Here is a 62,252-nt window from a genome sequence, read left to right on the forward strand (position 1 = left end):
TACAATAGTGCATCTAAATCAGAAGGATTACTTTATCCTATCCTAGGTATTCCTTAAAGAGGTGGGGTTTCAGGTGTCTCCGGAAGGTGGTGATTGACTCCGCTGTCCTGGCGTCGTGAGGGAGTTTGTTCCACCATTGGGGGGCCAGAGCAGCGAACAGTTTTGACATACCTCCTATCAGCCAACTATTTTGACCCTTGGTTGCAGTGTGGAAGGTTTAGAGAAGGAAAAAAAACACACACAGACTTGAGATTACCTTCTAAATTAGTATATATGTGCACAGTTAACGTTTTATGTTGTGTATCAATTGCAAAGATATTCCAAAAATCTACCACCTGTAGGATTCCACTCCACGCGGTGATCATGCGTTGTCATGAACCGGAAGTGACAAGTACTTCCTAGTTCGAGACCGGCAAGATGGCAGCGGACACGCAGGTTTGTGTCGCTGATGTTTAAAATTATGCTGATTCCTCCTCGAGAATATGTCGACCAATTACTTTTGACAATGAAGATGTTATGAGGGATAATTACTTTGTGTCTGTCTGTTTTTCTGTAAAAAAAAAAAGATGTAAACAGTCTATCCAGCTGGGTAAGCTAGCTAGCTAGCAACCTGGCTAGTAGTTACGTTACATGCGGAGAGTGCAGGGGTTTAATAATGACTCCAAACGTTTCTATTGGACAGGTTCAGCAAATCAGGAGGGACGGACCTGCAACTGTCCAATAGAAACACTCGTTTTCGTTGAAAAACAATGACAAGTTACCACTATTTGGAGTAATGAATATACCCCAGGGGTGTATTCACTAGGAACCAAACGTAACGAAATCAGGAGGAACCTACCTCGATTTGTCCAATATGAACTCTCGTTGTCATTGGACAATGTTCCGTTTTGTAACTGTTTGGACTAATGATTACACCCCATATAGCTCTAACTTAGCCACAACAAGCTACCTGGCCACGTCTTGCTAGTAGTAGCCGAACTCAACTCCACGATTTGCGATGGAGTTGAGCGGCGAATATTGTGGGCGGACTGGAGTTCTGAAGTCACTCAATATTACGTTAAAAAAATGCATTTGAGTACACGAAATTTCCATGTTTCATAGTTCCTACAAGCATTTGAACACGGCATAAAGAATAGCCTCCATTTACACCAGAGAATTTAATGTTTTTGATTTCATTTTATGTGACGCCGGAGCTTCAGTCCGCCCACACGAGTCGCCGCTCAACTCCATCATAAATCGTGGAGTTGAGTTGTGTTCGGCTACTACTAGGAAGACGTGGCCAGCTAGCTGTTGTTAGCTAACTATTAAGCGAATTTTCTTGTGCATATTGGTGACCAACTCCGTTGATTAAGATGCATCGAAATGCCAACTGTTGTAGCTTGATGAGCAAGTTTTAGCCAGCCTAACTAATTAACTTGTTAAGTAGCATGGAGCATTTCACAAAGAACTTTGTTTTTTACAGACAATTTTTGTTGGATCATTTTGCTAAATAAAATGTTTTGATTGTTAAGAGTGGTCTCATCATTTTCTGCCCGATGTCAAATCAGACGATTTGTTTTTCACCTTGATCAATTGGAGACGTCTGGTAAAGTTATAACTTGAAACATAATTTTTTAGAGATGCAGTGCAAGTTGGACGACAGGGTAGCCTAGGTGGTTAGAGCGTTGGACTAGTAACCATAAGGTTGCAAGTTCAAATCCCCGAGCTGTCATTCCGCCCCTGAACAGGCAGTTAACCCACTGTTCCTAGGCCGTCAGTGAAAATAAGAATTTGTTCTTAACTGACTTGCCTAGTTAAATAAAGGTAAAAAAAAATAAAATGGTACAAATGATTGACATTACCCCAGTGACACACATTGCCAGACACAGCTATATTTTTTTAATTTCAGATGTCTGTGTATTGCAACAGGTTTCAGACACGCTGAAGAAATTTGCTGTGAAAGTGACCACAGCCAGTGTAAGAGAGCGCAAAGAGGTCCTTGGCGAGTTGAAGCAGTGCATTAGTGGCAAAGGTGAGAAGACATATACCCCAGTCGGCATAATTGTTTTATTTTCTGCTCTCACTCCTTGTGTAGTATTTGGCTTGGATGGTCAAAATTATAGCAAACTGGTGTCAGTGATTGACAATGATGTGTATGTGTGTCCTTACAGAGCTACCAGAGACAGCCATTAAAGGGCTATGCAAGCTCTTCTGTCTCACTCCACACAGATACAGGTAGGTGCCCTCAATTAGCCTACTGCTATTTATGATTCCCCAGTTAGTAACTTGTTAAATCAAATCAAAGTTTATTTGTCACGTGCTCTGAATACAACAGGTAAACCTTACAGTGACATGCTTACTTACAGGCTATAACCAATAGTGCAACAAAGGTATTAGGTGAACAATAGGTAAGTAAAGAAATAAAACAACAGTATAACGACAGGCTATATACAGTAGCGAGGCTACATACAGACACCGGTTAGTCAGGCTGATTGAGGTAGTATGTACATGTAGATATGGTTAAAGTGACTATGCATATATGATGAACAGAGAGAAGCAGTAGCGTAAAAGAGGGATTGGCGGGTGGTGGGTGGGGACACAATGCAGATAGCCCGGTTAGCCAATGTGCGGGAGCACTGGTTGGTTGGCCCAGTTGAGGTAGTATGTACATGAATGTATAGTTAAAGTGACTGTGCATAAATGATAAACAGAGTGCAGCAGTAGAGTATAAAGAGGGGTTGGGGGGGGCACACAATGCGAATAGTCCAGGTAGCCATTTGATTACCTGTTCAGGAGTCTTATGGCTTGGGGGTAAAAACTGTTGAGAAGCCTTTTTGTCCAGGACTTGGCACTCCGGTACCGCTTGCCATGCGGTAGTAGAGAGAACAGTCTATGAATGGGGTGGCTGGGGAATTTTTAGGGTCATCCTCTGACACTGCCTGGTGTAGAGGTCCTGGATGGAAGGCGGCTTAGCCCCAGTGATGTACTGGGTCGTACCCACTACCCTCTGAAGTGCCTTGCGGTCAGAGGCCGAGCAATTGCCGTACCAGGCAGTGATGCAACCAGTCAGGATGCTCTCGATGTTGCAGCTGTAGAACCTTTTGAGGATCTCAGGACCCATGCCAAATCTTTTTAGTTTCCTGAGGGGGAATAGGCTTTGTTGTGCCCTCTTCACGACTGTCTTGGTGTGTTTGGACCATTCTAGTTTGTTGTTGATGTGGACACCAAGGAACTTGAAACTCTCAACCTGCTCCATTACAGCCCTGTCGATGAGAATGGGGGCGTGCTCGGTACTCCTTTTCTTGTAGTCCACAATAAACTCCTTTGTTTAGTCCTTAGTAGTGTGTGTTGTGTTAAAATGAAAATGTTGGCTACTCTGTAGGGATGCTGCATCTCGACGAGCCCTCCTCTCAGTCATTGGCCTATTGGCAGAGTCTCAACCTGAAATCCTAGCAACCAGCCTCCTCCACTGCCTCCTCAACAGTGGTGTTATCAGCAAGAATGGAGCACCCAGGTAGGACATGGGGAAAGGTAGAGGGCCAAGGCCAAATGCCTTGTATCAATTTGTATATACATTTACAGTGTGCTATGTGCAATATCTTACTAATTCAACCACATATTGATTACCTTGTTTTGGTTCCTTGTCCATCTGTTATATGTTGTGGTGTTGTCAGTAAGAGTACAGGCTCGGCTGCCTTTACCGGGCTGGCCTGGACCTGCCTGCTGGTTCGCTCTGTGTTTTCGGCTCCAGAGAAAAGAGAGGGCCCCATCTGGAAGAAACTGGTAAGTGAACGAGGACAATGCTTATAGAAGCCGTGCCTTTCTCTATACTGTGAAACAATTTCAGCATGTCAGTTATCAGTATGCTTTCTAGTTCCATACCATTTGTGGGAGATGTTTGATTTGGACTTTTCTGCATTCATTCCTCCATGATTCACTATCTTTCCTCTGACAGGTGGAGGTCCAGAGTTTGCTGCTGGCTGAGGTTGTGGGTGGGGCTCAAGCGCCAGCACTGAAGTCAACCCTGAAGAACCTGAGCAACATGTGGAAAAAGGTAAGGATGGTGTGGAGTTGATGTTCAAGAAATGACCCGACAGTTCTAAGAAATATTTGGGCAATGTCACCATGGTCCAGTGTATAATCACTATATTGGATCTGCTGTGATTTAGAACGCTTGTCTCTGCTGTTTTTACCAGAACCCTGGCCTGGCTGATCAGTATATAAGCACCATTTTGAGTCTGGAACAGAACCCCAGCTCACTGGCTCTGCTTGGGGTGTGTCTGGACTTCTGCACAACTCACAAAGACATGGCCACTGTAGAGAAACACAAGGTGAGTCTGATGTTAGTTGAATTCAGTATATTCTATATTTTTTGCAGATTGAGTCAGTACATATGCTCACATTTGAAATCTTTATCCACACCTGTATTCTGTTTTCAGAGTGCCGTATTGGACCTGTATATGAAGGCAGTCCTCATGAGCAAGACTAGACCACACCAACACATACTGGTAAGTGAAGCTGGACTGCCGCTTCTCAGGGAGATCAAAAGATTGGTGTTCACAACCTAAAGACCACCCATCGCCACAATTGATGTGTATTGTGAAATATCTTTTGGGTGTTGGTGCTGAAAATTCTTCCCTGTAATGTGTTCCTCTGCAGAACAAGAGTGGTTCGCTGCTGCGGCATGTTTCCCACTCTGAGTTCAAGGTGCTGCTGCTGCCTGCCCTGCAGAAGGCTATGCTCCGCAGCCCAGAGAATGCCATGCAGAGTGAGTACAGTAGCTAATATCATAACCAATACCGCAACATACTTTTGTGTATATTCTATACTATGTAGTTTTGTCCTTTTCGAGATATATTTTCCCCTCTCCTTCAGCCGTCTCCTGTCTACTAGCTTCAGTGACACTTGACCTCAGTCAGTATGCCATAGATATTGAAAAAGGCATTGCAAGTAAGTCATGCCTTTTATATCTAGAAATGTAGCTATTTGTGTGTGTGTGCGTGTGTGTAAAACCAGGCTGTGCTATGCGTTTCAGGCCAGCTGAAGGCCAATAACCCCCAGCTGATGGAGCAGGCAGTGCAGGCCATGCAGAACCTGGCCAAGCAGTGTAGTGACCCAAGTGCTGTACAGGATGTCGTCACACACCTCTTCAGCATCCTGGGAGGCAAGGACAGCGCACATACTTTCACCTAAGAAACATTTGAGCACATATGGCAGCACCTAGTGTAAAGTATCTTTTTGCACTAACATAACTGTGTATTTTCAGGGTCAGAGGGGAAGCTCACAGCGTTCGGCCAGAAGATGAGTGTGCTGTCAGGTAACGTTGTCCCAAGTGTCCTGTCTTTCATAACCCGCACTTAGTATGTTCGTCTTGCAGACAGATGGATGTTGTCTTTTAACCCCTGTTTTGATTGCTCTTGACTTGTTCTGCCCAGGTATCGGCAGCTGCAGCCGTCATGCTGTGTCGGGCACCTCCAGCCAAATTCTCAGCTCTGCAGTCGCTGTGCTGTTTATCCCTTATCTGCAACAAGAAGGTAAGAACTATGTCTCATTCCTTCCTCCTTCTCATTCCCTTCGTCCGTAAAGAGAGAGGTGCTCAAGTGATTGTCTTTGTCAGTCCATGAGGGTACCCTGGTGCACGCGGTGGCTGTTCTGTCTCAGTGGAGTGGGCGGCTCACAGTGGAGGTCCCCAAGGCTCTGCTGGAATGGTTCAAGAAGGCCTTCACCCTCAAGACCTCCACCTCTCTTGTCCGCCATGCATACCTGCAGGCCATGCTGAGGGCTTTCAAAGGTTAGTTAGTCACAGGCGCTGTGCAACTTTGTTATTTGTGTGTGTGCATTGATCCAGTTCTACAGCATGCAGGAGGCACAGTGTCATAGTCCTGACCCCTCTCTCCTCCCCAGGTGACACTCTGGGACAGGCGTCTGACCTCGTGCCCCTCCTCCTCCAGACAGTGGAGAAGGCTGCGGCCCAGAACTCCCAGCATGCCCTGCTGTCAGAGGGTGTGGCTGCTGCCGTTCTCCTGAGTCGACTGTCTCTGCTGGAGACTCAGACAGGTGAGTGAATCTACAGTAGGATCATGACACTCCATGAGATTAATGAAGTCCTAGATATTTGACTCTGTTGAATGAGGTTGACTGTAGGGGACAGCATCCTTGTTCATCAGTTTGGAGACTGACATAAAATGGTGTGTTTTTTGTTTTTGCTGTAGAGGCCAAGTTGGCTGGCTTCTGGACCCTGATCCTGGATGAGAAGAAACCCTTATTCACCACAGAGAAGTTCCTCTCCCAGGCCAGTGAGGAAGGTGAGGCAGAAACAAACAATACACAAATATGCCAACGATCAGTCATCACACAAGTGTCAAGATATGGAATGACATTGAACAGTAAACCTGGCTTCTTTCACCTCAGCTCTGTGCACAGTGATACAGCTATGTGAAAGACTTTTCCTGGACCACTCCCACAGACTCACCAATGGCAAATCACAGTAAGTGACTTTGACGCTGGTCAAGCATAGCGGTTTTCCAAACATTGTTCCCATTCTCCTCTGACTGTAACTCAATTGCTCCCCTTTCCTTAGGATGTACCACCGCGCCACTGTGGCGGTGCTGCTGTCTCGTAGTTGGTGTGTGCGGAAGCGGGCACAGCAGATGGTGAAGAAGCTGCTCTCCCTGAGTGGCTCCGGCCTAGCCTACGGCCTTCTGGGAGAACTCAGAGTGGTCATCAATAAACACAAGGTAAGAATAGTTGACGATGGGATGCTCTACACATTTTAATGGATTTGTAGTGTCAGGTCTCACTTCAGTGGTACTATAAACTAGTAATGCCTGAATAATTAAATTGTGATGTTGGACATGGATCTTATTTTCTTTCTATTTGTAGAGTATTCTCTACATTTTGTGTTTGTCATAAACCAGGTTTCCATCCAACCTTCTTATGTGAGTAAAGTACATGTCAGGTCAAAAAATGTCACGACAGGCCTGATGGAAACAACAAGTTTATCGGTAAACTTTCTAAATGTCTGCAGAACAAAATACGCTAGACAGGGTGAGATCTTTTTGTGTCTGTAATGTTAATTATGCGAGAAATGGCGTCGGAAACGCCTTATTGTGCAAATATTGATATAATAACCATCATATCGAATTAAACATGGAGTCACATGATATGTTGTGGTCCTCCCACTACGGCTCTGGAAACCATGCAGTTTATTAGGCTGCAGATGAAGTAAGTTATGAACAACTTCACAGAGTAATGCTGCTTTCCAGTAAATATCGAATATCTTATTCTGGTGACATGATTATCGACGCTTGGCTGCCATTTGACAAATAAAAAGAATAATAGGAGTGTAGGTATCTGTGAGCTGTTGTTGAGCTGACAAACCAACACCAGAGTGGGCACATTCACTATATAATGCAAACATTTTTCTGACAAAACGATCTATAGATTAGAAAATTTGATGGAAACCCATTTACTTGTATTTATTTATTCGGTACATGGGAATTTAACTGCTAAAGTTTTTTTATGTGCACGACATCGTCACTCACAGCTTTTTATCAGCAACGAGTCAATTTGATGGGAATCAAATTTTCCCACCACCTCTGGTGGGAAAATGCGCATATTGTTTTTATGCATATTTTAGAATATTTGCATGAAAATCTATGGCCAATTGGATGGAAACCTAGCTACTGACTAAATACTGCATCTTTATCTTTCCCCAGGTCTTGCCTCAGGAGGTGCTGCAGGCGGAGTCAGGGGAGTTGTCTGAGGTGGGCAAGGCCTACAGTCCCCCTCGCGTCCTGCTGGAAGCGCTGTGTGTGGTGTGCTCTGTAGCTGGCCAGTGGAGCGACCCGGCCGAGGCAGACAAGATGGCCATGGAGATCCTCATCGTTACCCACCATCCCTCCATAGGTCTGTTGGATTACACTATAGCATCTTTCACACTACAGTTTGTATAAACCCACTTCTAGTACTGACGTATGTTCTCCTCTCCTCCGATGCAGTTGCAGCTCGACCCGGGCTGTGGTCTTACCTGCTGTCCAGCATGAACATCAAAGCCCATGAGTTCATCGACAAGAACCTGGATGACATTCTGCCACGGCTCCTGGAGGCCAACGCTGACAATCAGGTCAGGACATATTTCTCATAGTGACATCCTTATATCAGATGTACACATTACAATACACATACATACTTACACCCACAGCCAAGGGTTGGTTCAGGCCCACTTTTGCTCTTGTGATTAGTTGAGACAAGCCTATGATCCAACTTGACCTGTTCTCTTATTGGCTGACTGATGGTCGGTCCTCTTGTTTCTCCAGGCTGTAAGGAATGCGGTTGGTGCCCTGTCCGGTCTCTCTCCTATCAAGCTGTTGCCGCGGGTGATGGAGCATGTGAAACAGTGGCTGTCCAATCCGGCGCTGCGGCAGGTCACCAGAGAGGAGTACGCCATCATGCTCACCCCTGAGGGAGAGCTGTATGACAAGAGCATTATCCAGAGGTAGGACACAAACACACTGTATTACTACTGTAAGAGGTGTTCTGTGGGTTTACCATTGTAAACACTTATCATTGATCTAAAAACACTTTGGCTATGTTGTTGATTTCTTTGTTGTTGTTTGTAAGGCTTGTTTCAACATTTCATTCTCTTCTTGTGCAGTGCCCAGCAAGAGAGCACTAAGAAGGGAAACATGAAGAGGGAGAACAAGGCCTACTCGTATAAGGAACAGATCATAGAACTGGAGCTGCAGGAGGTGAGACTGGGGGACTGTGATTGATGGAGACTAGATGCACTCCTACCTCATCTTATGGGTTACTAGATACAGGAGCATATTGGAACCGTTTGATCCTCCTCTGTTAACTTATCCAATCATTTTAGTAGGTTGAATTATGATGGAACCATTATATAATTGAAGAAAGTAGTTTTGAAATTCACTGGGATTTTGATGATGTGGTTTAGGAGATCAAGAAGAAGAAAGGAATCAAAGACGAGTTGCAGCTGACCAGCAAACAGAAGGAGATGATGCAAGCCCAGCTGGAGAAAGAGTCCTCCATTCGCAAGAGACTACAGGGGGTACGGCTAGATATTTGAACCCCGTTTCTCAAACTTTAGATTCTGGACATTGACATAATAATATTCCTGTTTGATTGATCGTTGATTGTTGTGTGATTGTGGTTGTCAGTTGGACATGGAGCTGCGGTGTGCGGTGGGTCTGCTGGAGGCAACGCTGATCCAGAAGCCTCCCCAGATCTCCTGGCAGCTCCCAGGGGTCCTCCAGGTCCTACTGCCTCTCCTCCACTCCCCCTTGGCTGCCCCACGCCTGCAGCAGGCCTTCCTCGACATAGGAGCCTGTCTCATTTCCAAGGAGCTGCACTACCTGGGTACATGGACTACTACACTAGGGAGAGCTGTCTCTCACTATGTTCTTGACCACACACCTACATATCTCCAGTTGTCTGATCTGTGGAGGGAAATAGTTTCGGTGAGGAAACTTGCTCTAACCTCCTGCATGTTCTACTCCTGGCCTTCTCCACAGCTGTGCTGGTGGGCCAGGTGACCTTACGCCTGATGAAACCTGAGTGTGATCTGGACGAGGCCTGGGGACAGGAGGATCTAGATACAGCCACCCAGCGCACTGTCGGCCTGCTGCACATGCACACTGTCCCACACAGAGAGGGCAAGGGTGGTGGTGAGGACACACACGCAGGGAGAGGGCGAGACAATAGTGACAAATACACATCAAGGACGTAGAGCAAGTATATTACCTGCAGATGGGCTAATGCGCTCATCCTGTTGTTTCAGACATGGCTCCACTGTCTGCCCCAGCCTTCTCCTTCTGTTTCCCCTTGCTCAACACCGTGCTCAGGGACTCCTCAGGCTGCACCGAGGAGACGGAGAGCATGCAGGTCCGTGCCCTGCAGGTCATCAATGTGCACGCTCAACTCCGCGCCGAGGTTGACACCACAGATATACTCATCGATGAGGTAAGAGTTGATCAAGTTGGGCCTCCCGAGTGGCACAGCGGTCTAAAGCACTGCATCGCAGCGCTTGAGGCGTCACTCCCAGGTTCTATCCTGGGCTGTATCGCAACCTGCCGTGATCGGGAATCCCATAGGGCGGCGCAGAATTGACCCAGCATCGTCTGGGTTAGGGGAGGGTTTGGCCCAGCGTGGTCCGGGTTAGGGGAGGGTTTGGCCCAGCGTTGTCCGGGTTAGAGGAGAGTTTGGCCCAGCGTTGTCCCGGGTTAGGGAGGAGCGTCATCCGGGTTAGGGGAGGGTTTGGCCCAGCGTCATCATGCGGGTTAGGGGTTAGGGGAGGGTTTGGCCCAGCATCATCCGGGTTAGGGGAGGGTTTGGCCCAGCGTGGTCCCCAGCGTCGTCTGGGTTAGGGGAGGGTTTGGCCCAGCGTGGTCCGGGTTAGGGGAGGGTTTGGCCCAGCGTCATCCGGGTTAGGGGAGGGTTTGGCCCAGCGTCGTCCGGGTTAGGGGAGGGTTTGGCCCAGCGTCGTCCGGGTTAGGGGAGGGTTTAGCCCAGCGTCGTCCGGGTTAGGGGAGCCCAGCCTTTGGCCCAGGGGGTTAGGGGAAGGTTTAGCGGTCTTAGGGAAGGTTTGGCCCAGCTTCCGGCTCATTTGGCCCAGCGTCGCACCCTAGCGACTCCTTGTGGCGGGCTGCAGTTTAACCTTGGTCTTCAGTTGAACAGTGTTTCCTCCGACACATTGATGCGGCTGGCTTCTGGGTTAAGTTGGTGGATGTTTCGGAGGACGCATGACTCAACCTTCGCCTCCTGAGCCCGTTGGAGGAGTTGCAGCGATGAGACATGATCGAAATTGGGGAGGAAAAAGAGCTAAAATACAAAAACCAAAATAAAAGTTTGAGTTTAGCAGTGTGTTGTCACCTCCCGTTGTCTGAGGCGTCTCCTATCAATGTATATATACTTGTCCTCTCTTCCTAAACTCTCCACTCTATCATAGACAAAGGGCTTATGTTTGTATGATATGTTTCTTGTCTCTGTCTCTCAGAATGGACCTGAGCTGCTACCTCGTTTCGGTATGCTGCTGCTCCTGACCAGAGTCATCTCCACTGCAGCACCCAGACTGCAGGTGCACCATGCTTCTATTAGCCTGACAATGACACACTAAATTCTTCTGCTGCTCGGTCCAATGCCGCTACATACTTTAGTCTGAGACTTTTATCATAGAAGTCGTTTGTGGCGGCGAGAGGGGCGTTGTACAAAACAGTCATCAGTGATTGGATTGTCTCTAACTAATCAGAGTATCAAAGGCAATGACGAATTTTCAAACTGCCGCTCTGGCCCAACCCATCGGTTTATAGTCCAATCAGACAGCCCCGCATGTGTTTGCATTTAGTAAAGGGTCGAGGAGGTACACGGATCCAGACTCATTGCGGAGAAGAAACTAACGTCCGGAAGGAGTCTGGGTGGCCAGGCAATGCTTCTACCACATTTACAGACAAATACTAATTAGTAGAGCTATCGCGTACGTTCATACTGTGTGTGTGTGTTTCAGGTGCTGGCGTCCCAGTGTCTGACGGCGGTGTGTGCCAGTGGAGGAGGAGAGAAGGGCTGTGCTCTGGCTGAGCAGGATGAGATCGACGTCCTGCTGGAGGCTCTGCTCTCCCCCTGCTTCTCTGTCAGAGACGCTGCCCTCAGGGTGAGGAAATAGGAAACCGCTTCCACCCCAAAGACATAAGACTGCTGAACAGTTCATTAAACGGCTACCCGGACTTTCTGCTTTTCATACCCTACCTACATGTACATATTACCTCAATGATTCACCCCAACTACCTCGTACACCAGCACACTGACTCGTTACCCCTTGTATTGAATGTTACCCCTCATTATTGTTATTTTATTGTTATACTATTTTCTTTTTGATCAAATTGTTCATGTTCTCTTTAACAAATTGTTGGGAAAGGGCTCGTTATTAAGCATTTTGCGGTAAAGTCTACACTTGCTGTATTCAGGCACGTGACAAATGCGATTTGATTAGTGTGTGTGTGTGTATGTACTGTGCGTAATTACTGTGTGTGGGTCTTTGGATGTGTGTTAATGTCCCAACCCCCCTCTCTCTGTCCAGGGCCTGACGGAGATGGAGATGGCTCTGCCTACAGAAAGTACAGATGCCAGTGGTCTGAGTGTCCTCCGCAGGCTGTGGGTGTCCAGGTTTGATGTGGAGGAGGAGGGAAGGACTCTGGCTGAGAAGTGAGTAGCTAATGTTGTCTCATCCATGTAATACTTTTCAGATAATATTAATACTTTGCATAAAGGATATAGCTCCCCTCTTCAGAATGACTTTGCTTTTGTGAAGTAACGTGTCTCCCATCTCATGTTGTGTAGCTGCTGTGACTGACCATACCTCTCTGCTCCCCTTCTTCTCTCCCCCAGGCTGTGGCAGGCTCTATGTCTAGAGCTAGTCCCTGAGCTGTGCTCTCTGCTCATCGGGGATGTGACCCACCACGAGGAGGCTGTGCGTACTGCAGGTGCCGAGGCTCTGTCCAGCGCCATCAGCGAGTACCGCGACCAGTCCCCCATAGTCCTGGGCCAGCTCAATGAGCTCTACCACCAGAAACTCTATGTGAGTCTCCCTCCACCGTGTCCCTCCTATCACAGCTCAGGAGTAGCCACTAGTCACTGGGTATCAGGAGTGGTGTAATATTGTAGGCTAGAACCAGGGTCAATGTGAAACTGTTGTGTTTTTACAGAGACCTCCTCCTGTCCTGGATGCTTTAGGACGAGTCATCTCTGAACAACCACCTGACCAGTGGGAAGCCAGGTTAGAGGACGCTCTGCCACTCGACAATGTCAATACAACTCTTATTCTACTCTCTAGATCCTTATTTGCTGTGTTTAAGTGGGACCACCTTGTGCATGGTGTCTAAGGGTGTGTTGGTGTCTGCAGGTGTGGCATCGCTCTGGCTCTGAACAAGTTGTGTCAGTACCTGGATGAGCCCCAGGTCACTCCTCTCTTCCTGTTCTTTGTTCCTGACGCCCTGAATGACCGTCACCCTGAGGTGCGGCGCTGCATGCTGGACGCTGCCCTCTCCGCCCTCAACACACACGGAAAGGTACCAACATGGTTTATTTGATTTATTCTATACAACCACACCCATCTCCTGGCACCCAATGCATTTGCTCTTCTCTCAATGGACTCCTACTAACTCAATAGAGTATATCCATTTTTGTGTCTCCTTTCTGAGCAGTGTGTTGCCTGTTGTGTTCCAGGACAATGTGAGCTCCCTGCTCCCGGTGTTCGAGGAGTTCCTGAAGGACGCCCCCCAGGACGCCAGCTACGACTCAGTCCGCCAGAGTGTGGTCATCTTAATGGGCTCTCTGGCCAAACATCTGGACAAGAGTGACCCCAAGGTCAAACCCATCGTGGCCAAGCTCATCACTGCCCTTTCAACACCCTCACAGCAGGTACTGGAACATCCTTAAAAAGGACAAAGGCCCACACACTGAACATGGTCCCAATTACCACCGTTATTGACAAGGTTTCGATCCAACAAGGATTTTCATCTATGTTGGATGAAAACGTTGTCAATGAAGGTGGCAGTTGGAAGCATATTACATTAGCAGGCCTACCTGTTCTTTTCAAGTATCCTTCATTAGTCCAGCAACTTTTTTTTCCCCGTTTTAAACAGACAAGACAACACAAAGCAATATAACTAATATACTCAACTAGAAAAAATACAAATAATGTATTTTTTTTTTACAAAAAATAGCTTCAAAGATACCATACTTTAGACAAGGTAAACACACCAGGCAGAAGGCTACAAAGGTTAAAGGGCAATCTATAGTACAGGGACAGAGCAAACACCTCACCATTGTTCCTGTAAACAGTCTAGGGATAGGGGTGGAGAAATGCAACCACTCACAAGCAGTCATGGCCACAGGACCGACCAGCCACTGGACCAACAATAAACCGTTTACAATGCTTTAAAATATATATTTTTTTTAAATCATCATTTTATGTACTCGTGAACAAAAGTTAAAAATAAAAAACTGGGAAAAACAAGGTCACATTTTAGTCTCTGACTGGGCAAGATGAACAAGGCATCCGCAGGTCACAATCAATAAGCACACCATCAACCTTAATGCCTGCCCCCATGCAAAAACACAGAGAGAAGCTCCTCCAACTCTTAAGTCACAGGGGGGACAAATACAGACTTATTTTAGTTTTAATTGGAATGCCATCAGAGGATGGACTGTTTAAAGTAAGACCGGAATGGAGCCCAAGCCTCATTAAACAGTTTGGGGTTCCCACATCACAACACATCTCTCAACCAATATTTATAAGATGGGGAAGCTGTCATCTTCCAGTTCTGTAGTATTAGCCGTTGAGCTAAAAGAGTTGTATAAGCAACAGTGTCCGACTGGATTCTTGACAGGGGGGTACCCATGGGCAGTACTCCAAAAAGGGCTGTAAGGGGAGACGGATCTATAACAGTGTCATATATATCAGAGAAACATTTAAATATTAATTTCCAGAAACCTGACAGTTTATGACAGCCCCAAAACATATGCAACACTGTGGCTGGTTCCACTTTACATCTGACACAGGTAGGATCAAAATCAGAGAATATTCTTCCAAGTTTGGCCCCCGACCAGTGGATAAGGTGAACCACCTTGAATTGAATGAGGCTGTGTCTAGTGCTAAAAGAGGACGAGTGCCCCCTGTGCAGCACAGATTCCCAGGCGTCTTCCCCAAGTTCTCCCCCAAATCCTTTTCCCATCGAGTCTTTAAAGGCACCAAAGAAGGGTTCTGTAAGTCATTAATGATTGCATAGACATCTGAAATTGCGCCTCTAGGAAGCTTGTTCAGCTCAAAGATGCTCTCTATAGCTGTATTTGCAGGCCTATGGGGAAATCCAGGTGTGTTAGCTCTGACAAAGTTTCTAGTCTGGAGATAGTGGGACGGTGGGAGGTTGAACTTTTCCTGTATCTGAGCAAAAGAGGCAAATGTATCATCAGAGAAGAATTGGGCTAGCGAGGCGATGCCTAGTGAGTGCCAGATTGCAAAAGCCCCATCATGCAAAGATGGAGGAAATAAAATGTTCTGATTGATTGGGCCTGATGGAGAAAAGCCTCGGAGGCTAAAGGCTAAGCGGAACTGATTCCAAATTTTAAGAGACTGCTTTACAATTGGGTTGACACACCTTTCGCCTAGGGACACTGGGAGAGACGAGCACAACACAGAAGAAAGTACAGCAGGTTTACACGGAGGCCTCTGAAATTTGCAGCCCAATAGTATGTCTGAAAATGTGGTAGAGCTAAAGCTTCTGTAAATGTTTTCTACCAATCCGTGGTACCTTGCCATCCCAAATAAAATACATGAATGTTTGATCCAGTGATTTAAAAAAGATTTTGGAATAAAAATGGGTAAACATTGAAATAAATATAAAAATTTGGGCAACACATTCATTTTTAATGACATTAAAATCCTTCCGATAAGAGAAAGAGGTAGCGGATTCCAAAAAGTAAAAGATTGTTTCAAACTGTCTGCAAGAGCAACAAAGTTTTCCTGTAACAAATTTGAATATTTCCTTGTCACTTTAACTCCCAAGTAGGCGAATTGATACCGGACAATCTTAAACTGAGAACTTGTAAAAGAGTACTTTAAAGCAGCATTATTTATAGGAAAAAGCTCACTCTTGCCTAGATTCAGCTTGTACCCTGAGATTGATCCAATTTTTTAAAGAACAGATGAGGCAATGGGGTATCAGGGTTAGAGATAAACAAAAGGAGGTCGTCAGCATATAGCGAGACTCTTCTCTAAGCCCGTCCTGATTATTCCTTGAATGTCATCATTAGAGCGTAGTGCAATGGCGAGAGGCTTGATTGCCAAAGCAAACAACAAGGGGGAGAGTGGACAACCCTGTTTGGATCTGCGGTGCAAGGGAAAATAGTCAGAGGACAAGTTGTTAGTGCGTACAGAAGCCATGGGGGAAAATAAAGAATCTTTATCCACGCAATGAATTTGGGGCCAAAGCCAAATCTATAAAGGGCAGCTGTTAGGTAATCCCACTCAACGCGGTCAAAAGCTTTTTCCCCATCAAGTGAGACCACCACCTCCGGGTCCTCCGACGCTGGGGAGTACAGTATATTCATAAGACGCCTAATATTGAAAAATAAATGCCTATTTCTCACAAAGCCAGTCTGGTCAGTGTATTACTTGGTGCAGCGAGCCTTCCATACGGATGACTAAAAGCTTGGCTAGGATTTTGTAATCACAGTTTAAAAGCGAGATTGGGCGATAGGATCCACATTCCAGGGGGTCTTTGTTCTTTAATGGTAATGAAATAAAAGACTAGGCGGTAGCTTTGAGGTATTAAGGCACTCTGCAAATAATCGAGACAAGAATGGGCAAAGCAGACCAGAAAACATCCTGTAGAATTCGGTTGGAAAACCGTCCGGATCTGGTGATTTACCACTTTTCATTGCGGACACTGCTGTTGCAATCTAGTCAGGTGTAAATTCTTCTTCTCGATTGTCATGGGAGTCTGTATCAATTGAAGGCATATTCAAGCCATTAAAAAATGAATCAATCCGCAAAGGGTCTTGAGGGGATTCAGAGGTGTATAGCGCAGATATTTACGGATCTGATGTGCAAGGAGTTTACTGGCCTTATCGCCTTGTTCATACACTCTGTACCGAGCTCGCAAGAGTAACTGTTCAGCTTGCCTGGTAGAAAGCTCGTCAAATTCAGATTGGAGTAGTTGGCTCTTTTTATGTAGATCAGAGGAAGGATCTATAGCATACTTCTCATCCAATGTGGCTATGGACTCGCTCAGGTCCCAAAGTCGCTGAGAGCGAACTTTGTTTTGGTTGGCTGTATAAGAAATAATTTGGCCACGTAGGTATGCTTTGAGAGACTCCCATATGGTAGAGCAGGACATACCTGGCGTTGAATTAGTTTCTACGTATAAGGTGATTTCAGAAGAAATGAAATTGACAAACTCCTTATCTGAGAGTAAAATGGACACCATTGATAACACATAGGTCGCTGGGGAAACTAGTTCAAGCACTAACAGTGAATATCAGAAATAACAATACTCTCGTAAGTACACCGTCGAAGGTTAGGCAGAAGTTTTTTGTCCAAAAAGAAGTATGTTTCAATGTTTGATGAGTGTTTGATGAACATGAGAATAAAATGAATACTGTCTATCTGTAGGGTGTAGGAAACGCCAGGCCTCAAACAGCATATTTCTGAAGAAAAGATTTGAATAAGTAGGGCACATTTAGATGGGCCAGTAGTTCTTCGTGAGGACTTTGTACAGTTGAAATCCCCCCCTAAAATCAACAAATGATAATCTAAATTGGGTATAGCAGATCAAAAGGAAGAAATGAAACTTGTCACCCCAACTGGGAGCATAAACACTAGCCTAAACAAGAAGGGTAGAAAACTGTTTACCGGTTACTATGACATATCGTCCCTTAGGATCAGCAATAACCTCAGAAGCTACCAAGGGAGTAGATTTATCAACCAAAATGGCAGCACCTCTTGATTTACTATGAAAGTTAAAGTGGAACACTTGACCAACCCAGTCCCTACGCATCCTAAAATTCTCACCAGTCTTCAAGTGAGTCTCTTATAGAAATGTAACATTTGCACTAAAAAGACAGAATGACAATGTTAGAACTGAACAATTCAGCCTTCCTCCCCCCATCTCAGACAGTACCTCCCCAAACGAGGTACAAGCCTAAATAGAACATGTTCTCTTCGCACAGTATGTCTGTGAGAGTGCGGTTTTAAACCTAAACCCTCAGTCCCGCTCTTTAAAGTCGTGTTTTGTGTTAGTGAATCAAGCAGCAAAAAGAGAGAGAAATTAAAAGTGAATCCCTTGTGCAAACAAAATTACAAAAGCACCACTTGTAGATGTATATAATTATATTCCCAGTCTTATAACAGGCATTGAGAGAGAAAATAAATAAAATGTATAAAGGCTCTCAACCAAAAAACTAATTTGAAGTGAGCAAATCGTAGTAAGACAATCATTAAAAAAAATAGTTTGTCTCATTTTGACGCTGCGACAACTTACAACCAAGACCAAAAAACTACTTGTGCGCAACGTTGAACGTTTGCTGGGCATAAATGATGCTCAAAACCTTTAAAATTGAAATGAAGACCCCCAAAAACATGTAGCCTCGGAACATTTACTGTTGACTGGGTCGGTGCAAACCCATGCAGTAAACAAATAACCAAAAATATTTTGAGTCACTGAGACACTATGTAAACAAAATGAAAATGTGAACGAGACAGCCTAGAAACAAATGAGTTAAGTAAAACCTTAATACAATGAAATTAAAATGACTGAAAGCTTGTAAGGCACGCACACTAGATGATCAAAACATTAGATCACATCAAATAAGCCTGAATAGTTTCACCAACTATACAAGACTAGCCTGTTCTATCTAAACATAATTGTACCACAGGTGGGCTACTTACTATCCACAGTTTGCAAGCAACAGTTGCTGATCTATGAGCAACTTCAAGACTTCTTGATGTGACGTTGAATGTGAGCCATAGCCTCATCCGGAGATTCAAATGTGTAGTCTTTACCATCATGAGAGCCGGGAATCGCAGTCCATACTTCACACCTGGATGGTCCCGTAGTAGTCGTTTGGCCTGTCCAAAAGTTGCGCGCTGCCTGGAAACAGTGGGGGAGTAGTCCTGGTAGATGGAGAAGCTCTGTCCTTGAAAGCTCAGAGTGGTTTTGCGGGCTCGTCGAAGAATCTCCATCTTCTCATGGAAAAAGTGCACTCGAAGAATTATGTCACGGGGCCTCTCACCATCCCGGGGCTTTGGGCACAGTGACCGGTGGGCTGATCAATCAGGGGCTTCTCATCTAAGGCAGGAACATCCTTTCAGCAGCCCATAAACAAAATCTCTGGGACCGATACAAGTCTCAGGTTATTGTGACGAGAGAATCCCTCTAAACTCACGCAGCTCTCCTTCACCTTTTTCAGATCCGCAGCTAGGCTTTTCACGTCAGCCTCCAGGGAGGTAGTTCGGTCGGAGACATTGGTAGGATGGTTAAATCTGCTTTTAAAGTATCAGAAACCTCCTGTATTCGGGCCTCAATCGTAGCACCTACCTCCGTTTTCATTTCAACTATCTCGGAGCGTAGTAGTTTGATGGCCTTGAATGTTAATTTCAGCGCCGCCAGGCCAAGCCACACCCCCGGGTAAAGTATGAGTCCCCGGGCCCTCAGACTCAGGAGAGTGCGGTGATGAGAGTGGGTCTTGTAGGCCGGGCTTTTAGCCTTATGTTTCGTCGACATGCTGACATTAGAAAGCAAAGTAGTCTTGATTTCACGAAAAGGGATCACCAAACGAATATTTGAAAATAAATACGGTTCTGCTGCAAAATTCACATGAACTTTAAGAAAACCGCGGGAGCAAACAGAAAACACGTCAGTCGCACATGGCGTCCCTCCAACCCCCCAACTCCATTTTTTTAAGGATGTGCATATGACCACCAACCTTTCTCTGGTAAAGTCCCTCCCATTATTATTTTTAGATGTTTCATCTTGAAACATATAAACATCTTTCTGTAACCTATATGCATTGATCTTTACAATGGAATGCCTTTACATGGTTACATTGGCCTCAGCTGAGCAACACTAAACCTGCTTGTAGTAACTGTTGCCTTGTCCGTCTCTCCTCCCTCCCTCAGGTCCAGGAGTCTGTGGCTAGCTGCCTGCCCCCTCTGGTCCCTGCCATCAGGGAGGATGCTGGGGGGATGGTGCGGAAGCTGCTGCAGCTGTTGCTGGAGAGTGACAAGTACGCGGAGAGGAAGGGCGCGGCCTATGGCCTGGCAGGCCTGGTCAAAGGCCTGGGCATCCTGGCCCTCAAACAGCAGGACATCATGAGCACCCTGACCGACGCCATCCAGGACAAGAAAAACTTCAGACGCAGAGAGGGTCGGTGACTCCTCGTCAGTTGCTTAACCTTTACTGGGCTCCATGGTTTAGTTGGTTCTACCGCTATCTGTGACTGATTTTTTTATACAGTTCTCTCTCCCTCTCTCTTTTCCAGGTGCTCTGTTTGCCTTTGAGATGCTGTGCAACATGCTGGGGAAGCTGTTTGAGCCCTACGTGGTCCACGTGCTGCCTCACCTCCTGCTCTGCTTCGGGGACGGGAACCAGTATGTCAGAGAGGTAGGATGACCATTACCAGCTTCTCATTTCAATCCCACCTCCCTCTGCCTTTCCTCCTCTCTCACACCAAACACTCATTTTCCACCTAATAATTCTCACATTCACTCACGTTTATGTTGTGCATTACGCTCTGCCTAACCTCCCTGCCCTTTCCCAGGCGTCAGACGACTGTGCCAAGGCGGTGATGAGGAACCTGAGTGCCCATGGGGTGAAGCTGGTGCTGCCCTCCCTGCTGGTGGCTCTTGAGGAGGAATCCTGGAGGACAAAAGCAGGTGAGGGTCAACCCACAGCATCATGGGCCTTTTAGAGAGCTCTGAGGACACAACCATTCAAAATCAATCACCTGTTAGACTTATTTCAGCTGGTTAGTCCTGATACCGCCATACCTCTTATCCTGTCCTCCCTTCCTCTGCACCCCACTACTGCTTCTGTTGCTCCCTCTCTACCCCCTCTCTCTTCTCCTCCTTCCAGGTTCTGTGGAACTCCTGGGGGCTATGGCATACTGTGCCCCTAAGCAGCTGTCCTCCTGCTTGCCCAGCATTGTTCCCAAGCTGACCGAGGTGCTGACTGACTCCCATGTCAAAGTGCAGAATGCCGGCCAGCAGGCCCTACGACAGATTGGCTCTGTCATCCGCAACCCTGAGATCCTGGGTAAGAGGGCTGTGTTAAACTCTGAGATTTAGTTAGGCAAATGACAAACTTCAATTCAGAGCGGTATGAATAGGATAATATTTCAGATTTGTACTTCAGGATAGTTACTAACAGATATTCTGTCCCCCTCAGCCATAACCCCCATCCTGCTGGACGCCCTCACTGACCCCTCCCGTAAGACCCAGAACTGCCTGCAGACGCTGCTGGACACCAAGTTTGTCCACTTCATCGACGCCCCCTCCCTGGCTCTCATCATGCCCATCGTCCAGAGGGCCTTCCAGGACCGCTCCACCGACACTCGCAAGATGGCCGCTCAGATCATTGGCAACATGTATTCCCTCACCGACCAGAAGGTACAAAACAGCACTGGGATATTGAGTTGCATTGTACTACAATTGATCTTCTAAAATGCTCTACTGTTTTATGTGTGTTTCTATTGGTTGACACAATGTGTTGTCTTTGTGTTACAGGACCTGTCCCCATACCTGCCCAGTGTCATTCCTGGACTCAAAGCTTCTCTGCTGGACCCTGTGCCTGAGGTATGTGCTTGTACCGAAGAGCTCATCAACAAACAAGTGAATGTGATTTGGTTACCTGATAACTCTCGCTCCTTCTCCACTCCTCTACCAGGTGCGTACCGTGTCTGCTAAGGCGCTGGGTGCCATGGTGAAGGGCATGGGTGAGTCGTGCTTTGATGACCTGCTTCCCTGGCTCATGGAGACCCTGGCATCTGAGCAGAGCTCTGTGGACCGCTCTGGAGCTGCCCAAGGTCTGGCTGAGGTGATGGCTGGGCTGGGAGTGGAGAAGCTAGACAAGCTGATGCCAGACGTGGTGCAGACGGCCAGCAAGGTGGACATCGCCTCCCACGTCCGCGACGGTTACATCATGATGTTCATCTACCTTCCACTCACCTTCGGGGACAGGTTCACACCCTACGTTGGCCCCATAATCCCCTGCATCCTCAAGGTAGGGAGCACTCTCCATTCACCACCATCCCTCTCTCTGGTTGCGATTACCTCTCACCAGTCTCCCCCTCTCCTCTGTTATCAGGCTCTTGCTGATGAGAATGAATATGTGAGAGACACTGCCCTGCGTGCCGGCCAGCGCATCATCAGCATGTACGCTGAGACGGCCATCGCCCTGCTGCTGCCTGAACTGGAACAGGGCCTGTTTGACGACCTCTGGAGGATTAGGTTAGACATCTACTCTAACATAATTTATGTGATATTATAAGATGTCGGTGGGTGAAAACGCGCTTTGGTGATGACATTTCACTTCTTTGTGTTATACTTTGCGTTTTACCAGGACAAATATGATTCTTCATGTTCTGAATCTTTCAGTGGTGTCTTTCTGTAACATATCGACATTAAGCACCGAGCTCCGTTGACAGTGGTGCTGGTGTCTCGGCTAAGCTTTTTAGGATTTTACATTTTGTGGTCGTCCTCTCCCAAGTTGTTTCCACAGATGCAAATGGGAAAATGAGCACGACACCAGCTGATTTAAATGTAAAAGGCTTAAATATGCTGAGTGTTCCATTGACATTTCAGAGATACGCTTGTTTTTGTGAGACGTCTGTGAAAAACCACAAACTTTGCATTAATATGAACAGCGTATATGAAAATACTATTTCTCAAATCCGTCTGATGTTTTATGTTATCCGGATTTGAGAAGAAAGATGACAAGTTCAATTGTAAGCCTGTCCGGGAGCTTTAATTCTCGCACAGCATCCAGCCCATCTGACGCCATGCTATTTTCCTGATTTATGACCCAACAAAAATATCTGACTTCCATTGATTTATTCGCCCAAATTTTGACCATCCTACAAGAGTCAAAACTCCAGTATATTTTGAACAGGTTATGATAGAGACAAGAGTTTTCTTAGAGGATTATCTACACTTTTGGTCAAAATGTGAATTTTTGATTGGATATTATATGCAACATTATATAGTATACTAAATACTTTTCTTGGAAATGTAAGTCTTAACTGAGCCTCCATGTTGCCTCTGGACCACAGATTCAGCTCTGTGCAGCTGCTGGGAGACCTACTGTTCCACATTTCAGGAGTCACAGGCAAGATGACCACTGAGACCGCTTCAGAGGACGATAACTTTGGCACGGCGCAGTCCAACAAGGTATTCTGACATGATTTTCCTGTATAGATTGCTGGTTCTATAATGGTTGATATGAGAAGTAAATAATATTGAATGTATGTAGTCTTGGTGCTGAGCCCTCTTCCTCCTCTCCCCCAGGCTATCATCGGAGCGCTGGGTGGAGAGCGGCGTAACCGGGTCCTGTCTGGCCTCTATATGGGCCGTTCAGACACCCAGCTGGTGGTGCGACAGGCTTCCCTACACGTGTGGAAGATTGTGGTGTCCAACACGCCCCGCACCCTCCGGGAGATCCTGCCCACCCTCTTCACTCTGCTGCTGGGCTTCCTGGCCTCCGACTGCCCTGACAAGAGAACGGTAACTCTACTGCTAGGATGTCTAGTATGTATGGAGCTGTTTCCTTATTGCTCTCACTACTGTTGAATGAGAGAGAATGGCACTGCAATGGATTGCAGTCATTTTACGTGCTTCTGACCAATCCTGCTATTTTCTGTGGGGGTTTTTTTGGTGCTGGAAGTACCAGTGCCACGCTCAATACGGAAGAGGTCCGATGACACGGATACTAGGCTACAGGGCTGTTTGGTTAGCACAGACTGGAATATGTTCCGGGATTCAGGAGTTTACCACAGGGCTGTCCCCGACCCCCAAAAGATCTTAATAGACCGAAAGTCGCCTGTTCTTTCAAACAATTGGTCAACATTTTAAAACGTGTATTTTTCCATATATAGACACACCCTATGTGTTTTAATAAATTCAACTATATATGCATTGAGCTTGTCTGATGCTTTAAGCGCACTGTTTGACGAAATAAGACACAAATTACTTAAGAGGGAGCCAGAGATCATTACAACCAGAAGAAAAAAAACTTAACCTGTCCTGACCATCCTCCTCCCGTTCCCTACTGGCTTTTGCAGATTCTGTCGTTACTTTCCGGAAGTTGCCGGTAATAGGCTACATGAGACGGCGGCAAGCTTTCTCATTTGGAATGCCAATTTCTCTTACCATTTCTACCGATGGGGCTCCAGAGTGGCGCAGCTTTCGACACTGCATCTCAGTGCAAGAGGCGTCACTACAGTTCCTGGTTCGAATTCAGGCTGTATCACATCCGGCCGTGATTGGGAGTCCCATAGGGCGGTGCACAATTGGCCCAGCGTCGTCCGGGTTTGGCTGAGGTAGGCCGTTATTGTAAATAAGAATTTGTTCTTCACTGACTTGCCTAGTTAAATAAAGGTTAAATTAATATAATTCTGCTTGCCAGTTATGGTTTACATATGCATTTTTTCGTTGAACAGTTTCATTTCTTTCTAATAATGTCTTTGTATCTCAAAATCATTGTCATGTGATTAATCTAAATTTAATCTAAAAGAAAATTATATAAACCTAAAAAGTAACTTCTATTGCCAACTATTTAAAATAGCCCATAAAGCCAACAAATTAAAACATTGCAACCTGCAGGTAGAAAAATATCCTGATAAAAATAAACATCCAATAAATCACATTGGCTGCGCATGGCCTGTCTGCAACAAACTTGAAACATTGTATCAACTATTAACAGGTCCTACCCGAATTTGCAACATGGTGCCAGTGAGCTTGGTACAGACACAGCTGTAGGTCATTGCGGTCATTGGGATAACAAGTAATCAGGTAGACCTATTTTATGACTTTTCTGCTGGATCAGTGTATTTTTGTACTTTTACCCCCTTTTCTCCCCAATTTCGTGACATCCAATTGGTAGTGTCTTGTACCATTGCTGCAACTCCCGTACGGACTCGTGAGAGGTGAAGGTCGAGAGCAATGCATCCTCCGGAACACATGACCATACCAAGCTGCACTGCTTAACTCGGAAGCCAGCTGCACCAATGTGTCGGAGGAAACGCCTTACAACTGGCAACCGAAATCTAGCTTACAGGCGCCAGGTCCGCCACAAGGAGTTGCTAGAGCGCGATGGGCCAAACCCGACGACGCTGGGCCAATTGTGCACCGCCTCTTGGGTCTCCCGGTCATGGCGGGCTGTGACACAGCCTGGGATCGAACCTGGGTCTGTAGTGATGCCTCTAGGCGCCACTCGGAAGGCCCAGAGCATGACATTTGTCTCTTAAACACGGAGTGGTTATCAAAAGGGACAGAGCTGAAAATGATTTTCAAATACATTGAACTATTGTCATGGATGTAAAAACGGACTGTTTGAGCCGAAGAAAATGTTACTTTGAGAAGCTCCACTCCTCCTTAGTGGTGCTGCATGAAGCCAATCAGAAAACCTATCAGATCCCCCAAATAGGCACATTTTATATGCCTATATTTGTGTGCAGGCCAGGAATCCTGTAGGTCTAATTCTATGCGTAATCAGGTGCGCGTCCTTACTCAACATTGACAGGAGCACTCCAAACAAAATATTGACTAAATTGTCAACTCGTAAATGGAATAAAATAAACCAAAACTTATTTCACACAAGTGTAGCCTCGGTTGAGCACTCTGCAAACAACGTGTCCACTCTGACAACGAGAACGGTAAGACTGTAATAATAATATATTGAATGCATTAACAGATATTACCGTAACCAAACAAACATTGTAGATTTGAAATGATAGCATTTAAGGGTAAATGTACTACCTATATATGTCATGGGGAATTGATATACACTAACAATCAAACCCAAACAATTCACACAATGAAGTTATGAAACAATGCATGTGCACAAATTGGTGGGAGAGAGTGCGTTCTGGAGAGATGTGCATTGTGCTGCCACACTCCCCTTCTTGGACTGTGCCATCCCCACAGCCTCCGCAATGGATTAGTTCACTGAGATGGGCACGAATAAGACAGGTGTCTTATGTGCCATAAAAATATATATATATTTTGCTACTGTTCGACTAAAAAATATCTGGGTTGAACAACATCCCATCGACCAAACAATCGACCGGTCAACTAATTAGGGTCAGCCCTACTCGCAAGGCTGCCGACCCAGACTCTCTCATCAAGTTTGCTTACGACACAACAGTAGTAGGCCGGATGACCAACAGCAACGAGATCAGCCTACAGGGATGAGGTAGGCACTGTGACGGTGTGGTGCCAGGTAAACAACTTCTCTCTCTCAACGTTAGCAAACAAACAAGCTGATTATGGACTTGATTATGGACTTGAGGAACGAGGCTGGACACACCCCCATCCTCATTAACCGGGCCGTTGTGGAGACGGTCAATAACGTCAAATTTCTCAGCGTACACATCTGAGAAGCTGAAACACATCTGAGAAGCTGAAATGGTCGAACCACACGGACTCCGTGGTGAAGAAGGCACAACAGCGACTCTTGAACCTCAAGATGCTGAAGAAATGTGTCCTGTCCCCGAGGGCTCTCGCTGTTCTACACTGTCGGGTTGCATCACAGCCAGGTACGCAACTCCACCGCCGAGAACCACAGGCCGCATCAGAGGGTGATACGCTCAGCCGAACGCACCCTTGGGTGCACACTGCCTGCCCTACAGGACACCTACAACACCAGGTGTCAGACAAAAAGGCCTAGAAGATCATCAGGGACCCCAGCCACACAAGCCATGCCCTGTTCTCCTCGCTTCAATCACTCAGATGCGGGGCAGTACAGGAGCATCATGGCAAAAACTGGGAAGACTGGCCAATAGTTTCCACCCTCACCATCAGGGTGCTGAATAGCCACCACCAGTAAGCTACCTGCTCACCCCTGCTACTCCCCCCTATGGACATTCCCCCCCACACACCCTCAACGGTCACTTACCTTACATGCTGCTCCTACTATGGACGTTTTCCCCCCACCTCCCAACCGTCTTTTACTCTGCCACCACCCCAACAACATTCATCACTGTTGCAGTTGTTAATATGAATATTTATAGATTAAAAACAATACTTTATTTTTTACATTTTATTTCACTTGGTCATGCTGCTCCCGCTATGGTTATTCCCCCCCCACCCCTAAACAGTCTTTACTGTTATTCCCCCCCCACCCCTAAACAGCCTCCACCCCAATGGAAAATTATTTATTAATCATTGCTACAGTTATGTATATAGTGCTATTTATATTGTTGTTTTTTTATTACCATTTTCATTATTTTATTTAACAGTTTTGTATGTTGGAGCTCAGAACCTAATATTTTCACTGTACCCTGCAATCACGCCTTTAACCCTGTACATGTGACTATTAAACACTGTGAATCTGAACAACACTGAACCATGCATGAGAACAACATGTTCTATGGTCTGCTTGCATGTTTCAAGCAGACCACCAAAGTCCCTGTGACCAAGAACCTGTCTAAATTACTATCGCCCCCGTAGCACTCGCATCTGTACCATGAAATGGTTTGAAAGGCTGGTCATGGCTCACATCAACCCAGGACCCACTCCAATTCACATACCGTCCCAACTGATTCACAGATGACGCAATCTGTATTGCACTCCACAATGCCCTTTCCCACCTGGACAACTTGAATACCAATGTGAGAATGCTGTTCATTGACTACAGCTCAGCATTCAACACCATAGTGCCCTCCAAGCTCACCACTAAGCTCAGGACCCTGGGACTGAACACCTCCCTATGCAACTGGGTCCTGGACATCCTGATGGACCGCCCCCAGATGTTGAGGGTAGGTAACAACATCTGCCACACTGACCCCCAATACAGTGGCCCCTCAGGTGTGCGTGCTTAGTCCCTTCCTGTACTCCCTGTTCACCCACGACTGTGTGGCCGTGCACGGCTCCAACATAATTATAACGTTTGCTGACAACACAACGGTGGTAGGCCTGATCCATGACGATAAAACTGAGACCTTGTAGGGTGGTACAAGGACAACCTCTCCCTCAACGTCAGCAAGACAAAGGAGCTGATCATGGACTAAAGGAAACGGAAGGGCAGAGCACACCACCATTCAGATCGACGGGGCTGTAGTGGAGCAGTTCGAGAGCTTCAAATTCCTCTGTGTCCATATCACTAGGAATCTATCATGGTTCGCACACACCAACACAGTTGATAAAAGAGCACGACAATGCCTCTTCCCCCTCAGGAGGGTGAAAAGATTTGGCATGGGCCCTCATCCTCAAATTCTATAGCCTCCCCAATGAGAGCCTCTTGACTGGCTGCATCACCGCTTGGTATGGCAACTGCTTAGCATCCAACCGCAAGGCACTACAGAGGTTAGTGTGTTCGGCCCAGTGCATCACTGGGACGGAGCTCCCTGCCATCCAGGAGCTTTATACCAGGCGGTGTCAGAGGAAAACCCTAAGAATTATCAGACTCGCACCACCCAGGTCATAGACCGTGCTCTCTGCTACTGCTTGGCAAGCGGCCCCAATGCACCGAGTCTGGAACCAACAGAACCCTGAACAGTTTCTAACTCCAAGCCATAAGATTGCTAAATAGTTAGTGCAAAATGGGTCAATGGTTAACTATTTAACTAACTTTTTTGACTCATAACATATGCTCCTGGTTATTATCTGTCACTTTATTCCTAGTTAGATGTACATATATACCTCATTTACCTTGTACCGCTTCACATCCACTATGTACTGGTACCCCATGTATATAGCCAAGTTATCATTACTCATTGTGTATTTATTACGTGTTTCTTTTATATTATTTCTCTATTTTCTTTCTCTCTGCATTGGGGTGGCAGCGTAGCCTAGTGGTTAGAGCGTTGGACTAGTAACCGCAAGGTTGCGAGTTCAAACCCCCGAGCTGACAAGGTACAAATCTGTCGTTCTGCCCCTGAACAGGCAGTTAACCCACTGTTTCCAGGCCGTCATTGAAAATAAGAATTTGTTCTTAACTGACTTGCCTGGTTAAATAAAGGTAAAATTTAAAAAAAAAAAAAAATTGTAGGGAAGGGCCTGTAAGTAAGTAAGCATTTCACTGTTAGTCTACATCTGTTTACAAAGCATGTGATGAATACAATTTGATTTGATCCCCTTTGTCTATCTCTCTTTTGTCATGTACATTAGTCACACTAAGACAATTCAGTCTTCTGTTATTACTGAATTATAGTATTCTACACTTTTGTCTGAATTTGAGTGTTTGGATTCTGTGTTCTCTCTTGCTTCTGATTCCTGGGTTACTGAATGTGGCTTCTCTGTGTGTTCTAGATTGCTGCAAGGACACTTGGAGACCTGGTCCGTAAGCTGGGAGAGAAGATCCTCCCAGAGATAATTCCTATCCTGGAGGAGGGTCTGCGCTCCGAGAAGAGTGATGAGAGGCAGGGCGTGTGCATCGGTCTGAGTGAGATCATGAAGTCCACCAGCAGGGACGCGGTCAGTACCTCAACACATACCTGGTCACTTTTTTTAAATTCATTCATTATTTAACCTGGAAGTCCCTTGAGATGAGTATACAGTTTGAGGAAACCTTTTAAAACGCCTTATACATAGAAGGGTTGTGTTGTGACGTGATCCCATGGCAGAGAAGCAAGGTCACAATGCGTGTATGTTTCCAGGTGCTGATATTCTCTGAGTCCCTGGTCCCCACCGTGAGGAAGGCTCTGTGTGACCCCCTGGAGGAGGTACGAGAGGCTGCAGCCAAAACCTTTGAGCAGCTCCACGCCACCATCGGTCACCAGGCCCTGGACGACATCCTGCCTGCCCTGCTCAAACAGTTGGTGAGACGCACACTCACATACAAATACACACATGAATCCACTTTACCGCTAACATTCCTCTGTATCCACGCATCCACACATTAATACTCCCTCTCCTGTCCTTCTGGAGAGGACAGAGGACCCACCATGGAACAGAATATAGAGTGAGGTTAATGTTTCTGTGTGCAGGATGATGAGGAGACTGCAGAGTTTGCTCTGGACGGTCTGAAACAGGTCATGGCAGTGAAGAGTCGCTCTGTGCTGCCCTACCTGGTGCCCAAGGTGAGCTGTCCAAACATTATACACTCTACTGACAATGGTTCATCTCTGTGATCATTATTGGATTATATACCACTTTTCCTGATGCTTAAATGTTTTTAAAGTATTTTATAGTTTGAGTGTAGTTCTGCGTATGAATGCTCTCCTCTCCCCTGTCAGCTCACTGCTCCTCCAGTGAACACGCGCGTGCTGGCCTTCCTGTCCGCTGTGGCTGGAGACGCTCTGACACGCCACCTGGGGGTCATCCTACCTGCCCTCTACTCCTCTCTGAAAGACAAGCTGGGAACAGAGGAGGGGCAGCAGGTAACAACAGCATTCATGATTACAAGATGCAGGGGCACTACTTTAACTGTCGATGGTCGTAACAGTCATCGTCTTGGGATAATATTACAGTGGTTCTTAGAGGGCGGTTGTGGTCCGTAGATGATAGGTATGTCCCCAGGTTTATATTACCCCCCGCGCCTCTCCTTCAGGAGCTGGCCAGCTGCCAGGCAGTGATCCTGTCTGTGGAAGATGAGGTGGGTCAGCGTATCATCATCGAGGACTTGTTAGAGGCCACCAGGTCACCGGATGCCGGCCTCAGACAGGCCGCCGCCACCATCCTCAACGGATACTTCTCCCGCACCCGCCTGGATTACAGTGCCCACACACGCAACCTGCTGTCAGGCCTCATCCGCCTGCTCAACGACTCCAACCCTGAGGTCCTGGTGCAGAGCTGGGACGCCATCAACTCCATCACCAAGGTTAGCAGTTGGCACCAAGAGCATTACAGGAACTGGGAATGGATTTATCTGGGTTTACTGAAGTCATACAGTTGTGTTGTGGATCGTTATGCAGCATTGATTTCATAGATAACCAATGGCCACTAGCTAGGTACTCTGGTTAACTAACATAGTACAGTGGCAAGAAAAAGTATGTGAACCCTTTAGAATGACCTGGATTTCTGCATAAATTGGTCATAACATTTGATCTGTTCTTCATCTAAGTCACAACAATAGACAAACAGTCTGCTTAATCTAATAACACACAAACAATTATACATTTTCATGTCTTTATTGAACACACCGTGTAAACATTCACAGTTTAGGGTGGGAAAAGTATGTTGGTTGATCCCCCTTTTCCAGCAATAACCTCAACCAAACGTTTTCTGTCGGGTTGAGGTCAGGACTCTGGGCCACTCCAGAAAGCATATTTTCTTCTGTTGAAGCCATTCTGTTGTTGATTTACTAATGTGTTTTGGGTCGTTGTCCTGTTGCATCACCCAACTTCTGTTGAGCTTCAATTGGCGGACAGATAGTCTAACATTCTCCTACAAAATGTCTTGATAAACTCTGGAATTGTTTTTCTGTGGATGATAGCAAGCTCTCCAGGCCCTGAGGCAGCAAAACAGCCCCAAACCACGATGCTCCCTCCACCATACTTTACAGTTGGGATGAGGTTTTGATGAGTTTGTGTTTCTTCCAAACAACACAACTTTATGTTTCATGTATACACAGAATATTTTGCCAGTAGTGCTGTGGAACATCCAGGTGCTCTTTTGCGAACTTCAGACGTACCAGCAATGTTTTTTTGGACAGCAATGGGTTCTTCCGTGGTGTCTTCCCATGAACACCAGTCTTGTTTAGTGTTTTACGTATTTTAGATTTCTGTACGTCTTTAGCTGACACTCTAGGATTCTTCTTTCCCTCATTGAACATTCTGCGCTGTGCTCTTGCTGTTGTCTTTGCAGGACGGCCACTCCTAGGGAGAGTAGCAACAGTGCTGAACTTTCTCCATTTATAGACAGTCTGTCTTACCGTGGACTGATGAACATCAATGCTTTTAGAGATACTTTTGTAACCCTTTCCAGCTTTATGCAAGGCAACAATTCTGAGATCTCCTTTGTTTGAGGCATGGTTCATATCAGGCAATGCTTCTTGTGAAATGCAAACTCAAATTTGGTGAGTGTTTTTTATACGGCAAGGCAGCTCTAACCAACATCTCCAATCTCGTCTCATTGATTGGACTCCAGGTTAACTGACTCCTGACTCCAATTAGCTTTTGGAGAAGTCATTATCCCAGGGGATCGCATACTTTTTTACAACCTACACTGTGAATGTTTAAATTATGTATTCAATATAGACATAACATTTGTGTTATTAGTTTAAGCACACGGTGTTGGTCCATTCTTGTGACTTGGATCAAGATCAGATCAAAAATGATGACAAATTTATGCAGAAATCCAGGTAATTCCAAAGGGTTCACACATTTTTTCTTGCCACTGTATGTATTGATGTGTGAGGTCATGTTAAACTCTAGTTTGTTTTTGTAGAAACTGGACGCTGGCAGCCAGCTAGCTCTGATTGACGACCTGCACAGAGACATCCGGTCAGTGGCAGTAGACGTTAAGGGTCAGCACCTGCCTGGGTTCTGTCTTCCCAAAAAGGTAGGCCTCTCTCTCCTCTTGACATGTACAGTCACATCCTCAAGCTGACTAGTTTTGATATATCTTTTGGCTCTCTCCTCTCCTCTAATTCTCTCTTATTCTCCTCTTTCTCTCTTCACCAGGGTGTGACCTGCATCCTGCCAGTGTTGAGGGAAGGAGTGTTGACAGGCAGTCCTGAGCAGAAAGAGGAGGCGGCCAAAGCGCTGGGAGGAGTCATCAAGCTGACCTCCTCTGAGGCCCTGCGACCGTCTGTGGTCAACATCACTGGACCGCTCATCCGTATCCTGGGAGACCGCTTTGCCTGGAGTGTGAAGACCTCTCTGCTAGAGACACTCACCCTGCTGCTGGCCAAGGTCAGTGTCTGCTGCTGATTCTGAGGTTAAAGGTTTCGTTTGGTAAGCACAAAATGGGAGACAGGTGAAACATTTTGAAATGTGGTTAATAAATTAAATAATCCAAAAATAAGATGTTTTTTTTTCTCAACGTTTTCCCATTTTGTGCTTACTAAACACAATCCTGTTGTTTCCTCCCTGCTGGAAGAATGGTTGGCATCTTGATCTGGTCCTGAACCTGTTGCTCTGCCCCTGTCTCCAGGTAGGCATAGCCCTGAAGCCCTTCCTGCCCCAGCTCCAGACCACCTTCCTTAAGGCTCTGCAGGACTCTAGCCGGGCGGTCAGGCTGAAGGCTGCTGAGGCCCTGGGCCAGCTGGTCTCCATCCACAGCAAGGTGGACCCCCTATTTACAGAGCAGCTCTCTGCCATCCACAATGCTGAGGACTCAGGAGTCAGGTATGCAAAACCAGAGAATTCTGGGTAACTGAGAAACACAATGTGAAGAGTAGTGATCAGTTCCATATAGGATTCCTCTCATTTAGGATTTTTTGGGGGATTGATTAGATTCAATCAATCAGCCTAGTGTTTTGCTCCCTTTTTTCAGGGAGACCATGCTACAAGCCTTACGATTCGTCATCCAGGGAGCAGGGTCAAAGGTTGACCCAGCCATCAGGAAAAACATCACCACCACATTGCTGAGTATGCTGGGTCATGATGAGGTATGTTTACAAGCAGATACACTGACTAAGCATGTGTGAATGCAACATATGTTTTTTAGGCAGTCTACTGATACCCCCCTCTGTCTCTCAATGGTAATTGCTAGAATTGAGTATAAAACTTTCCGTTTAATCTTGCTAGCTAAATATATTGTAGCCCTGCAATACTGAACCTGGCATAAGCATTTCGCTACACCCGCAATAACATCTGCTTACCCCGTGTATGTGACCAATAAGATTTGATTTGATAAGGACATATTCAGCTCCATGTTTCAATGAAAGGATCTTTCAGTGTGCTATGTTTAGTTTTTACCTCTGATCAAACTAGACTTCCGTCAGTCAAGGCAGGATGTGGCTTAATGAAAGGGGTTTTAGGCCTCCTTATCAGCCAGTGTGTATGAAAGCCTTGTATAGAATCATTTAGTTCTAACTTTGTGTGTGTGTAGGATGCTACACGCATGTCCTCAGCAGGTTGTTTAGGAGAGCTGTGTGCCTTCCTGTCTGAAGAGGATCTGAGGAGTGTGTTGCTCCAGCATGTCCTGGGTAAGAATTTACACTATCACACCATACTCTTCGCCCACGCACAGCCCATTATATAGAGCAAACATTCACACTTATGATAAAAGGTATTCACACATTGAATTTGCACGTTATAATATCTAACACTTAAATCTTGACTATCAAGACTATAATGTAGTAAGGAAAGACTTCTGTTTAATCTATGAAAAATGTTCCCGTTCTTCACCTAGCTGACATATCAGGAGTGGACTGGATGGTGCGTCATGGTCGCAGTATGACTCTGGCCATAGCAATCAAGTCTGCCCCTGAGCAGCTGTGTGTGGAGGAGTACAGTTCAACCTTGACGGAGGCCATCCTGGCCAGTGCCACCGCAGACAGGGTAGGAACTTCATACATCTGGTCAGATCTAAGTGGACACCGCTCCTTTTAGTTTACTCATTCTGTTCACCCAGACAGTGGAAGGATTGGCTCGTCAAGCACTTTTTCCCTTGCCAAACCATACCTCTTTCTCCTCTCTGACTGAACACTGTGCATGGTCGACTCCTCCAGATCCCCATAGCTACCAGTGGGATCAGAGCCATGGGCTACCTGATGAGACATCATCTCAGAACCGAGGAAGGAAGTGGCTCATCACAGCGCATCATCTCACAGTTTGTGAAGGTGAGGCAGGGGGGTACTTTCTCAGGAGTAATCTGTTACGTCACCTTTCCCCCGCCCCATTTACAAAGCACAAATCAAGCAAATAGACATACCCAAAAGTAACTGCAATTCATGTGTAATTACATGATTCTGACATGCCAAAACCTGGTATATTATGAGGTTATGAGATTGAGGAAATTATCAGAAGGTAGGAGTTATAGTTCAGAATACACAAGATCAAGCACACACTAACTTTTTTTATTTTGAAAGTCATCTTTCAATGACAAGCTATAAGTGAATTATTTATGCCCAGAGCTGGAAACACATCAGATGGCTTCCACAACATGTGAAAAATATCAGAAGAAATAAAATGGGTTTGATAGACCTAACAACTAGAAATGGGCAGATGTTATAGTAAGTGGTGTCAGGTGTGGTCATGTGACATTTGCAAGTGTCCCTAAACCTCTCCAAAGTGGCATATGTCTGTAAATTAGGTAATTCCAGTGCTATTACATATTTGCAATCACTAAATGCTATTTGTTCAGTATAAAAACACAATTTTTATCATATCTACCTCAATCAAACATTGTGGTGGTGTCATGGGGTATCCAGGGTACATTCAAGTGTCCTTTCAACCTCTCCAAAGTGTCCAAATGTGGTAATTGCACTATTTTTACACACTGGATGTACCTAAAAGCTATTGTTCACTATAACTAAGTTTCTACAACACCAACCTCAAACATTGTGGTGGTGTTGTGGTTCTTACAGGGGATATCTAAGTGTTTTTTTCAACCTCTCCAAAGTGCCTGAACGTTTAGCCTAGGCATATCCAACGTATTGGTCCCACATACAAATTAACTGTTTACAAAAACAATATAAAGCATCAGATATACAGTACCAGTCAAAAGTTTAGCACACCTACTCAGTCAATGGTTTTTCTTTATTTTGACTATTGTAGAATAATAGTGAAGACATCAAAACTATGAAATAACACATTAAGTAGCGACCCTTTGCCTTGACAGATTTGCACACTCTTGGATTTCTCTCAACCAGCTTCACCTGGAATGCTTTTACAACCGTCTTGAAGGAGTTCACACATTTGCTGAGCACTTGTTGGCTGCTTTTCTTTCACTCTGCAGTCCAACTCATCCCAAACCATCTCAATTGTGTTGAGGTCTGGTGATTGTGGAGACCAAGTCATCTGATGCAGCACTCCATCACTCTCCTTCTTGGTCAAATAGCCCTTACACAGCCTGGAGGTGTGTTGGGTCATTGTCCTGTTGAAAAATAAATGATAGTCCCACTAAGCTTCAAACCAGATGGGATGGTGTATCGCTGCAGTATTCTGTGGTAGCCATGCTGGTTAAGTGTGCCTTAAATTCTAAATATAATCACAGTGTTACCAGCAAAGCACCATCACCTCCATGCTTCACGGTGGGAACCACACATGCGGAGATCATCCGTTCACCTACTCTCCGTCTCACAAAGACAGAGGTTGGAACCAAAAATCTCAAATTTGGACTCATCAGACCAAAGGACAGATTTCCACTGTTCTGATGTCCATTACTTGTTTCTTGGCCCAAGCAAGTCTTCTTCTTATTAGTGCCCTTTAGTAGTGGTTTAATTGCAGCAATTTGACCATGAAGGCCTGATTCACACAGTCTCTTCCTCAATTATGTTGAGATGTCTGTTACTTAAACTCTGAAGCATTTTATTTGGGATGCAATTTCTGTAGCTGGGAGCTCTAATTAACTTCTCTCCAGCAGAGGTAACTCTGAGTCTTCCTTTCCTGTGGCGGTCCTCATGAGAGCCAGTTTCATTATAGCGCTTGATGGTTTTTGCAACTGCACTTGAAGAAACTTTCACAGTTCTTGACATTTTCATTTACTGAACTTCATGTCTTAAAGTAATGATGGACTATCTTTCCCTGCTTATTTGAGCTGTTCTTTCCATAATATGGACTTGGTCTTTTACCAAATAGGGCTATTCTGTATACCACCCCTACCATGTCACAACACAACTGATTGATTGGCTCAAATGCATTAAAAAGGAAAGAAATTCCACATTCACTTTTAACAAGGCACACCTGTTAATTGAAATGCATTCCAGGTGACTACCTCATGAAGCTGGTTGAGAGAATGCCAAGAGTGCGCAAAGCTGTCAAGGCAAAGGGTAGCTACTTTAAGAATCTCAATTATAAAATATATTTAACACTTTTTTGGTTACTACATGATACCATGTGTTATTTCATAGTTTTGATGTCTTCACTATTATAGTACAAATGAAGAAAAACCCTGGATTGAGTAGGTGTGTCCAAACTTTTGACTGGTGCTGTACATAAGACGTTTTTTAATATTTTTTTATCAAACACACTTGGTTACACACCTGTCCTTCACTAAGAAAGTTGCAAAAATAGAAATAAGCTGAACTATTTACAAATGGCATTCGTGTTCGTTTTATATCCCAGGTGTAGATGATTAGATTTCACTTTCACCGTAGCTTATGCATGTCGTTTTTATTTTATTTATTTCACCTTTATTTATTTAACCAGGTAGGCCAGTTGAGAACAGGTTCTCATTTACAACTGCGACCTGGCCAAGATAAAGCAAAGCAGTGTGACAAAAACAACACAGAGTTACACATGGAATAAACAGACGTACAGTCAATAACACAATAGAAATATCTATATACAGTGTGTGCAAATGTAGTAAGATTAGGAAGGTAAGGCAATAAATAAGTCATGATAGTCTTTGAAGCAGTCCCTCTCTGACAGGAAACAAAAAGCAAACTGGCCTTTCGGACAGCAGATCTGGCATTTAACCCCCCCCCCCGAGTATTTTGTGCAATTCTTGCAGTTCATCCTTTTGTCTTTTGGTATGTGTGTTGGATAGTGCCGCTCACCTTGAGTTGGGTGTCTTGTGATGGTCGTGAGGTTGCTTTGGGCCCCCAGAGAGGGGTTTGACCTTGTGCGTTGGCCTTCTACTTGTGGAGAGTGAAATGATTTACTGTAGCAATGTCCATAAAGTGGTACAAAAATAAGTATTATACCACTTCCTGGTCTTGTGGAGGACCTGGTAGTATCCTGGTAGTATCCTATCAGATAGGTTGACATCCCCCCATTCTGGCATTGTAGTTCTTCACAGGAATGAGGACATTCTTCCCTTTTCACCCTCCTTGAGACATGGTTGTTATTGCCTTATGCTGTGTGGTGAGCATGGTTACTTCCCTAGTGTCCTTCCATTTCACAAAAAGCAGCTTGGTAGTCCTGATCCAACCTATGGTCCTCCTCCGCTGTCTTTGTTATGTCGTTTACCTTGGTTTTGGGGAAACCGATTCTGTTAGGACGAATGGTGCCACAAGCCCCTATTTTCTCTCTCTCTTTTTTCAAGAGGTCTATGAAAAGTGGATGTAGAACTATCAGACGGGTGATTGACATAGCGGGGGGGGGTTGCTTGCTCTCAAACGTCATCTAAATCCTCTGCATCCTCCACTCTGAAGTACAGTTGACTAAATTTACTAAATGACATTACTGTAAAGTAAAAACACCAGTGACTCACATAGGTGTACTGCACACACACAATGCAAACAATAACACTTAAGAGAGAAAGGCAGAGGTGTCAACCACAAATGAACAATGGTCGTGAGAGTGCAGTGGCCTCAAGTTACAAGATGGCACGTAGAACAGCAAACAGTGAACTAATATAAAACATAGACAATAACTACTTTGGAATTATATAACATTGAAATGACTTATGTAGGCCTATGTAAACTAAATCCAAAGCACAAAAAGCAGATTACTTATAAAAAATGAAATGCAAACATTAAATTAGCTATATAAAGTAGAGGTCGACCGACTAATCGGCATTTCAAGTTTTCGTAACAATCGGTAATCAGCATTTTTGGATTTACATTGCACTCCACGAGGAAACTGCGTGGCAGGCTGACCACCTGTTACGCGAGTGCAGCAAGGAGCCAAAGTAAGTTGCTAGCTAGCATTAAACTTAACTTATAAAAAACTATCAATCTTAACATAATCACTAGTTAACTACACATGGTTGATGATATTACTAGTTTAACTAGCTTGTCCTGCATTGCAAATAATCAATGCGGTGCCTGTTAATTTATCATCAAATCACAGTCTACTTCGCCAAACGGGTGATGATTTAACAAGCGCATTCGCGAAAAAAGCACTGTCGTTGCACCAATGTACCTAACCATAAACATCAATGCCTTTCTTAAGAATTAATACACAAGTATATTTTTTAAACTTGCATATTTAGTTAAAAGAAATTCATGTTAGCAGGCAATATTAACTCGGGACATTGTGTCACTTCTCTTGCGATCTGTACAAGCAGAGTCAGGGTATATGCAGCAGTTTGACCCTCCTGGCTTGTTGCGAACTGTGTGAAGACCATTTCTTCCTTACAAAGACCATAATTCACTTTCCTGTGTTTGCCAGCAGCTTTTCGCAATGCTTGAAGCACAGCGCTGTTTATGACTTCAAGCTAATCAATTCCTGATATTAGGCTGGCAATACTATAGTGCCTAGAAGTACATCCAATAGTCAAAGGTATATGAAATACAAATGGTATAGAGAGAAAGTCCTATAATTCCTATAATAACCATAACCTAAACCTTCTTAAGTGGGAATATTGAAGACTCATGTTAAAAGGAACCACCAGCTTTCATATGTTCTCATGTTCTGAGCAAGGAATATATTAAACAGCTTTTTTACATGGCACATATTGCACTTTTACTTTCTTCTCCAACACTGTTTTTGCATTATTTAAACCAAATTGAACACGTTTCATTATTTATTTGAGACTAAATTGATGTATTATGTTAAGTTAAAATAAGTGTTCATTCAGTATGGTTGTAATATACACTGCTCAAAAAAATAAAGGGAACACATAAACAACACAATGTAACTCCAAGTCAATCACACTTCTGTGAAATCAAACTGTCCACTTAGGAAGCAACACTGATTGACAATAAATTGCACATGCTGTTGTGCAAATGGAATAGACAACAGGTGGAAATTATAGGCAATTAGCAAGACACCCCCAATAAAGGAGTGGTTCTGCGGGTGGGGACCACACACCACTTCTCAGTTCCTATGCTTCCTGGCTGATGTTTTGGTCACTTTTGAATGCTGGCGGTGCTTTCACTCTAGTGGTAGCATGAGACGGAGTCTACAACCCACACAAGTGGCTCAGGTAGTGCAGCTCATCCAGGATGGCACATCAATGCGAGCTGTGGCAAGAAGGTTTGCTGTGTCTGTCAGCGTAGTGTACAGAGCATGGAGGCGCTACCAGGAGACAGGCCAGTACATCAGGAGACGTGGAGGAGGCCGTAGGAGGGCAACAACCCAGCAGCAGGACCGCTACCTCCGCCTTTGTGCAAGGAGGAGCACTGCCAGAGCCCTGCAAAATGACCTCCAGCAGGCCACAAATGTGCATGTGTCTGCTCAAACGGTCAGAAACAGACTCCATGAGGGTGGTATGAGGGCCCGACGTCCACAGGTGGGGGTTGTGCTTACAGCCCAACACTGTGCAGGACGTTTGGCATTTGCCAGAGAACACCAAGATTGGCAAATTTGCCACTGGCGCCCTGTGCCCTTCACAGGTGAAAGCAGGTTCACACTGAGCACATGACAGAGTCTGGAGACGCCGTGGAGAACGTTCTGCTGCCTGCAACATCCTCCAGCATGACCGGTTTGGCGGTGGATCAGTCATGGTGTGGGGTGGCATTTCTTTGGGGGGCCACACAGCCCTCCATGTGCTCGCCAGAGGTAGCCTGACTACCATTAGGTACCGAGATGAGATCCTCATACCCCTTGTGAGACCATATGCTGGTGCGGTTGGCCCTGGGTTCCTCCTAATGCAAGACAATGCTAGACCTCATGTGGCTGGAGTGTGTCAGCAGTTCCTGCAAGAGGAAGGCATTGATGCTATGGACTGGCCTGACCGTTCCCCAGACCTGAATCCAATTGAGCACATCTGGGACATCATTTCTCGCTCCAACCACCAATGCCACGTTGCACCACAGACTGTCCAGGAGTTGGCGGATACTTTAGTCCAGGTCTGGGAGGAGATCCCTCAGGAGACCATCCGCCACCTCATCAGGAGCATGCCCAGGCGTTGTAGGGAGGTCATACAGGCACGTGGAGGCCACACACACTACTGAGCCTCATTTTGACTTGTTTTAAGGACATTACATCAAAGTTAGATCAGCCTGTAGTGTGGTTTTCCAACCTCTCTGGTACCAGTGGGACGGTAGCGTCCCACCTTGACAACAGCAAGTGAAATTGCAGGGCGCCAAATTCAAAACAACAGAAATCCCATAATTAAAATTCCTCAAACATATAAGTATTATACACCAATGTATAGATAGACTTCTTGTAAATCAAACCACAGTGTCCAATTTCAAAAAGGCTTTACGGCGAAAGCACACCAAACGATTATGTTAGGTCAGTGCCTAGTCACAGAAAACCATACAGCCATTTTCCAGCCAAGGAGAGGGCTCACAAAAGTCAGAAATAGCGATTAAGTTAATCACTAACCTTTGATGATCTTCATCAGATGGCACTCACAGGATAAATGTGTGTTTTGTTCGATAAAGTGAATCTTTATGTCCAAAAACCTCAGTTGAAGTTGGCGCGTTAGGAACAGTAATCAAACAAACATCCGGTGAAATTTCAGAGCCACATCAAATTACAGAAATACTCATCATAAACATTGATGAAAAATACAAGTTTTATACATAGGATTAAAGATAAACGTCTTTTTTGGGGAAAAATAACGTTCCCAAAGTAAACTGCCTATTTCTCAGGACCAGATGCTAGAATGTGCATATAATTGACAACTTAGGATAGAAAACACTCTAAAGTTTCCAAAACTGTAAAAATATTGTCTGAGTATAACAGAACTGATATTACAGGTGAAAGCCTAAGAAAAATCCAATCAGGAAGTGACTCATGTTTTTAAACCATTGTATTCCTATGCACCCCTATTGGCCATTGAAAGGGATATCAACCTGATTCCTTTTTCTACGTATTCCCGAAGGTGTCTACAGCATTTTGACGTAGATTCACGCCTTTATGTTGAAGAATGAGCGTAAATGACTACATTGCGTAAGTGGCCAGCTGAGGGCTCTCAGAGTGCTAGGCTATCGATAAACTTACACAAACGCTTGTCTTGCTTTGGCTGTAAAGCATGACTGCTTTGGCTGACAGGGTGATTAACAAAAGGCTAAGCTGTGTTTCACTATATTTCACTTGTGGTTTCATGAATACGAATATTTTCCTAGTAATATTTTTTGTCCGTTGCGCTATGCTAATTAGTGTAGTTGATGACAATTGTCCCGGATCCGGGATGGGTAGTTCCAAGAATTAAGAGGCTCCTCTGTCCTCCACTCGTTACCTGTATTAATGGCACCTGTTTGAACTTGTTATCAGTAAAAACGATACCTGTCCACAACCTCAAACAGTCACACTCCAAACTCCACTATGGCCAAGACCAAAGAGCTGTCAAAGGACACCAGAAACAAAATTGTAGACCTGCACCAGACTGGGAAGACTGAATCTGCAATAGGTAAGCAGCTTGGTTTGAAGAAATCAACTGTGGGAGCAATTATTAGGAAATGAAGGCATACAAGACCACTGATAATCTCCCTCGATCTGGGGCTCCACGCAAGATCTCACCCTGTGGGGTCAAAATGATCACAAGAACAGTGAGCAAAAATCCCAGAACCACACGGGGGGACCGAGTGAATGACCTGCTGGGACCAAAGTAACAAAGCCTACCATCAGTAACACACTACGTCGCCAGGGACTCAAATCCTGCAGTGCCAGACGTGTCCCCCTGCTTAAGCCAGTACATGTCCAGGCCCGTCTGAAGTTTGCTAGAGCGCATTTGGATGATCCAGAAGAAGATTGGGAGAATGTCATATGGTCAGATGAAACCAAAATATAACTTTTAGGTAAAAACTCAACTCGTTGTGTTTGGAGGACAAAGAATGCTGAGTTGCATCCAAAGAACACCATACCTACTGTGAAGCATGGGGGTGGAAACATCATGCTTTGAGGCTGTTTTTCTGCAAAGGGACCAGGACGACTGATCCGTGTAAAGGAAAGAATGAATGGTGCCATGTATCGTGAGATTTTGAGTGAAAACCTCCTTCCATCAGCAAGGGCATTGAAGATGAAACGTGGCTGGGTCTGTCAGCATGACAATGATCCCAAACACACCGCCTGGGCAACGAAAGAGTGGCTTCGTAAGAAGCATTTCAAGGTCCTGGAGTCTCCTGATCTCAACACCATAGAAAATCTTTGGAGGGAGTTGAAAGTCCGTGTTGCCCAGCAACAGCCCCAAAACATCACTGCTCTAGAGGAGATCTGCATGGAGGAATGGGTCAAAATACCAGCAACAGTGTGTGAAAACCTTGTGAAGACTTACAGAAAACGTTTGACCTCTGTCATTGCCAACAAAGGGTATATAACAAAGTATTGAGATAAACTTTTGTTATTGACCAAATACTTATTTTCCAACATAATTTGCAAATAAATTAATAAAAAATCCTACAATGTGATTTTCTGGATTTTTTTTTTCTAATTTTGTCTGTCATAGTTGAAGTGTACCTGTGATGAAAATTACAGGCCTCTCATCTTTTTAAGTGGGAGAACTTTCACAATTGGTGGCTGACTAAATACTTTTTTGCCCCACTGTATATACATATCCTAGCTTCCGGGCCTGAGTAGCAGGTAGTTTAATTTGAGCACGCTTTTCATCCAAAATTCCGAATGCTGCCACATAGATTTGTTCCTGCCAACCTGCGGATTCATTTCATTTCACCCCCCCCCCCCCCAACATTTGGTGAAAACGTTGTGTAAAATAAACATTTTTACTCTCTGGGCTGGTGGTCAATAATGGCAGGTCACAGGCAGACAAATAACACATCCTTATAATCTGTGGAGTCCCTGCTTTCGGTGGGTATCGACATATTCCGTGTTTTAGTTTATGCTTCACGATGCTAACCGCAATGTAGGTAGCAGCCATCTTGAAATTAGGTCATCGGCTCGGCCTGCCCTTATACATTCATATGCCCATATATGGTAGTAAGTCACAACAAATATTAAGGCACAGATCAACAACCAAGATTATCAGCTTTCTGCAGACACCCTGCTTTTGCAGATAGGGGCTACCATTCTCATACCAGACTGAATTGAATAAAATGCAATCTAATAGGGTCCCCAAATATGGGCACATTACATTTAAGAGGTTTAAGCACCGTGGCTGCATGGATATGGACAAATGTAAGAAATAAGAACACTGACAGTGCTTCTCTGACTTGTCAGTAACCTCTCCCCTGTCATTTCCCCTACAGTGTCTCCAGAACCAGTCCAGTGACATCAGGCTGGTGTCGGAGCGGGTGCTGTGGTGGGTGTTTAAAGACGAGGCCACGCCCTCCCTGGAGCCCGCCCTCATCAAGCCGCTGGTGAAGAGCCTGCTGGACAACACCAAGGACAAGAACACCAGCGTCAGAGCCCAGAGCGAACACACCATTGTCAGCCTGCTCCGACTGCGTCAGGGAGAGCAGACCATGCAAGTCAGTGACAAGCACACTTGCACAAATAAACAGTCTCAATACTCATTATAAAGAAAATAATACTTGGCCTGATGGATTTGAGTTGTGCGTGCATTCACAATACAATCTGTTATGTTTGTCTTTCAGAGCGTCAGTGCCATTCTTGACTCCGCTAGTAATGAGCTGCTGTCTGACTGTTACCGCCGCTCCCTGAAGAAGATCTCCAGCCTTCCAGACTCTAACGAAGAGATTGACGACACCATCCTCACGTGATGGACAGGATTGAACCCCGTTTTAAAAAATCCATACTGTTGCTCTTGTACTCAGAAAAGACCTCAACAGAAATCAAGAGAACCTTAGCTGTTATGTCTAACAAATACATACAACTATGGAGAGAACCCTCACACACGCATACATCCCGAATAACTCCATGTTATCCATGGACCAAGGATGAGTATGAACACTCACTTTCCTTCATATTCCCACTCTTTGGACAATTTCATTTCTTGTTTAAGTGGCTCTATAAACATTCATAACATTGGTTCTCTCTCACAAAGTGTAGGTAAAAGTCCTGTTAGCTCACTGCATAAAGAAAGTAATTTGTGCCAATTCCCTTTTGACATTTAAATGTGTATTCAATGTCCCTCTTATTTTATTGAATTTATTTAGAGTATCACTGACACCAGTAACAAAGCAGCAATTCAATTTATACCCCTGCTTTTCCGCTGTTTTATCCCTCTTTGTTTTTGTGTGTGTGAGAGTTGTGTGGGGAAAGCAACCAGTTATCTTTAGGATAAAGTTGATATTCTTATCAATATTAGTTGTAAAAAGAAATCAAATAAAACTTGATTTTATAATGGTTGACAATCTGAATTAACTTTATTATTTTTGGCACCCTGTCACTGAATTTGGCTTTTTGCCTTACATAAAATTTCAGTCAGTCCAGGGCCTGGTTTCCTAAACGCATCTTAAGGTTAAGTTAATCATTAGAATATTGTTCTAACGATAAACTTAACCAGAAGATGCTTTTGGGAAATCGGGCCCTGAGCAGGGGTGTCAAACTCATTCCATGGAGAGTCGAGTGTCTGCTGGTTTTTCCTTTCAATTAAGACCTAGACAACCTGGGTGAGGGGAGTTCCGTACAGATTAGTGACCTTCATTCATCAATCAAGCATAAGGGAGGAGCGAAAACCTGCAGACACCTAGCCCACCATGGAATGAGTTTGACACGTGGTGTAGAGTTATACGAATGGAAAAGTGCCAACCTGAAGAATCTACGAAACTGGGCCCTGGTCAAGGGTGTACGGTTATTCACCGAGGTAAAAACAGTTTCAGGTTGGATATTCACACTTTCAAACTTCAATACCTTTCAAACCACTTGAGCCACAGACTTAAAATAAGTGTCATGATGGAAAATTTGCACAGGTTTTATTTTCATGATTTCTATATTAATTTGCTTTCCAAAGCTAATAAACATTTGGAAATGTGAACAGCATTTTGTATTCCTAGTTGAATTAGTTAGGGAGCGTAAACAAAGTACCAACTTTTTTTACATTTGAATTTCAATAGCTCCTTGGTCATGTGACCTGACCAAGGTTCAGAATGTACACTCAGTGGGCCTACACATTGCACACCCTTTAGTTGGTCCATTTTCATCATGCACGTTTTACATGAATTTTTCAAACTTTCTCATTTCCATAGCTCATTGGTCATGTGACCTACTGGACTCAAAGAAGGTTCAGAATGTCCACTGACTTCCCCTTCTATATTGCACACCCTTTAGTGTGTCCTTTTTCATCTCACATGATTTTACATGAATTTTGTCAACTTTAGAATTTCAATAGCTCCTTGATCTTGTGACCTCCGACAAGGTTCAGAATGTACACTCAGTGGGCCTACACATTGCACACCCTTAAGTTTGTCCATTTTCATCTCACGTGATTATGGTGATGCCATTTGTTTCCCTTTCTGTGATGATTTCAGTCCTATTTGATGGTAGAGTTCATACTTCCCCTTTAGGATATGAAGGGGGCCATTCAATCTTTTCATGTTGATATCTGTAGAGGTACAGATGACCCTGAACATGTGGCAAAAGGAATTTAGAAAATTGCCTGCACAATTGCCTGCACAGAAGCAGAGTTAGAGCTTAACCTGTAAACCCATGTTATCCTTAGGGAGAAACTCGGATGTGTCAAACTGTATAAACTGGCGGGTGCAACAAGAATAACTCTGATGACCCCAGTTCTTTTTTGACTTCTTGGAAGACCAGGCCTTGGGGGGCGACCTGAGGCCGTCGGCCTATTTTAATAACACCCGCGGACGTCTAGTAAGGGGCCATCCATTTGCCATATGGAAATGTAAAAAATGCATGTAAAATCATGTGAGGGGGAAATGGACAAACTAAAGGATGTGCAATGTGTAGGCTCACTGAGTGTACATTCTGAACCGTGTTTGAGGTCAGTAGACCTCATGACCAAGGAGCTATTGAAATTCTAAAGTTGACTAAATTAATGTAAAATCGTGTGAGAGGAAAATTGACAAGCTAAAGGGTGTGCAATATAGAAGGGTCGTCAGTGGACATTCTGAACCTTGTTTGAGTCCAGTAGGTCACATGACCAAGTAGCTATTGAAATGTGTAAGTTTGAAAACTTCATGTAAAATCTCATGAGATGCAAATGAACAAAATAAAAGGGTGTGGAATATATAAATATTGTCAGTGGATATTCTGAAAGCAGTTTTAGGTCACATGACTGACTAGAGAGCGATTGACATTTGAAACTATGAAAAACAAAGAAAAATGATTGTAAAATCACCTGCGATTAAAATGGATAAATTTAAGGGTGTGCGATTATATATTGCTAGTGAGTGGGTGTTCTGTAAGTAGTTTGAGGGTTGTAGGTCACATGACCATGGAGCTATTGAAATTAAGAAAAATTGACAACAAATGTAAAATCGCATGAGATGAAAATGGACAAACTAAAGGCTACTCAGTGGATATTCTGAAAGTAATTTGAGGATTGTAGGTCATAAGACTAAGGAGCTATTGAAGTTTGAAACTTTTAAAAATCCATGTAAAATGAGATGTAAATGGACAAACAAAAGGGTGTGCAATGTGTTGGCCCATTAAGTGTGCATTATGAACCTTGTTTGATGTGTGTAGGTCACATGAACAAGGTGCTATTGAATTTCAAAAATTAAAATGAATAATTTAATATAGTGCAAAGAAAAGGTGTGTGCAATGTGTCTGTGCCATCGGGTTAGCTCGAACCAGTTTAGGAAGTTTTAGGAGTAATGGTTGAAGAGCTATTGAAATTTGAAAAATATGATTTGTCACTATGTTGACGGTCCCTAACTGCTGTTGGTGGAAGTAAGGAAAACTACAGGCGAATATCCAATCTGAATCTGTCTTTACCTCAGTGAGTTATTCGGGGACAAATGGAAAGCTGCCAACCTGAAGTCAACAGCACCCTGCATCAATGGGCACACGACTTTGTCGTGCGTCTGCGCAGTGATTCTGGGTCGCGTAAGGGTTGGGTGCAGCCGCCACCAGACAAGGAAACTCAGTTCCGGCTATTTGTAGCGTAGGGAAAGTATTGCTGACACCTCGAATCCCCGAGAAAAAAGCCGCCGGCTTGGGGGCTAGAAATTGGGTATAGGGGGGGTAATCATTCTAATTCATATTGGGGGTAGTGCTTGTGTACGACAAGCCAAGGGTTCGGACAGCAAGTCGATAAGAAGAGCATAGTAAACGGCAAAAGGCGGGGTAACCCACCAACTACCGGCATGGCCAGGGACTACGATTACCTATTCAAGCTGCTCATCATCGGTGACAGTGGTAAGCGAATACCGGGGATGCGTAACGGGAAATGGGCCTCTCCAGGTATTTACACAATGAGTCGCAGAAGAGTAGTTCGCGGTTCCTAGCGTGATTTTTGGACTCATGTTTAAGTGAACGTTTACTTTACTATGTGTAGTTTTAAAAATGCACAGCAATATTTGGGGGAGAGAGCGGTGACACTTGCGCCGAGGTGTGCATCGCAGGGCTGGGCATGTCAGCCGATCAGGCCAGATATTGCACGATAGCGTCTAGTACTGCCACACTGGGACGAATTCCATCCATTTTAAGATTTTAGTTATTTAGCAGAATATTTTAGTAACTAGCTATTATGGCGTTGCAAGTATGTATATTGTAGCTAAACATTTGACTTATTTCTTACAACTTGCCAAGTGTTGTTCACTTGCTAGCTAACTTGCCACTCAACGTTAGCTAATGGATCCTATTTTATTTTTCTGTTAGCCGAGGAGCTAGCTAACTACTAGGTAGAAAGCTGGCCTCCCTTAAGTTGACAACCAGCTACTCGTTAACGTTGGGTGGTTTGTCATAGTTTGTAGTTAGAAGAAAAACATTTCAGCAGCGTGTTCTCTGTGTGAAGGAATGTTAACTATGACAAACAAGCAATATGTATGTGATACTGATTGCATCAAGTGCAGAGTCGTTTACAATGAGCCCTGAATGATTTCTAGATGATCCCCTAGCATAGGGCCCTCAAACTCAACTCTGGACCTCGAAGCCAGTTCCACTGCGTTTTTTAGTTGTTCCCCACGAATCAGGGACTTATTTAGACCGGGAACATCAGGTTGGTGCAATTAATTATCAAGTAGAACAGAAACCCTACAAGGTGTGGAGCCTGATGGTTAAGAGTTGAATATCTCTGCCCTAGGGCCTAACGTTTAGTGTATATACAATAAGGAAGGAATTTAACTTGTTTACTATCAAGACCCAACTAAGTGACTGAATTCCATAATATAAGGTATATTAAAAACCATACTACCACTTCATTTGCAGTTTTTTCCACCTCATGTTTATTTTAATTCTAAAGACTGCTGCATTCATCTGAAAACATACATCTACAAACAACATTGCATTTCCAACTCCACAATCATTTGGATGGTAAAGATCCTTTCAGCCATTGACACTCCCAGTCCTGGCACTATCTCATCAGCTGGCTGATCACAATAGTGGGCAAGACAGCAGCCCTTTTACTACCACAGACACACCGGGTGCTGTGTCCCCTTAGCTGCAATCTGGAACCAGTATTGGTACCGCTGTTATGAGATTCAGGGAAGATTGAAACCAATGCTCAAATGAGAGTCAAGGAAAACAAGTATTTGGACTGATTGAGGTCCACCTCACCTGTAGCTAGTGTTTTGCATGACAACAACTAAGCAGAAACCAACTAGCACCCACCCAGGCTACTGTTCTTCACCTTGGTTACCTGGCCTAAATATAGTATTTGAGGATTTGAATAACATGTACTGTATTTTGTGGCTTTTGCTTATTGCCCTGGACAGTTGTTTTTACAAGTGAGCAGGCAATGGCCTATGTCTTCACCACAGGTACCTAATATGACTGCTAAGTACTCCTTCAAAGACAGGGCTGCACTGATAAGTCTTCCCAAGTATCACTGAGGGATGTTTACCAGTAAGACCAGATGTGGACATGCCAGGTACCAGAGCTTCAACGGGTTTCTTCTCGACTCACTCAGTCATTGATTAGGAATCCCTGTTATCAAGACTGATTGATGGGGCCGGGACGATACCAGTATTGCGATATTTTTTCTTCCATGGCAACACGAAGCAGATAACAACCTACTGTATGGAAAATATTGTGTGCTTCAGCTTGAAAAACAAATAAATGTTACTCTGGACGACAACCTAATGATTTGTTACCAACAGTAAGGCTGTTTTCTTAAAGAAGTAAAATCTGCTTTGTGTTTTTGTTTCCTTGCCATGATACTATCGAGTATCGCAATATGGGTATCGTCCCGGCCCTACTGACTGACTAGACTGTCCAGTCCATCATTCAAAACAAAGATTGGTTTTCCTGGCATACAACGGCCTGATTTTTAAAAGATGATAATGACATGGCCTATATGGTGATCTGGTTCTGCTTTGTCTGGGTAGCTGGTAGAGCATGACTGATCTCTTATAATCTCCCTGATTGGACATCAACAGGTAGGAATGTGTGATGCAGTAGAGCCCTGGGATTCCCCAGATGCTCCTTGTGTGAATGTTAGGCTTATGAGAGTTATACTTGTCTTTGATGTGGTTGTTAGTGGCCTGACAGGTGACAGCAGTATTGTTTAAATTATATTCCACCCACATAAAGTACACTATCTCTGTTTCTTGTAGCTGCCAGTAATGTTGAGTCTGGTAAACGAACAAGACTCCAGAGAGTGATCAGAGGGATTTGTTTTTTGATGGGCTTTTAACTCGGGACCAATCAACCGCAGCCAGACACGATCACATTACCTTCCGGTAGCAACTGATCTGAGCTGTTAGTCCCTCCTCCTGGACTCACAATTCAGCTCTGACAGTTTTGCCAACTCACCCGATGGTTAACTAGCCACCTGTCTGTTCCTCTTGGGGATTTCGCTGAATGTGTTATCTCATTGCTTATTGGTTGACAGTACAAAGTCATTAGCAAAACCGTCCCGGGATGTTATGGTCTGTACCTGACCTGCATCATTTGTATCAAAACTATACCTCTGTGTTATTGGGATCTTTAACCTACTAAAGGTTATGCAGAGTTCAGCTATCACTGTCCTTATACAAGGCTACACTAGATAACATGTATTTGTCTGAGTGCCTGCTGTCAAGGGCTAGCTGTCTGACTGTGCTAATTTACCTATACCAAAGAGGTCAGGAGACACACCAGCCTAGTTGTAGGTGGTTATGTACCTCTGAAATTCTTCCTGGCCATTTTATGATTAGAGAAAAAGAGCTGTGGAAATCTGAATTCCTTGGTGGCAGTGGCAAACATATGTTTACAAAATAACCCAAACTTAGAAAAATCTAAACCTTCTTTCAAATGAGCTTACTTCTAGAAACCTCTGTGTAGCCGAACTGTTATAACTAAAGGGTGGTACGAAATCACATCTCCTGCCTAGCTTATTGTAAGCCTTTTTAACCTGACTCAACCTGTCCTTTTCAGGAGTGGGGAAGAGCAGTCTCCTCCTGCGGTTTGCAGACAACACATTTTCAGGTAAGTGTACATGTTACTCCTAACCCCACCTAGCAGGTTATGAGTCATTTGGTCTGTTGAATTTGAACAACTGTCCAACTCGCACTATGTACAGTGAGTACTTGCCTTGCAAATCAAACACTGGGTCTTATAACCTGTTTTTGTGTGTGTGTTTGCAGGTAGTTACATCACCACGATTGGAGTGGACTTCAAGATCCGGACAGTGGTGATCAATGGGGAGAAGGTGAAGCTGCAGATCTGGGATACGGCAGGACAAGAGCGCTTCCGCACCATCACCTCCACGTGAGTACAGGCAGAGGCAACGCTCACTTTCACTTTCACACTGGGCTGTTAGCAAGACTCACACATGCCCCATTGACCATGCAACATTCTAACACGTCAACTGATATTTAGGGAATATTTTACAAGGCCAACTTTTTAAGATGGTTTGAGCAAGTACTTCTCAAAGACATTTAAAATAACACCTGTGCTCTTTTTGGAAACTGATGGAATTCTCCACAGAGCCTAATTACACATTTTAGTAACAGGTGTGTTTTAGTCACACAGTATTATAGGACTGTAAAGATTGGAGCTCAATTCCTCTCTCACTTGGGTATCATCCCCATTGTTTTGCTTCACCTTGTTATATTTACTTAATTTGTACCAATGGAATTTCATTTTTTCCTTGTCCTTGCCGTCACTCTCAATCTTCACATTTTCTGTCCGTTGTGTACTTTGGCTGCATGTTTGACAGATAATTACTCCTGTGCAGTGTGGAGTCTGGGTTTCTTGTGACACCGGTATTGAGCTGGCTGTCAGATGCATCTTTTTTTCTTGTAATGTGTCAAGTGGAATATGGAATATTTAACCATTAACCATTTTTTTCTTTATAATAGTAATGACAATTACAACAATACTGAATGAACACTTAAATTATTTTTTTTAACTTAACATAATACATCAATTTAGTCTCAAATAAATAATGAAATGTGTTCAATTTGGTTTAAATAATGCAAAAACAGTGTTGGAGAATAAAGTAAAAGTGCAATATGTGCCATGTAAAAAAGCTAATGTTTAATATGTTCCTTGCTCAGAACATGAGAACATATGAAAGCTGGTGGTTCCTTTTAACATGAGTCTTTAATATTCCCATTTAAGAAGTTTTAGGTTATAGTTATTATAGGAATTATATGACTTTCTCTCTATACCATTTGTATTTCATATACCTTTGACTATTGGATGTTCTTCTAGGCACTATAGTATTGCCAGCCTAATATCAGGAATTGATTAGCTTGAAGTCATAAACAGCGCTGTGCTTCAAACATTGCAAAGAGCTGCTGGCAAACTCAGGAAAGTGCTGTTTGAATGAATGAATGCTTACGAGCCTGCTGCCTACCACCGCTCAGTCAGACTGCTCTATAAAATATCAAGTCATAGACTTAATAATAATAATATAATAAACACACAGAAATTACGAGCCTTCGGTCATTAATATGGTAAAATCCAGAAACTATCATTTAGAAAACAAAATGTTTATTATTTTAGTGAAATATGGAACCATTACGTATTTTATCTAACGGATGGCATCCCTAAGTCTAAATATTGCTGTTCCATTGCACAACCTTCAATGTTATGTCATAATTATGTAAAATTCTGGCAAATGAATTATGGTCTTTGTTAGGCCAAACTGCTGCATATACCCTGGACTCTGCTTGCACAGAACACAAGAGAAGTGACACAATGTCCCTAGTTAATATTGCCTGCTAACATTAATTTATTTTAACTAAATGCAGGTTTATGCAGGTTTAAAAAAATATACTTGTGCATTGATTTTTTTTTCGCGAATGCGCTTGTTAAATCATCACCCGTTTGGCGAAGTCGGCTGTGATTTGATGATAAATTAACAGGCACCGCATTGATTATTTGCAACGCAGGAAAAACTAGTTAACATGGTTGATGATATTACTAGTTTGAGTTAACTAGTGATTATGTTAAGATTGATTGTTTTTTATAAGATAAGTTTAATGCTAGCTAGCAACATACCTTGGCTCCTAGCTGCACTCGCGTAACAGGTGATCAGGCTGCCACTCAGTCTCCACGTGGAGTGCAATGTAATCGGCCATAATCGGCATCCAAAAATGACAATTACCGATTGTTATGAAAACTTGCAATCGGTCGTAATTAATCGGCCATGCCGATTAAACGCTCAACCTCTCGTAGTGATGAATAGTCTGTCTTTCTGAACAAGAATGCCGTCACTCAGGAAGGTGGACTAAAGGTCTGTGAACTTGTCCTCATTACAGCACCTTACAACCATCTGACTCACACTACTCAGTTTGACATGGACAGCACAGCGTCTAAAAACTATTCACCCCTTTGGACTTTGACGAGGACTGTACAGATCTTTGACACTGTTTGGCTTTGGACTATGAAACAGTGGAGAAAGTAGAAACCTTGCCGCCATTCACTCAAAACAAAATAAGGGTTTGAGAAAGGGAGGCATTTGAACCTTTTGATTTGTATTATTTTTTTCTCAAAACCCTCTAGAAAATATGCCGAATTACCCTCAAACAGAGCTGCTGGTTTTCCTGTGGGAAAACCTCCTACAAGTCTACAAAATGCCGTGTGTGTTTCTGGAAACCTGGCTGGCTGTGTGAGGAGGGAGGTGGCGGGTACTGCTGGGTTGTGGAGAAGTAGTGGCATGGTGCCTCGTTAGGCCTAAGTGTATTTCAGTGGTCAGCCCAGCCAGGGTGTGTTTAGCCTTATGTCTGTCAGTCACAGTCCATAGCTGCCATATGTCTGTCTGAATATATGTCTTCGTAGTGGACAGCAGCCCGTGTGTGTGGTGGAGGGACTGGAAGTGTGTGTGTGTGGTGAAGGGACTGGGAGTCTTGCCCCTGTGCCTGTTGCGTGTTTCTGGTTCTCCATTCATCTGTGCAGAACGCCCCGCTGACTGGTCCGTTACTGCTGGGCTGTGTGTGACAGACAAAGCTTCTGTCTGGCCAATGCAATCACACACACACACACACACACACACCCCTTTGAAAGCTGTATATTGTGTGGTGCACTGCAGTCAGAGGGGGGATGCCCCCTCTCTTTGTGGCCTACTTTTCAGGCATGGGGGGGGGGGCAGGTTTTCATGAATACCAAGGCTGTCCTCTACTTGCATGTCTGTCTTTCCCTCCATGTATATCTGTCTGTCATATTCCTGTGATAAGCATCAGCTCCGGTTTCCTGCCGACCGCTGCCCTACCCTGCCTCAGACACACCCCTTCCTGCTCTCATGATTTCAGGACACTAGTAGGGATTATTGAACTCCAAGCAGCATGTGGAGTCTGTGTATATGTAATAGGCTTTCAGTTCATGTTGGCTGTTTAGAGGGCGACCAAAGGAAGTAGATTATTGTTATATTGTGCCATTTATTGGAACAGGTCTGCATCTATCCCCAAATCCATTCAACCATGGGACGATTCGTTCCTTCAGCGGATGGTCATGGGCTGGAATATAGATATAAATCATTTGTATACTGCACATTGACCGCAATAACAGATATAGTATTTGACAGAATAATTTCAAACCTTGATTACATTGGGATATGATCACCTATGTCTCTCTATTTATGCGTGGGAATACTTGAACAGATTTCCGGTAATAAAATGATTGAATTCATTTACTGGTGATTTATAGTCTTATGTCCAAGAAAAAAATCACTAAATATGTCCTGCGGGCCATCTACTGGGGGAACCCTGCTCTATGGGATCAAAAGGAAGCATTTCTACTTCATGTGAGAATGGGTAGTCCTTCAAGCATACTTTTGGCTTTGTTAACATCACTTTGTTGGGATTGATTGAAAATCTCATGTGTGTTTGTAATACAGGTACCTGCCAAAATAAAGGAAATACCATCATAAAGTGGTGGTGGAAAATGCTGTCTCAGGTGTCGCTCCAGAATCTCCCATAAGTGTTCAATTGGGTTGAACTTGTGAAACAAACACCCTAGGCTTCTTTGAGACTTCCCCCCCCAAACTCAGAGATCCCTTCTAGGCAAAATGATGGGCAACTGGGCAATCTTTTATACATTACCCTAAACATGATGATGTTAATTGCTTAATTAGCTCAGGAACAACAGCTGTGTGGAAGAACTTGCTTTCAATATACTTTATCTGTCATTTATTCAAGTGTTGCCTTTATTCTGGCAGTTCTTTGAGTTGGGCTCCCCCTAGTGGACATGAAATGTGGGCCAAAATGCTGACTTCTCTCTCTTTCTCTCCAGATACTACAGGGGAACGCATGGGGTCATAGTGGTATATGATGTCACGAGTGCCGAGTCCTTTGTCAATGTGAAACGATGGCTACATGAAATCAACCAGAACTGTGATGATGTGTGTCGAATATTAGGTGAGTCCAGTCCACCTGTTTCAATGACCTTTACCCAGTGCAGTGTTGTTGCATCAGGGACCATTGCGTAAGGCCTTATGAAATCTGTCCAGACATTAAAACAAAATATTCAAAGATATGATTAACTTAGTAGAACATTAAAAAAAATTTTTTTTAAGTAATTAGAAAAATGTATTAATTTGTCTGCATGTGTGGGGGTCCACGTGGTTCTCTTACTTTCTGCATCATTTTCAGAGCAAAGAAAATGGGGAAAATTGAGGAATTTGGGAAAATGCTGACTGGAATTTGGGAAGTAATAAAACAGACTTTATAGTCCCTACTTGGAGTTGAGAACTCAAATGGTCTTCCTATTCGTATTCTTCCTCAGTGGGAAACAAGAACGATGATCCAAACTCAAAGGTGGTGGAGACGACTGATGCACAGAAGTTTGCAGAGCAGATGGGCATCAACCTCTTTGAGACAAGTGCAAAAGAGAACATCAATGTTGAAGAGGTGGGTCAGGGGTCCTCTGGTATAAGTAGTGGAAAGTTGAAGGAGTGGAGTTGTTCATGGGACATGGGCTTGAAGGTGAGGTTGTTGATTTTAGTGGAGGGAAAGAAAACAAGCTCTCACCCTAAAAGTGTTAGTTGATTGTGTTCACTGTGTTTTTGTCTTTTCCCCACAGATGTTTAACTGCATCACAGAGTTAGTGCTAAGAGCCAAGAAGGAGGTGCTGGCCAAGCAGCAGCAGCAGCAACAGAACGACGTGGTCAAACTCTCCAAGAACAGTAAACGAAAGAAAAAGTGCTGCTAGCGAACTCGGACCCCAATCACAAAGACCACCAGCGTCCGCCTCAGAGACGGCACACGGGATGGGACTCCAAGCATCTAAATTAAGATAGATTTAATAAATATACAATGGAAAAAAAGAAATTAAAACGGTCCCCTTTGAACGAACAAACAAATCATGAAGACTTAACTAAAAATGTACAGATTATATTAGTCAGATCAAGTTTTATTTGGAATTCAGCAGATGGGCAATATTTAAGAGATCCTCCTTTCTTGAAGGATCTGCAAGCTGAAAACTGACGGCCATAATGCTCTGATTTCTATATGCGTATACAAATGTTCTTACATTCGTATCTATTTTCTCCTTGTCATTCCACTTCACACGGGACATTACGAGTCAAGTGAAACTGCACCTGAAGAGGAGGACACACTTTTTCGGATGATACCTTTTTTTTGGGGTGGGGTCAGTTGGAACAGGGGTAAAAATGAAAAACTGGATGGGGTATGAGGGAAGGGGTTCACAACCTTTTTGTACATTTTTATTTTGACTTTTCAGACACCTTTATTTACCATGGTTCACACCAACTGATCATGAACTAATTTGTTTTTGACCTAATGGGGAAAAATGATGATGATGTTTGATGGGCACCCTTTAGCAACCAATCCAATGGACAGAATTGGTGACTATCTTCTTAGTTTATTTTTTCACAATTTTTTTTTGCCAAGCTTTTTCTCCTCCCCTTTGTCCTACAGTAATGTTGATCGATCAGCCAACGACCTGTTTTCAGAGCTGGTCAGAGCAGTGAACCACTCCCATGGCCCAGGGACACAATGCTCTGCCATCTACCACTCACTGCAGTCTTATTGTGCACTAAGTTCGCTTTTAAAAGAAAATCTTCCACTTTTTTTTTTTTTTTTTTTTTAACACTGATACTGCCAATATGTGATGTGAATGAAAAGTGAGTTCTTTGGCTCTCCATGTTGGACTGTTGTGATAGAGGCCCACTGGGCGTAGTCGTTTTGGGTTAAGGCCTAGGTAACTCTCGGGCAGCGGGGGGGAGCCCAGCGCTGCTCTCTCTAACCACACTTCAGCCACAGGCCTCCCTATTCCCATGCACCAAACATCCTCATATCAGCACCTCTTCACAGCTATGGATTCAACCCCCTTAGCTTTGGTCACTTGTGGGGCATTGTAATGATATTGGACATCTTTATCGTCATTACAGGGTGAATTTGGTTTGTGCCAGGACTGTGTTGACAGGAAATGGAAGTCAGTGCACTAACCCTGTACCGTTGCAAACTGGTTAGTGTGTTTAACACAAAACACTTTGTTTGAAGGGGTATGTATATGTTATCTGACATGCATGTAGTATTCATAAATTGTCCAGGATTTTCAGCTTGCAAAATATTCTGAACTGTTAACATATTTATGCCTGGTCGTGTCATGTTTTTATCTAGGACTTGTCACAATCTGGTTACCCCGTTCAACTGAAGTGTTACTATCCAGTGTTCCGCTTGAGTGTGTGACAGGTTCCTCTCTGAGGGTCTGCTATGGGGGACCATTAGTGATGGAGAAATGGAATCCCTGGCCTCAGCCCTCTCCTACACACATCCGGGCCCCGAATACCTATTCCTCTGCTTGAGGATAGCTGAGGTGGTCATGATGTGGAGTTGGGAAATCTGTGACCCTAACCAGACGACCATTTGGGCGGGGCATGTGACTGTCACAACCTGAGCGTTGGGTGACGCATGCCAGGCAGTGGAGAAATGGTATCAAATCTAACTGTATGATTTCTATTCATTGTGTATATAAAAAATGTGTTTATATTCAGTATATAGGACATACACTCACAACTGTGCATGTATTGACATGCCTCGTGTGCTATGGTTGAAACACACTTATCAGCAGTGGTTGGCTGTACACTGGAGAAAAGAGATGTACTATTCAATTTCCCTACATGAATTTAATCAATAAACGTTTTAAACATAAATATTTGACATAATGACTGCTCTTTTGTCAATGATTTGAAGTTTGGCCTTGATTTGTTTTGAACTTCTTGCTTTTTGTGAATAAAACTATGGAGGAATTGTGCCACTTGAATGTGTCTTAGCTGTTTTATTTTGTTGTTGACCACAATGAAACTATATGAACTCAGTGTAGATCATTTACTTTTGAGTGGCATGGTAAATGGTGTTTTTCTCAATACACGGAGAGAAGCCAAAGTAAGTAACAATTCCAAGATACTTTCTGTCACCATGTATTTTTTCACAGTGGCCCCCACATATAGAAACATTAATTGGATGCATGATTTCCCCTGAAAAATTGCTATAAAAATCCATTCTGAGTTAGTGTTTTGGATATTTTTACCCCAATACTAAAAATAGTAATTTACTATGAATATAAAACCATACTCTTTTACATTTCCAGCCCCATCAAACATGATGTACCTCTTTATGAAAGTGTCCTCGGTATAGAAAAACTAGTTTGTCATATGTACAATATTTTAACGAGTATGCATAAATACTTAGTGATTTGACACAGGTTACATATGCATGTGTGTCATTATCACTTACCATTTCAAACTGTCTTTGTTACTAAGTTCACTTGTGATCTGAGATTGTGCCTTTTAGTGTCAAGACGACATTAGTCATCTTATTTAATGACCTTATAAATATTACTCTTACAACAGTGTGCATTATCCATATTCAATTGACTGGAACAGGGTATATAGTCCCTTACCATTACAGAAAAGCTTTAATGTGTCAGGAGAGAAAGGGGTAGCTGTTTAACTTCAGTACCACATTCATTTATGAAGGCTAAATGGCAACGGAGTCATTATTGAAGCTTGTCCAATAATGAGGTTGACAGAAAGCTATGTTTCTTACCCTATGGTGGTGGGTCAGGGGAGAAATGGGTGTACTGATACAAAAAGAATCCATACCCAGACCCACAGATTCCCACATTTACTCCCCCAAATGACCATGGTCAATGACTTATTTTCAAAGGTTCCAAATAGTTTGGCAACCCAAACAATGTTTGTCATTGGTGAATGAGAAAGGACAAACACTGAGATGAAGTGAAATTCCAAAGAACATGACCCATAAGGACAAGCATTCCACTCCATGGAATGTCTGCTTTTTACACAATGTGCACACACAGACACACAAACACAACGCAGGAGAACAACTCTTCCCACAGCATTCTGGCTGATTAACAGTAAGATTGAGGACAGGAGACAGACTTTAAAAAGAGTATTCAAATAGAAAATTAAAACAATACAAACGACAGTAATTTTGGACATAACATATACATGAAGAGTACATAACTTTAAACTGAAAAAAACTATAACATGGATGTAAGTAACTAGCAGGCCAGAGCTCTTGAACGTATCCCCTCTGAATGAACAGAACGGCCAAACTTTTCTACCAGAGGCCATGCCCAGGAACACCGAAGGTCTATTCGACGAAGAAGGATTCATGAATTGACCAACTAAATTTGATAAACAACCAAAAATAACTATTGATTTTCTGCTCCATTAAGAGAGCAAATCTTAGATATGTGTTTTTGGTTAAGTTAATTAGACTGTGCCCATTTTATGCTCATCTTTCTATTTTTCGTGTGAGTTATTTCAGAATATTTGGTTGCCAAATTAGCTGCCTAAGCCATGGAACTTACTTCGTAGTATACCCCTCTGGTGACAATAGGCCATGAGGCTGAGTTCAAGACCTCTGGCCTGTTACATTACAAATGACTACAGAATTCAGTTTTCTCTCCGAAGAGACAAGGACATGAGAAAACTTACATTGTGGTCATAAGTGTTGTTTGATCCCCATTCGTAATACAAGTTCATGTTTGATCCATGTTCAACCAACCCTAATTTAGCATGCAGAATAACTTGTCATCACTCAGTTCTGAGGCTGCAGTCTAACTGTGTGTGGTTGGCTTAATATCCACTATAATCATGCAGCTAGTCAGTGCCTATCAGAGCTGACTGGCTCCTGGTGTTAGACCCACTTAACCATCCTCTCAGATCAATACAACACCACAGCTGCTTAGACACGGATTCCCAAACCTTTTTACTTCATGACCCACTAATTGAGGTGTCTTTTGAGTCGCGACCCACTATAAGGGTTGAGCGGTGCAAAAACATACAGACCAAATTTCCTGCAATTCTATACATCTTGCCATGGAGATGAAATAAAATGCCATTTTAAAACTAATTTCCTGCAATTGTTCATGGAGCCTAATCGAATATTGCTGTTTTAAAGCCAATCTTTCTGCAATTCTATACATTTTGCCATGGAGCTGAGAGAAATGTTTTGCAGTTTTTAATGCAAATATTCTGCAATTCTACACATTTTCACTTGGCTAATGCTGTGTTCATATGCTCAAACATAACCAAATCAATGGGGGCTTTTATTTAGTTAATTCTAAGTTCTCAAAGACTAGAGTATTATTTAAAAAATATATAGGTCCCTTATCTTTTCTACATACTTTCTATTTGGTTTTAGTTGTTAAAGTTTACACTGAAAGTGTTTTTCCATTCCCAAAAATGAATGTATATATGTATATATGTATATATATACATATATATATCTCATATCATATCATATCTCATTTATAATTTTGCAATGCACTAAAAATTTAAGCTAACGACCCACCTGGACCCCTGCCCGATCCACACTTGCTTAGACAACAGACAGAAAGGCAGACATCGCTCTTTTATCTAGATAATGAGTTTGTTTTTGCAGCCTGGCTGAGCTCAATTCAAATTGAAGGTAGTCAATTCAGGAAGTGATTTGAATTGCAAATTCTTAAATGTAAAAACTTTTGAAATAAATAGCTTGAACTTTTTTTCAGTTTATTGAGAAGTCATTGAAAATAACTGCCCTTTTTTTGATTATTTAAATTGTAATTGTAGTTTACCTCCTGAATTGACTGCTCTCAATTCGAATTGAACCCAACCCTGGTGAAAACCTCTGAATCAAACATCGGTAGACTTGAGTATAACTCAAACTTCAACAACATTCAGTGAATTACGTGAAAGTTAGAATGACTTATTACAAAGACAGAACTGAACAGTCACATGTAGAACTTATAATCTTCACCCTCCTCCACATCACTCCTCCTTTCCGCAGAGATCCCAATTTGCATGTAAACACTCAAAACACAAAATAAAAATACATGAACAAATGAAAGTTTTTTAAAACAACAAAAAATACGAGATTTCCATTGAAAAAGGTATGCATTTATAAATATATTGATTTCATCCAAACCTACTCTCAACTCTTTAAAAATAATAATTCTTTGGGTTGATCCTAACCAACAACCTTACCAACTGAGATGGCGAGAAGACATCTGCATAGGTTTGCGCAGGGGCTCTAGATATGACTTTCCATACATAGACAGAGGTCAGAGGACTGTGCCAGTCTCATTCTTAAACACGCCGTGACAGTTCAGACGCATCACATTTATCGACACACACTCTACAAATATGGAGTCACAGATACAGTCACCTCCAAAATGATTGGCACCCTTGATAAAGATGAGCAGAAAACACGTATAAATAATACAAATACCAAGCTACATTGTATGCAAAAAAGGAACATACTAATACAATATTGCTCAAGTAAAAAAAAAAAAAGTATGTGTCAAAATGATTGGCACCCCTAAAGATTGCATTATCATTCTACTTGTTTAAGTTCATCTCAGTTAAAGGAACTGTATTGTGGCCTTCCATGGCTTCCTGTTTCACTGGGGTAGAAAAATGAGGTAACAAACATGTAAAATCCCTTTGTCATCCATCACCACAAGGAAAGGCAAATGGCTGTTGACTTTCATAAATCAGGCAATGGTACAAAAAAAACGACTGAAAAGTCCAATATACCAATATTATGGACACAATGAATACGTTTAAAACCACTGGAACAGTGGTAAACTTGTCTGGTAAGACCCAAGTGTATTTTGTACTACGCACATTGAGGAAGATGGTTTGGGAGGCAAAAAAAAAAGTCCAAGGGCCACAGTTGGAGAATGACCGAACTTGGTTGCGTCTTGGGGTCACC

At 43.8% G+C, this 62,252-nt stretch overlaps 2 protein-coding genes across 3 annotated transcripts; both read left to right on the plus strand.

Annotated features, from left to right (window-relative positions):
• The first annotated feature begins 382 nt into the window (after positions 1-382).
• On the plus strand, positions 383-44,864 carry LOC135514207 (stalled ribosome sensor GCN1-like). The gene is made up of 57 exons (XM_064937507.1): positions 383-435; positions 1,909-2,011; positions 2,151-2,214; positions 3,362-3,493; positions 3,654-3,762; positions 3,935-4,033; positions 4,176-4,310; positions 4,419-4,487; positions 4,639-4,747; positions 4,855-4,929; positions 5,015-5,143; positions 5,246-5,296; positions 5,415-5,513; positions 5,597-5,770; positions 5,884-6,036; positions 6,192-6,284; positions 6,391-6,466; positions 6,560-6,716; positions 7,698-7,887; positions 7,980-8,104; positions 8,298-8,476; positions 8,636-8,729; positions 8,936-9,049; positions 9,159-9,357; positions 9,513-9,665; positions 9,779-9,960; positions 10,994-11,074; positions 11,501-11,644; positions 12,071-12,195; positions 12,379-12,568; positions 12,696-12,766; positions 12,893-13,058; positions 13,216-13,410; positions 19,670-19,916; positions 20,032-20,153; positions 20,311-20,425; positions 20,625-20,804; positions 20,937-21,157; positions 21,275-21,343; positions 21,435-21,770; positions 21,855-21,997; positions 22,819-22,936; positions 23,054-23,269; positions 29,015-29,179; positions 29,362-29,523; positions 29,692-29,784; positions 29,941-30,084; positions 30,255-30,524; positions 32,093-32,206; positions 32,329-32,559; positions 32,801-32,994; positions 33,143-33,257; positions 33,701-33,797; positions 34,004-34,152; positions 34,323-34,433; positions 43,797-44,018; positions 44,145-44,864. Exons 1-57 carry the CDS (start codon positions 418-420, stop codon positions 44,268-44,270), a joined length of 8,013 nt encoding a protein of 2,670 aa, XP_064793579.1. The 5' UTR covers positions 383-417; the 3' UTR covers positions 44,271-44,864.
• Positions 44,865-47,524: 2,660 nt separating this feature from the next.
• Positions 47,525-58,287, plus strand: rab35b (RAB35, member RAS oncogene family b). Of its 2 annotated transcripts, none has more exons than XM_064937509.1 (6): positions 47,525-47,877; positions 50,992-51,042; positions 51,201-51,324; positions 55,294-55,418; positions 55,786-55,910; positions 56,083-58,287. In XM_064937509.1, exons 1-6 carry the CDS (start codon positions 47,781-47,783, stop codon positions 56,209-56,211), a joined length of 651 nt encoding a protein of 216 aa, XP_064793581.1. In that variant the 5' UTR covers positions 47,525-47,780; the 3' UTR covers positions 56,212-58,287. The 2 variants fall into 2 exon arrangements, with proteins under 2 accessions (XP_064793581.1, XP_064793582.1); XM_064937510.1 differs by having other exon boundaries at positions 47,527-47,832.
• Positions 58,288-62,252: the final 3,965 nt, after the last annotated feature.

This window comes from Oncorhynchus masou, chromosome 25 (genome assembly GCF_036934945.1).
Source record: "Oncorhynchus masou masou isolate Uvic2021 chromosome 25, UVic_Omas_1.1, whole genome shotgun sequence".
In the NCBI taxonomy this organism is placed as follows: Eukaryota; Metazoa; Chordata; class Actinopteri; order Salmoniformes; family Salmonidae; genus Oncorhynchus; species Oncorhynchus masou.

What these genes read in the sequence shown, in the direction of transcription:
- LOC135514207 (XM_064937507.1), top strand. An exon ending in CCCTTATCTGCAACAAGAAG is followed by an intron (nt 5,514 to 5,596) that starts GTAAGAACTATG and finishes TGTCTTTGTCAG; the next exon opens with TCCATGAGGGTACCCTGGTG. An exon ending in CCATCAACTCCATCACCAAG is followed by an intron (nt 30,525 to 32,092) that starts GTTAGCAGTTGG and finishes TTGTTTTTGTAG; the next exon opens with AAACTGGACGCTGGCAGCCA.
- rab35b (XM_064937509.1), top strand. Translation starts at nt 47,781, where the DNA reads ATGGCCAGGGACTACGATTACCTATTCAAGCTGCTCATCATCGGTGAC. An exon ending in TGATGTGTGTCGAATATTAG is followed by an intron (nt 55,419 to 55,785) that starts GTGAGTCCAGTC and finishes ATTCTTCCTCAG; the next exon opens with TGGGAAACAAGAACGATGAT. An exon ending in AGAACATCAATGTTGAAGAG is followed by an intron (nt 55,911 to 56,082) that starts GTGGGTCAGGGG and finishes TTTTCCCCACAG; the next exon opens with ATGTTTAACTGCATCACAGA.